The following is a 59,153-nucleotide window of genomic DNA, read 5'->3' as shown; positions in this document are numbered from 1 at the left end:
CATCTGCTTAAAGGGACAGAACTGTCTAGAACTCTGTGCCCCATCAGAGAGCTGGAATCTGATCAGATGGAGTTGCTCCCCACTACCTCCTCAGAGAGGATTTTCTGGGCAAATGTTGCTGTCAAGTTCTTGTTGGCAGGTAATAGAGGGTCATAGTAGTAGCAGCTGTCAATTATGAAGCACCTACTATGTGCCAGGCACTGAGTTTCTGTTGTTGACTAATTTCCACTTAAGCTAGGTGCCATTATTCTGATTTTACAGACAAGGCAACTAAAAGTTGGTGAAGTCAAGAAATTTGCTGAAACTCACACAGCTGTCAAGTGACCTGCCTACTTGAGGTGTAGAATGTAACCCTCCCCCCATGTCATCATTACTACAATGGAACCTACAGGTATTCATTTCCTGGGGTGCTGCGACAAATTACGATGAATGTGGTGGCTTAAAACAACAGAAATGTATTCCCTAACAGTTGTAGAGGGCAGAATCCAAAATCCAGGTGTCAGCACAACCAGACTCCCTCCAAAGGCTCCTCCCCTGCGTCTTCCAAGAGTTCCTGGGGCCCTGGGCTTGTGGCAGCATAATCCGAGTCCCCGCCTCTGCCCGCACACGGCCTTCCCCTCTGTCTGTCTGTGTCTGCTTGTCTGTCCCTTAAGGCCCATCCGGCAATCCAGGACGACCTCATCTCAAGGTCTATGTCTGAATTACATCCACAAAGACCCTCGTTTTCAAATAAGATTATATTTGAAGTTTCCAGGGGCCACTACTTGCCTCACTACACTCTACAAGGGCGAGGATTTTGTCTTTCGTTCCCTGATCTGCTCCAGGAGACTAGAACCGTGCCTGATTCACGCTAGGTGCTCCATCACCACTTCTCGGATGAACAGATGAGTATATGGACAGATAGAGTGACAAGCTGAGGATCAAAACCCGGTCTGCGGGACTCTACAACCTCTTACCTGAGGCTTCCTTGATCTCGTAAGTCATGCAACCTAGGATCACACCTGGGCTTCAACATCTCACCATTTTTCCTTTTAAAAATGACTTATTTTCTGAATCTAATCACCAGAAAACATCAGACAATTTCACAGTGGATATATCCTACAAAATAATCCATCTGGGCTCTACAAAAATGTCAAGGTCATGAGACTAGAAAAAGTTGAGGATATGCCCCAGAGGAAGGAGAATAAAGAGACATGACCAGTAAATGCAGCACGTGACCCTAGATTGGATCCTGGAGAGGAAAGAGCAGCTATAAAGGACATTATTGGGACAATGGGCCAAATTTGAATATGAAACACACAGATTAGCTAACAATGCTGTGTCGGTGTTATAGTTATGTTTCCTAATTTTAATCATTGTGCTGTGGTTATGTAAAAGAATGTTTTTGTTTTTAGGAAATGCACACTGAAGTATTTGTAGCATAATGGACATAAATATGTATGTATGTATGTATGTATGTGTGTATGTATGTGTGTAATATGTAATATACATATATATACATATAGGTGTATACACCCATATGAATGAATGAATGAATGAATGAATGAATGAATGAATGAATGAATGAATTATGATAAAATGTTAACAATTGATAAATCTGAGTAAAGCCTATCAGGGAGTTCTTTGTACTTTTCTTGCAACTCTTCCATAATTTGAAATTATTTGTTTTAAATTATATGAAATTTAAATAGGTCACATGTGAATATGTCACAAAACCCAACAGGTAGAAAGGATCCCCAGGCGCCCAAAGGCAGCCACATTTGCCAGCCCTGGGGTGTCCTTGCATTTCTCTTTGCTCCTTTGTCCCAGCTCACTCTGACACCCAGTATGAGTAGCAGTGGGTGGGGAGGGAGGAAAAGAGGGAGCAGCTGCTGAGGGGAAGAGGGAAAGGCCTCCTGCCCAGCCCTGGGGATGCTGGTAAGGCTGCTGGGAGTCAGAGGAGCACACAGGCAGCAGCCGGGACAGGGACACAACTCCTTACCTGTGCCCCAGGCCCTGTTTGGGTCCTGCCCACCCTTCCCGCCCCTGCTTCCACTGCTTCTCCATGCGTCCAGCCCCACCCAGTATGCCAGTTACATTCCCCATCAGTGGCCCCATCCAGGGGTATGTTTCATTTTCAAAATGCCCAGTGAGGGTGACTTGCATTTGTGGGCAGGGCAGGAGAGGCAGAAAGTCCTGAATGACTTGGAGAGGTTTGTTCCCATCCTCACAGCCCAGTAATTACAGTCACTCAGTAGTTACAGTCAGCCACACCAGGTCACACAACCGTGCTTTGCATGTCTTGTGCCCTCTACCCATGGGACTTCCCTCCCTGCCAGCCTGACCCGCTCACATACACACAGGAGGAGGTGGGACTTAGTCTCCTGGCAGCTCCTGGGCCTTGGTGAGGGAAGGGGAGTGCCCAGGACAATGGGCCTGGGCCTGGTAAGCAATAGGCAGACACCTGGGGCCACAGGAAGCTGAGCCCCGGGAAGACCAGCTTTCATGAAAAGCACACGGTCTCCCCAGCTTGACTTTTGCTGAGGGGCCATGGTATGGGCTCCAAGTCAAGAAACTGTACTGGGAAAGCCTTTCCAAGGAAAAGCTCCATGAATCACTGAAGACTGCCAACTGGAAAATAAGCAGAGTAACCGTTACTGAGGGCTCACTGGGTGTTCAGCCCTGTTCTGTGGACGTATCTCATTGAAGCATCACAGCACTGGGCGTAGATGTGAGTAGATACATAGGACATTCATCACATGAGGAGGGCTCCATCGTCATGACCTCATCTGAACTGAATCACCTCCCAAAGGCCCCACCTCCTAACACCATCACATTGGAGGTTAGAGCATCAACACATGAATTTCGGGGGGGAGGACACATCCAGTCTATAACAGTATGTGCAATCCTTCCTTACATTTCAGGCTGTTTCATGAGACTTCTCCAAGGAGCTGAAATGTGAGCAGGACTTTGAAGAGCAAAGCAGGGCAGGACGGTGAGCTGAGCTGTGAGGTCAGGGCGATATCTCCTCCTTTTCCACAAATCCATCATTCTGACCCCAGTAGATAGGACCCTTCCTTTGGCTAGAGCCACCCCTAGCTGCTCCTGCATCCCAGCTCTGCCCACACTGCTCTTCTCCACACTGGGCCTGGTTTCTATGGCACTGGGCTGAGTGCCTCACACAGGACTCGCACAGAGGGAAGGTGGCAGGGAACAGGCTCATGGTGCCCCGCGCAAAGGGCAGACAGTAAGCATCTTGTTGAACACAACAAAGTGCCTCCTCCACCTGGACCTCCAGAAGGATCTTGAGCTACATATGCAACTGGGGTCCTGCCCATAACCACCCTGCAGGCAGTGGAAGCACCATGGGGTCAGAACTCACCTGCCACAGATGAGTATGTCCTATACCCAGAGTAGGCTGGGCAAGTATAGAACTGAGCCCCTCTGGAGACAGGCAGAGAAACTGAGGCCCAGGGAGGTTGCAGAGTTTGTTAGGGTAAAGCTGAGTGGAATTTGAGGCTCTTCCCCAGTTCCTGTGGCCCTTCTCTACTGAAGAAGAAAATGGCAACAGGAAACAGCTGAGGACCCCAATCCAGCATGGCCTGGACACAAAGGAAACCTCAGTGAGTGCTGAATGGGTGGATGAATAGAAGTGGGTGGGAAGGAGGGAGGGATGGAGGGAAGGAAGGGGGAGAAAAGGCAAGGAAGAGTGGATGGGTGGATGGATGGATGACAGATGGATGAATGGATGCATGGATGGATGGATGGATGGATGGATGGATGGATGGATGGATGGATGTTGGGTGGATGGATGGATGATGGGTGGGTGGATGGAGGATGGATGGATGGATGGATGGATGGATGGATGGGAGGATGATTGATGGATGGATGGATGGATGGACAAACACTTATCTAAAAGATTCTGAGTAAGATGAGGGCATGCACTACATTCTCTCATCTTGGAACTGACAGAACGGCGTGAGAGTCAGGCAGGATGCCATGATTATCTGTTCATTAATTCAAGGCAGTGTAAGACGTGGTCTAGAGCATGGCCTCTGGAGTCAACCAGGATTGAAATTCCTACTCTATGATGTGTTAGCTGTGTGACCTGGGGAAAGTTACTAAACCTCCCTGAGTCTCAATTTCCTCATTCGTAAAATAGGGGTCATAAGAGCATCAATCCATGGGGTGGTTGTGAGGATTAAAGGAGATTATATGTAAAGTGCTTAACACAGTGCTTGACATATAAAAGAACTAAAAATAGTATCCCTTGTTATTATTATAAGTTATTTATGTCATGGTTACATCTGCACTTTTCTGCTCACACTGCTCTTGCCACACGGTGCCCCAGACGTGCCAGGCATGCTCCTGCCCAGGCCTTGGCACCTGCCCTGTGCCACGCACTTTCCCCAGGGAGCCTCATGCCTCCCTCCCTCACCTCCTTCATGTCTTTGCTCAAGTGTCCCCGTCTTGGAGACACCTTCCCTCACCCCTTTTAAAATTTCACCATCCTGCCCCTCCCCTGGCACTCTAATCTCCCTCCCCTGCTTTATTTCACCCTAGCACCTATCTCCATGTGCCTTGCTATGCCCTTGACGTAAACATAGTGTTTATCGCCTGCCTCCCGCAGCAGAATGTAAGATCTACGACGGCAGTGATTTTCATCCTCTGTGCCCCAGAGCTACAACGGGGCCTGACACATAGTAGGCCCTCAATAAATAGTGGTGAAATGAATAAATAATATGCTATGAGGATATGCTAGGCTTTATGCCCATGTCCAAAATCCCAGTGATCCCAGTTGAAAGGAGACAGACGTCCAGATGGAGGTAGAAACGGTTATCATGGGAACCTGCAGAAGGCATTATGGGAAAGGTGGCCTTTGCCCTAAGCGTTGGAACGCGGGGAGGATGTGCTTAGGTAGAGTGAGGAGGGGGCCATTATAGGCTGTGGGGCAACATCAGCCAAGGCCCCGCAGAGAAGAGGAAGTGGCTGGGGACCGGAAGTCCAGGGGTCCCCTAAAGCAGCCCAGCCCTGGGCAGGGCCAGGAAAGAGGTGCAGGTGCCTGTGGGGGCCACAAACCAGGTTTCTGCATAGAGTGGAGGGGACAGTGAAAGGTCGGAGGCAGCCCTGGGTGGTGGTGGGGGTTTCCCATCCCAGCCGGGCAGCCGCCCCGAGGGAGAGATAACGATCCTTCGGATCAGAGCTGCCCAGTGGAGAGGTTCCCTTTCCCAAGCAGGCTCAGACGTGAATTACCGCCTGCCTCCTTCTGCACGTCTCAGAAACTCTGGTTCTCAGCCCATGCTGGAGCTAGAGTGGGAAGGCAGAAAGCCTGCTGGGGCGATTGAAGCCTTTCACTCTAGATGAATTACACCTGGAAGTGGCCCCCCCACCCTCCCTGAGCAGTAGGACGCTGTCTTCTCCAAGCAGAGACCAGAGGAGGCCACTGATTAAGAGGAAGCCTGGTTGTCAGCTCCAGCCCAGTGAGGCCCCCACAGGGCCCAACTTGACAGGGGCTGCAGAGGGAAGGCTGGGCTCTCAGGGGCAGCCTGGTGTGAGCCTTGGCTTGGAGCTTCCAGGGCTGAGAACTTGGCTCTGCCTCTTACTGACGCTGGGTAACACCTTCAAAGTCTCTGAGCCTCATTTTCCACACTTGGGAGAAAATCAGCCCTGGCCTGGGCCAGTAGGACTCTCTGGGGTTTGGAATTGGGGTTCACGGAAACCTAGGGAAACTGAAGACTCCCTGGGGTCCCCAGGGAGGCCCACCTGAGTTACTGATGAGTTTCCCAATCCAGACCGTCCATCTGCTTCATTTCCTGGCCTGAGTTCTCTGACTCACCCCATGTCCTCTTGTTTCTCTATAAATTCTCCTCTTGTTTCTCTGTCTGTTTTGATAGGATTTCAGTTGTATAGTTAGTAGATCCTGTTTCCAGGGGCCACACAATCTCTCCCAGCCCTTGCCACTCCCCCAGCCCTTGCCACTCTCCCACCAAGAGGTGAAGTCTATTTCGCCTCCCCTGGCCCTGTGACTGGCTAAGCCAATGGAATGAAGCATCAATGACATTCAGGGGCTTCCAGGTCCAGGTATTAAGAAGACCTGGCAGCTTTCACTTTTGCATTCTGGGGAAAGCCAGCTGCCATGCGATGTAAAAAAGTCACTTCCCTGAAACCGCCATGCCTGAGGAAGCCTGAGCTAAGCCACTTAAAGGGGCCCCAGAGAGATGTCCACCGAGGCCCCAGCTGGTCCAGCCATCTCGTCCCAAGCTCCAGGTTTTCGTAAATGTTCCAGCCCCAGCAGATGGCTATGGAACTGGCCACAGCTCTCCCCAAACCACAGAAGCATGAGCAGACAAATGATTATTGTGTTAACTTACGTTTTGGACTAGTTTGCTATGCAAAAATGGATAACACAAATTGCAGCCAAAAAACTCTAGTCAAATTCCTGAGTCCAAGTAGCGATAGTTCCATCAGTAGGGGACACCCAGTTAGAGTGAGACGCCATGAACTGAGGAGGTCTAGGGTTCAGGTCCCAGCTTGTCTGTGGGTGACTGTGTGACTCTAGTGTCCTCACTGTCAGACGCCTGCCTCACCCTGCACTCCCCCCACCCCCACCCCCTGGGCCTGTGAGCGTTGTTGCTCTTGGACCAGCCCAGCGATCTGGAACCTCACGGAACAGTCTCCCCTGAGCCACACATTCCTCCTCTCCCCCCCTTCAGCTGTATCTTCAGGGAGCACCTAATCCATTCAGTGAGCATTTCCTTTACAAATGGCCAATAACCATATGGAAATGGGCTCAGCCTCCTAAGCAATAAAGGAAATGCAAATTAAAGCAAGGGCAATTCACCTTCCTATTTACCAGACTGGCCAAATGAAAACAGGCGGTCCCTGCAGCAGACAGGGGAAGGACGTTATTGGAGATCTCAGTGCAATCTGGAGGACCTGGATAGCAGCAGCTATTCAAACACCAAACGTCTGTTTTCTGCAATTCAGCCATCCTACTTCTAAGTTTCTACCCAGGGAAATACTTGCACATGTTACACAAAGAGGCTTGTACAAAACTGTACTCTGCAGTATTGTCAGCGACGGTGAAACTCTGGGAACGTACGTACCACACCTCCATTAAGAGCAGTGTGTCCTGCTCTGTACACAAGGCAGCCTTCACCATACATAGTATTATAGGCCGCATTTATGTGATAGCATAGGTGACATACATAAATAACACATAACACAACAGTATCGCAACGAAAGATCTCGAAGACATATTGTTAAGCGGAAGAGCACCTGTATAGTATCGTATTCGTGTAAACAACCTCACAAAACAGAAATATAAAAATTGGATGTAAAAGCAAAATTTAAGGTGCGGAAAGGAACGCAGGAAACTGATAAAAAAGTGTTTTCAGGGGAGACTGATAGTAATGGGAGGACCAAGGACAACGTTTGTCTCTCTTATTTTTACTTTTTAATAATGATAATGCATTTGTGTATTCCTTACGTTATTAAAAATATTTTTTAAAGAAGTCATTATGAATGCCAGTAGGCGCTGCTGAGTTGTTGGGGGCAGCCAAGAAGAGTCCCGACAGGGGAGAGTCTCAGACGCGGGGGCTGTGGGAGCAGAGGAGTGGGGAGGTCACTGGGGGCTGGAATGGTCAATGGCCGTCATGGCCCGGACAGAAATCCTGGTCACATCCTCCCGGAAAGAATCTCCCAGTTAAACTAGTCACATGGCTCAGAGGCCTGATGATTACACTGATGGCTGCTCTCCCTCCCTAGGTGCCAAACTTGCTAACTTGCATTGGGTTTGCCTTTTCCATAAGGCGATCGTTTGATTCCTTGACATTCAAACCTACGATCAGGTCACAGCCCTCGACAGAGGAACTGTAATCGAGAGAAGCAATGCAGAGTCCCGTCTAGGGGGACTTAAGACCCAGTTCTGATGGCCTCGCTCTGGGGGCCTGAGCAAACCCATCCCCTCTCGGCCTCGCTTTCCACATCAAAAAACAGGCCCATGAAACCAGATGTTCTCTAAAGGCACTTGCAAAGCTCTCTATTTTGTGTATTAAGTTGCCAGTTATTGCTTGAATTCCATCACAACGCAAACATCTGTAAAAGGTCAATGTCACTTCTGGTCCAGACCAGCAGGGGGGTGGGGTGACCCCCTCCATCCTGGCTGCATTTTCCACTCACTTTCCCATTCACAGCAGCTGAACTGTTTGAGTGTAGGATGGCACAGGCACTAACTACCCACTTTGCCTGGCCTAACCCGTGTCATCCCCAGAACAACCCAAGGAGGTAGGGACTATTACAGGTACTAATCTGAGCTCCACTCTACAAAGACAATTGTGACCCAGAGAACTGAGGTAAGTCTCCCAGGATCACGCAGCTAGAATGCAGCAGACACAAGTTTAGCAGGCAGTCTGGCGTCAATCAATTTCTACGGAGCTCCTACGATGTGCAGGTGATAGAAGACGCTACACAGAATCAATGCTTGTGGGCACCTGTGATGGTGTTTATGTTGTGTTCAAAACCCAATTTCCCCTTTTCCCAAGCAGCCAAGGGAAATAAATGCAGGACCTTTTGAATTCCCTTTGTCAATATTCTATATACCTGCCAAAGAGAGCATTAGCAGATTGTGCAAAGTGATGCATTTCTCCGCGCAAATACCTCCTATTATTGGAATCAATCGCTCCATTGCTCAGTTTGAGAGCTCTGTCTTTCCTAAGGAAAGCAAAAGCCTTTGAGTGAAATTCCACTCTCCCCTCCCAGTTACACCAGCCAGAGGGGCGGGGGGTAGAGGGTCAGGTGGGCTCTGAAATTCAGTGGGACGGCTGGGTGGGGGGAGAGCTGGTGGTCTGATTTCATAGCAAACCCTGGGAAAACAGGAAGGGTATTTCTAAGGACCTCAGACCTTAGGTGGCCCTTCCTGCAGAAAGACACCTAGCATGGTGGTTGAGAATGCGTGGGTTCAACTCCCAGGTCCACCACTTACTGGCTTTGTGACCTTCGGCCTGTAACCTAATCTCTCTGTGCTCAGTTTCTTCCTCCCTGAAACACAAACAGCAGTAAGAGTTTATGAGGACTGTATAAATCCATAAAGTCTAAGCAAAGAGATTAAACTCCTGCCTCACAGGGAACAAGGCTACATATGTATATATCAGGGGTTATGATAACCATTTCAGGTAAACTCACAAAGCCCATCTCTTGGCAATGAAGAAGTCAAGGGTTTGGTGTGGATTTCACATCCTCACTAAATATGCTTCCTTCTAAGAATAGCAGGATGGCCTTCCCTAAACACAAAGCAACACTGACTTTCATTGCCTTCTTCCCTCCACTGTCTAATTGTCTCCATCCTTGGGTTCCCATTGCTTCTCCTTCGCTGATGGTTCAGCCCCCATGGCCGCCCACCCAGCCTGGGCTGTTCCCTGACTGCAGAAGAGGCAGCCTCCCTGAGAATGCGGCCTGGAGTTTTCCTCTGCTTCCCCTCCCACCTCCTCTCACCTCGGTGGATCAGCCTGGGTCACCTCTTCCTGACCTCCCCAAGGAGAGCTGACACAGGGATGCGACCAGATCGTACTCACTGACCACAGGGAACGAGGTTGCTGAGAACACATTCTGAGGTGAAACGCCGGCCACAGAGCACAGTCTCCAGCAGCCCTTGAAGGGCTGGTCTCTGCTCTCTGACTGGCTAGGACTCTGCAGCGCCCTGACTGGGGTTTGATTTCTACACTTCATCCAGATCTGACTTGGAAGCACATCTCCCAGTAATCTCTCTCCCACCACCCTTTTGGGGGCTTGTATGTGATGGGGACCCTTGTACCCCGGGCTCCAGACCCTGAACTAACCCAGAGGCCTCACTCTCCCCACAGCTTCAGCCTCCAAGTCTCCAGCTGGAACTGGAGACCGTGAGGCTGTGCAGGGCGGTGGGGCAAGTCCCAGGCCCAGGGTCAGGGGGCCTGTGGTCTCCTCCCTGCTAACCATGCTTACACACCCAGCATGACCCACACAACCTGCGTTCCCCAGCACAAGCCAGAACCAATCTCCCCCTGCTAAAGGCCAAGTCCTATGTTTCTAAATACAATTTTTCTTACTGTGAAAAAGAAACGTATGCCCTTGTAAAATTTTGGAACATAGTGAAAAGCACAAAGGAAAATGTAAGAAATTACTGACACTCCCATAACCCAGCGTTTTCTGTGTTTAACAACATGTTCCTATCCTTTTCTATGAGACACGTGATCTTCAGCAACATCCAGTAAAGGAGTCGGGCACCCCGCTCCTGCCCCCAACTAGTAGCACTGGGTGTTTACATGGGCAAGGAGATTCCCAGCAAAGCCAAACCAAGCCCACCCACGGGGTTCAGACACACAGGCCTACAAGATACACAGGTATGGGGCCGTGTCACGGTTAATGTTATGTGTCAACTTGGCTAGGCTATGGTGCCCCGTTGTTGGGTCAAAAACTCATCAAGATGTTGCTGTGAAGATATTTTTTAGATGTGATTGACACCTAAATCAGTAGATGCTGAGTAAAGCAGATTGCCTTGTGTAGTGCAGGTGGGCCTCATCCAATCAGTTGAAGGCCTTCAGAACAAAGACTGATGTTTGTCCAAAACAGAAGGAATTGGGCCTCAGGAATGCCATGAGGAATCCCAGCCTGACTTTCCAACCTGCTGGCCTGCCCTGGAGATTAGAACTCAAGATTACAACATCAACTTTGAGTTGAATTTCCAACCTGCCAGCGTCACTGTGGATTTCAGCTTGACAGCCCCACAATTGCGTGAGCCAATTCCTGAAAATAAATCTCTCACTATATAAACATATCCCATCGGTCCTGTTTCTCTGGAGAGCCCTGACTAGCACAGGAAAGGCGACATGACAGGGCTGCTCTGAGACCCCTGGGGAAAGTCACAGCAGGCCAGAGGCCAGAGGAAAGGAGTGGCCTGCCTGTGCCACTGTGGCTATTATTTGAACTGTCTTGACTCCACCTCTTTGGTGGCCTGTGGGTAACTTGGCCATCACCAGAACTGTCCCATTAAGCAAACCCAGTGGTACCCTGCGTGGGGCCGCTCACAGAGGAAAGCCGGGAGAGAGGAGTCTGTTCCCCTACTCTATGTTCCAGCCGACTGGAGGGACTTCTGTGGCCAGCACAGCTGGCAGCATGCTGGCGTCAACACGGTGTCTGTCCCCCTGGCAAGGGCAAGCGGGCCTGGCAGAGGCGAGGTTAGATGCGGCAGACCCCGTGGCAGCCAACACCGAGCAGCAGGGACTTGGCTCAGTGAGCTGGGGGAGGGTCTGGCCACAGAGCTGCCACAGAGCAGGAGTGGCTGCACCCCCTCCATGGTGGGGGCCGAGGAATCCACGTGGGGGTCTGTGCACGCCCGAGAGAAGACACAAAATTGGGCTCAAGAGGCCAGCGGAAGCCGGGCCTCTGCCCAGAGGTGACCTGCGCTACCTAACTGCCCAGGAAGTCACTGAGCGTCCCCTGGGCTGCAGGAAAGCGTGCTTACACCACCTTGAACTAAACCTGAGGCCAGCTGTCCTCACAGGGAGACAGACGGGTGGGGAGGCCACAAGGAAAGCAGCCCTCGCAGTTGTCGGGACACAATTTCTGTCCTCTCCACAGGTCTGGGCCTGCCGGCCAGGAAGCCCCACCTCCCGCTTGAGGCCTATCTCTGAGTCTAGAAGAGGCCAAGGTCTCCTGGCCCCTAGCTTTTCTCTAGCCTGCAGCACTCTTGATGATTTTTGTATATCTTGGGAAAGTAGGAGGGGGTGAAGCAGGAGATGCTAGTGTTTAGCTCTCATAATCTCCATGTCCCCTAATTTGTACTTTCCAGGGCCTTATCTCGTTTCAGGAACAGTGGAAGCCATGGAGAAGAGGCTATATGAGTGGAAGGAAATGGATTCCTCCCCATGTCACAGACAGGCTGGCCGGGCTGAGGGAGCAAAGCAGAGCTGCCACCGACCAGTGGGCCAGAAAGATTATCAGAGTGTCTGCCTCGGAGGCCATCAGCCCTGGGCCTGGAGGCCAGACCCCTGGGACCTGAATTTCCTCAGCCTCTCTGACATCCCCAGAGTAACATACGGCAGCCCCAACATGATCCTTATCTCCACTTGATGGATATGAAGGCCCAAGAGGAGAAGCTTTTTCCTAAGGGCTGACACTGGTGAGTCATGCAGCAGGACGGGACCCCTCCATCCCAGCCTAAGCTTGGGGACAAGAGAGCAAGGCAGAGGACAAACTTTCCCGACTGCTGGCCTCTCCTCCACCCCCTGCTGCTGAAGTAGTTGTGGCATCTGACTCTGGCTTCTCCTCTGGCACTTTCCTTTGGAGAGACTCCATTAGAAATGGCCACTTCCCTGCCTTGCCAGTCTGGCACCGCTGGCCTTGGGCTTGTCCCCACATTACTCACATTCCAAGGTTCAATCAGAGGCTCCCCAAACCTCCCACCACTGTGCCTGACCTTGCCCAGCAAAGGGCTGAAAGCAGTCCCTGCCGGCCTCACAGACCACTTGCCTTTATTAACCTCCTGCCTTCTGGGAGCCCCACACATCACCCCGCAGCAGAGGCAGCCGGTCCAGATGGGGAGGATGTCCTTGGCTCATCTCACTCTGCAGGCAGAGGGGGGCAGGGAGTGGGCCGGCGAGCCCAGAGGAGAAGCCTTTGGAGGGGTGGCCCTCCTGCGTTTACACCAGGCCTCACTGGGCCTCGGTTTCTTTCCTGTAAAATGGGAATGTGAATTGAGTGACTGCCACATTCTCAAGACAGAACCCAGGCCACCACACTTCTTATTGACATAGCCTCCTGACTGGTTTCCTGCCTCTGAGTGAGTCCCAGCCAAGCCATTTTCCACCCTGCTCTTCTACAATGCCAAACTGACCGTGTCATCCCCATGACTAAATCCCTCCCATGGCCACCGTGCTAGACAGGCCCTCTGGCCGGCTCTGCCTACTGCTGGCCTCACCGAGAGCTCCCTGCCCATCCATGGTCGGCTCCACCCACACAGACGCCCTGAGCCTGTGTCGTGTGGCTCACCTCTGGGAGGCCCTCCCCTCACTCTGAGCGCCCTGCCCTCCACTGGCCTCTACACCTTCGCCTTCGCCTTCACTTAGCCCAGCTCTGCGCATCCTCCCCACCCCCGCTGCTGGGTTGCTATTGGTGACACCGTGCTCACTAGTCCCCATAGCCCTTGCCTGCTCACTCGTCTTTCTCCCCCCCACTCTGGGACAGCTGCTGTTTTCTCTCCCTGCACCCTGCACTTCATCGGCACTCAATAAATGCACGTTTAATCCATACTAAGGACTGCCTTCTCCTTGCAGCCCAGCGCTTTTGTAGGAGTTCAGGAAAGGCAGACGTGGGTGGACGCATCCAGATTCTGTCCCGTGTGCCAGGGGTTTCTCAAGGCCCTCTGCCTCTTGCCCTGAGACGCTCCTACTCATCCCCGTTCATTCATTCACTCAGCAAACACTTGCTAAGAACCTACTCTGTTCTGGGTACCATGGTCAGGCTTTGCACAGGGTCTTGCACATAGTGGGCCCTCAATGTTTGATGACTTTGAACTGGAAGAAACAAAATGACAATAATGACGTTCCTTTACGTTTCGAGGAAGTGGTTATCCCCACCTGTTTTCACTTTAGCCTCACCATGGTCCTCCATGGTAGGTGTTATTTCATTTTACAGTTAAGGGAATTGAGGGAAAGATGGAGGGAGTGGGACAGGCATCCTAGGAGCCACGGCAAATACTGCAGCAGAGGTGGAGGCCCCTAGGGCACACCTTCCCAGGGGAGGAGCAGAGGCCGGGTCTCTACCAGCCCAGCCTGTGGTGCCTGATCCTGGGAGCAGCCTGCACAGGAGGCAGGGGACAGCTGTGAAACCAGACATGACAACCAGAGTCAGGTCCCAGTGCCACTCAGCCCTTGGAGCATGAACTCCACCAGAAAATACAAGCCCTATAGCTGTTCTCTAGGTGTGAAGTTCAAGGCTCCTTCATGAGCAGGTACCAACTCTGCCAGAGCTGACTTACTCCCTATTAGTCAAACACAGTGACTTGTTTTCCTTTAGAGACGAGTGACAACAGAGCTGATCATAACTCATACTTGGAATTGGCACCCCGGAAGCAGGATTTTGGAGGCGAAAGAGTGAGAGAGAGAGAGAGCGAGAGAGAGGGAGAGAGAGAGACCAGAGTAACATCCCACCGAACCCGCAGAAAGAAATAAAAAATGAGGAAAATCAATAGCTGTTCTTGCAGCAATGCTACAAAATTGTGTTCTGAAATGGCATCGCAAAAGCACACTCTGCCATCTGAGACTAAATTGGTGTGACCACAGCTAAAATAAGGAGATAGCCTCATACATCTGGGGGACAAGATGTCACCGGGCCATAAGCTCAGGGGGGAGGGGCAGGGACCCCAGCAACCTCATCTGAACAGTCTCAGCCCCAGATGAGAGATCGGATCAGTGTGGGGGCCCTGCACGGCAGGACAGACCCCACTCTGGACTAAGATACCGTCTTCTCTCTCACCTGTGCTGCTGGACTGGCCCACGTTGCTCTCTCCTTACCCTGAACTTGTCATCTCCAACCCCAAACCGCCCTGCTGCTGGAGCAAGGCTTGCAGAATGCAGACCCAGCTGTGTCCGACACTCCCTTGCTCAGAGAGACACGCAACCCAAGTGTCCCTAAGAAACCCAGTGCTCCCAAGCAACCTACACTGACCCGACTGCCCAGCCGATTAGAGGTACAGAAAGTCTGGGCTCTCCCCAACAGTTCCGATTCCGAAACATGGGGATGGGGTATCTTCCACTTTCCTGGTTGCTTTTACTCTGAATTCTACTCCTGTGCAATTCATGATCCCTTCTAGGTTAGTCAGAATTCCTAGGGTGGTAAGCAACAGAATCACAGACTGTTTCAGGGATCAGGGAAGATTTGTTGGAGAGCTCCCTCCCTGGGTGCAGAGGCAAAGCCGGCTTCCCCAGTGCCTGGAAGGCCACCAGGACCTTCGCTCTCCCTCCCTCCCCTTCTCCCCTCTGTAGTGTGGCAGCTCATTCCCTCAGCTCAGCTTTCCGAACAGCCACGCAGCTGCTGCACATAGTATCTCTCAGTTTCTCCAAAAGGAAGGAATAGTCTCTCTCTTTGATGCAAAATTTAAAAATCCCAGGGAAGGATGCTGATCGTGTCCATTCAGATCAGCTGGCCCTTTCTGTACCGACCAACTGTGGTCAGTGGTGGGAGGCCCTCTCATTTATCCAGCCTGGCCGATTGCACTGGGCCAATCCACAGTGGCCCGCTGCCAATCAAAATCACGTTTGGAGTAAAGCATGCCCTCTCAAGGGGGCAGCAGTGCCCCCAAGGAGGCAAAAAGCAGGTCTTGGGGGGCAGAACAGTCTTGGATATTACAATGGTTTGTGGCCTCCCATAGATATGCTATATATCTGTGGTATGAAAATTTCATAAGGAGGGAGCAATTAGGAAAAGATCTAAAAAGGCTCTTTGGGGAGGGAGGAGGTGATAATGACAAAAAACAAACTAAGAAACAGTGGAGTAAAGGATGGAGCGTTTCTCAGAAGGACAGGATCATTCTGAACAAAACCAAGAAATGTCCAGCACTCCCTCCCCCCTCCTACAGCTGCCAAACCCTCTCCAACCCTTTATCCACAGGTGGCATAGCACCTCGTCCTCATTCCCGAGCAGCATGACAGCAGCTGCTGTACACAGGGGTCTAGTCTCTTGTGAAGATGGGGATAGCCAAGGTTATCACCAGCCCCTGGCAAACATTCACTGACCACTCACACCTCAGGGAAGCCCTTCCAGCCACCCCTCCTCCGACCTGGCCTGCCCTGCAGTCCTTTTCTGAGTACCAAGGACACCCTCCAGCCCAGACCCAAGCCCTCCCACCCCTTCTCCATCTTGGATGCCAAGCAAAATCTAGGCGTTTCCACCTCTTTGCAAAGCAAACCGCGCATCGCCCTTCTAAGGCCAGCTCAGGTTTATCTTTCATAATCACAATGGCTATGAAGGCGTTTTCAAAAATAAATAGGCTTAAGGCTTCTAAATAACAGTTTGTATTAGCCTGCCAGCTCACAGTTGTTGGCAGGGTTTCTTCTACCACCAGCAGCCTGTGAAAGGCAACAAAGGCTACCAGAGGATATCATGGGAGTTCAAGGGTCTTGGGTGCTTTTTATTATTGTTATTGTTTGTTTTTAACTATTACGTTTAGACGGGTCAAGTCCAGACTTCCCTGCCCTGAACCTGAGGTCAGGTTCCCCAGGAAGGAGATGAGGAGTCACCTGCTGTGACTTGTAAAGGAAGTGTTCCCAGGAGATGCTGGTGAGAGGGGGGCAAAACAAAAAGTCCCCGGCAGTGAGATGCAGGCAAAGTCCCAGCCTCCTGGACCCCCCAAGAGTGTTAATGACACTTGGAGCTCTTCCACCTCCAGTCAATGGCTAAGCATGCGGTTTGGAGCTGGGGTTGGGGTACTTGGGCACCCCCACCTCCAGGCAAATTGTGGCTCTAGCTGTCCAAGGATGGTCCTCCTAAGAGCTCCAGGCTGTGGGGGCAGCGGCGAGGGAATGAATTTGGAAGCACAAGAAGAGCCCTGCCAGGAAGGAATCAGGCCAATTGCCCATGTGCGTGCACCACAGGCCCTTTAGAGCTAGAGCAAACCAAGCTTCCTTCCAGTCTGTCCCCCACTGCCTAGCCCTACACTGGCCCCTCCCCAACCAGGCCCCCAGTCGAGCCAGCCTGCACTTGCTCTGCTTCTGCCCACCCTGACTCCTCCATCTGGAGTGAAGTTCTCCCCTTCTCCCTCTGTTTAAATCCTGCAGTAATTTCCTCCCCTCCCCAAATCCCCTGCCGCCCTGCCCTGAGCTGCCCCAGGCCTTGTACTATCTCTCACTGCCCGTTGCAGTTACTTATGCCCAGATCTCATGGGCTTCACCTCTTCTGGTGGCTTGCACAGCCTCCACAGGCTGAGGTTGACCTTGAGGTCAGAGCCTCTGCTCTCTGCTTAACGTTGAGAGGCTGGCCAGGGGGATACTCCTGGAAGACACGCTGAAGAGAACTGTGGGACCTCATACTGACTCATCAACTCTCTTTCTGAATCTACCCGCCCATCAAAGCCCTGCCAAGGGGTCATCTCCTGCCAGGAGCCCTCTCTGACCAAGACCACCTGACCAGGTCCAGTAAAGCCATATCCTGTCCCGGTTCCTGGGAAGGGGTTCCACTCTGTCACTTTCTAATGAATGGGGAGATCCAGTCAACTCTTCCACAGCTTTTCCCATAAAGATCCCACTGGGGCTAGGCTCTATGCAACAGAGTAGGGAAGGGAAAAGAAACAAAAAGAGGAGTGGGGGGAGACTGGGTTCTGCCCAAGCTGACTGGGGACCAGCCTCATCCAAGTGGCAGTTAGGGAACAGCCAGGGCCTCAGACTCAGGCCGGTGAGATTTCAGGGGAGGGTGATGTGGGAGCACTCAAGGAAGGCTGCCTGGAGGAAGGGGTGAAGGGGAGGAGAAAAGGGTCCCGGGCAGGGAGATCAGCGTGAACACAGTGTCTGAGTTTCTCGAACTCAGGCTGAGTTCTCTAGGGCCTGTGTCCACCCTGTCTGCACCCTGCAGGAAAATCACGGTGCCCCACTAATCACATTCTTCAAATGCTTTCCCCTCAGATCCTGACAACTGGAGCTGCTGCTTAAGCTCTGAAACTCCCTGCACCAGGCCCACCTGTTGGAACAGGTCTGGAGGCTGCTTCAGGGGCTCCCTGAGAGCAGGCCTCCCCTCCTGAGCCCTGACCCGGCCCCAGGCCAGACCTGTCCCCACCCGGGACCAACACTGCTCAGCCCTGCCCGACATTAGGATCCCTGGGCAACTGCCTGAAAGCCTCCAACGCCTGGGCCAGCGCCAGCCCCCATAATCAGAGTCTGCACTTGCTGAAGGTGCTGTCCTCAGTGTTTCGGCGTTTCAAACATTTTTTAGCATTTCATTTCAAATTTACAGGAAAGTTGGAAGAATGGCCCATAGTATATCCATATACCCATAAACCCGTTGCCCTCATTTACTGATTATTTACATGTTGACCCATCTGCTTTATGGTTCTCTAGATGATAGATAGATAGATAGATAGATAGATAGATAGATAGATAGACAGACAGACAGACAGCTAGAAATAGATATTTCCGTATTTCTGAACCATTTAAAACTGTTGGAAACACGGTGCCCCTGTGGTCCTAAACATAGTTCCTAAGAACAGCTCTTACCTACCCACCGTGCAAATTATCAAATCAGGAAGTTGAACACTGATACAGTAATGCTATTATTTAATCTGCATCTACATTCAACTTCCAAAGGTCCAAACAGGCATCGGAGCCTGGAAAGAGCTCCTCTGACAATTAGAAGATAGGGGCGGTTCTGGGAAGCCTGATCAGGGTGAGACCCCCCAGCCCACTGGGCACTGAGGCCACAACCTCGGCTGAGGCCCCCTCCTCCCTATCCCATTTTCTCTCCCCTCCCCCCACCGCAGGTGGCCACAGCTGAGGCTAAGGTGGTGGCAGATAAAAGGCATTAACCCCTTCTCTGCAAGCTGGAGGCAGAGTTTGGTCCCTGGCTGCCAGGGAAGAAGCGGCTGCCCAGCACCCGCTATAAATAACCGGGAGGAGGGTGGCTGTGGGGCGGTGTCACGGCAGCCCTAGGGGGTGGGGGCCAAGGGAGAATACCCCCATGCCCAGGGCCTGGCCTTGGCCTCGGTGCTGAGCCGGAGCGGGAGGGGGAGGGGGCGCTACAAGCTGTGGCCCGGGGGAGGGGCAGGCAGGGCGGGACGTCGGCGCTGAGAGGTGCACTTCTGTCCCAAGCCGCGCGGGCATGGGGGCTCCCGCTGGGGCCCCGCGCGTCCTCCGCTCTCCACACCCGCTCCTCTGTCTGCTCTGCCTCCTCCCTCCACTCCTCAGAGTAAGTGTGGGCAGTGGGGTCGGGTCTCAGAGTCCGGGCGCCAGGAGCTTGGGCTCCGCGCTGTGGTGACTGGGGGATGGGAGGGGGTCTCGGTGTTCCTTTCCTGGACCCAGTTTCACTCAGCCCTGTTATAAGTTGGGTGGGGGAAGACTCTGGGCTTTTGCTGGCCGGTTGGGGTTGGGGACCCCTGTGTGAGATCATGGGAGGGAGCTCTTCTGCCTGGATGAGGGGGCAGGTGAAGGAGAGATGAAACTCTAATAGCAGCTAGAATGGGACTGAGAGGTCCTGTGGACGATGGGGGCTTCTGGCTGAACTAGCGTCGTGACATGACCCTCCTCACTTCCAGAAATTCGTTATCCCCTGTCCATTCTGTCCCCTCCCCCATGGATCCCTTCCATCTCCCCTTGCAGGAAACTCAAATCCCTTTCTCTCCCCACCCCAGTTCTGGCCCTTCCCGTAAAAGCCCCCATCTCCTGTGGCCCTGTCCCCACCCTCCTCTTAGTGCCTGAAACCAGACAGTCCCCAGAACCAAATGAGCAATGGGACAGTGGAAGCACTGGGAGGACCAACCTCACCAAGGGTCTCTCAAAGCTGTGGGTGCCTTTTGGCCAGCGTCAAGGTCTGCAGGTGGGCCCTGGGGGTAAGAGGATGGAGAGAAACTATAAAGAAAGAGCTGAAGAAGTGGGGTAAGGCCAGGAAGGAGTGATTCCCAGAAACGATTCTCAGATGCAGGAGGAATCACCCTTTAACCCCGTCCCCATTTTTCAGATAAGGAAACTGAGGCTCAGAGAAAGCAGGCAACCTGTGTGAGGCCACACTTTTCATGAAAAGCCCTGACATTAAAAGGGTTCAGAGTGCAGAGAGGGCCTCAGAGGCCGCACACCGCGGGGGTCAGAGTCAGGCTGGAAGTCAGGAGGCCTAGTCCTGTCCAGGACTGCGCCACAGACCAGCTGCAGGGACCACTTCCCGGGCCTCAACGTCCCTATGTACAGAGGACCGTGGCGGACATTCACTCAACACTCACTCAGCAGATAAGCAGTGAGCATCCAGTGGCTGTGACAAAGTGGCTTTGCTGACAGACCTGATTCGAATCCCTGCTTTGCTGCTTCGTGTGTGACCTTGAACAGGTGACTCAAATTTTCGAGCCCCAGTTTCCTCCTGGGTAAAATGAGGATGCGATCAGTGTGGAATAGCTGAGATGATACAAGTAGAGCTCTGAGCGCCATGCCTGGCACTCAGTAATGCAGCCATGGTTTTGTGCCAGCCTCTAGAGATGGAGCATGAAGACACCAGGGGCCCTGCCCTCCCAGGGGGTCTGGTCAGGTGGAGAGGGTTGGGCACCATGCTGAGATATGCTCAGTGCCCCAATGGGCAGACAGCCTCTAGACCTGTGAGGTCCTTGAAATGACATCGCAGGCTGTATCTGGGGTGGGTGGAGGTGTGCAGTGGGTTCACTACCACCCCCACTCCCTACAACTCCGCACATCCTGGGCTTTGAGCTCTTTTTGCCCCCTCCCACTGGTTCTTGAGATAGGTGCCTTCTAAGACAGCCAGTGTTAGGGCCTCAGTTGCCTCACAGCCCGCCCCTCTGGGGGAGGGCATGATGCCAGCTGCCCAAGCTGGTTACATGGAGAGGGTTCTGGTTGCTGCTCCAGAGCCAGGCCAGGTGGAGGGATCTTTGCGAGGGTCCCCTGGATTCTGGGGGTGTCAGAACCAGAACCTCGCAGGCAACAGTCTGTGGTCCCCTTAGAGTCACCCAGGCCCTACCCCAGGTTCCCTGGAACACCTCAGCCTGATACTAGAGACTAATTACTCACCCAAAGTCACTCAGGATGTAACCAGCGAGAGGGGAACCAACCCATGGTCTCTCTGGCCCCAGAGCTCAGCTAGCTGGTCTGATTTGCAGTTTGGGAACATCCCAGCTGGTGGATGAGTGGGGAGGACAGCCTGATCCAGCCTGGAGACTGGCCTTCCAGGGCGCCCTCTGAGGCTTTTGAGAGGCAATGCTGTAATGGTGCAGCCTACCTGCTACACACACACTGTGCTCTGCGCTTTACTAAAGTACCAGGAAGGTTAGACAGTTACCTACACAGCTAGAAAAGGAGATCGGGTGAGGCTAAGGAATACGGATGCTGGATTCCAAAGCCCTGGATTCTAACCTTTTGAGCTACTTACTTCCCTCCGGCTCTGTGAAGACCCCAGGAATCTACCAGCCCATCTTGGCTGGGTACAGCCCCTCAGACCTTTGGGGAGCAAGACGCTTCCCCTCCCCAGGGTCTCAGGACAGCACTTCTGTGGCCTCTTGCCACAGGTGTCCTGATTTTTGTGGGAGCCATCTGTCCTGAGAAGTCCCCCCAGGGGCCCAGGCATCAGGAACCTGGACCCTTACTAACCTGCACAGCCCTCCCCAAGGCCAAGGCCAGGGCCCTGTACACACACTCCCAGGGTCTGCAGCGCCAGGGTAGGGGGGTGGCGGGTCTCAAGGGCCATTTGGCAGGAGCTCATTGATCTAATGACTTTCCCAAAATTCAACTACTGTCTGAGTGTTTTGTAACCTGATCAGCTAATTTTTCCTCTCTGCTTTTGCCATTTTGTTGATGTTTAAGTATTTTTTTAAAAGCAATTTGTCTGAGGGCACTGTTTACTTAATTTTATATTCCTAGTAAATCTCAAATTTGCAGCACTTTACAAATTAGGGAACTATTCTGTAGTCCTCTTAACTGTCATTTTCTACTTTATCTAATTTCCAACATTCTTAGGAATCCTCAACCAGTGTGTCTGATGTTACTTTATTCAAAATCAGAATTTTTTAAGATGTCCCTTCGAATCTACCAGGGGGAACGATCGACTATTCAATAAGCTTATTTTGTTTATTCTATTTAGCAGCTACATAGGGCTTACCATGTGCTCAGCGCTGTTCTCAGCACTGACATACATTATCTATTTTTTAAAAACTTTTATTTAAGTGTGTTTTACCAGGACCCATCAGCTCCAAGTCAAGTAGTTGTTTCATTCAATCTAGTTGTGGAGGACGCAGCTCACAGTGGCCCATGTGGGGATCGAACCGGCAACCTTGTTCTTAAGAGTACCACACTCTAACCAACTGAGCTAACCGGCCACCCCTACGTTATCTATTTTAAGCTTCATAACAACCCTCGGAGATAAAACCATCATTATCCCCATTTTACAGATGAGGAAGCTGAGGCGAGGTCATGTACCCAAGGTTAGTCGGCTGGTAAGGGGCAGGGCCAAGATCCAAACCAGGTTGCCTGACTCCAGATTCCCTTTCTTTAACAAAAATGTATTTTAATGTGATTTAATTCTAATGTCATGTTACTTTTAGGACACTCAGATGCCAAAACAACTCAGAAAAGGGTGACTTCTAGGCAAACTGCACATTAGATGAATTGTTAAAATTATTAAGGAGATAATTTAAGGCCTAACTGTCCCATTATAGGGCTTCCTGCTGGCCAGCTCCCTCTCTTTTTATTGGGCCAAAGTATTCCCTCCCTCTCTCCCCTTGCTCTCTCCTCCCCTCCCCCCTCCCTCCCTCAGACACCTGTGTGCAGGGCCCAGGGCTTGGCACAGGTAAGGGGAGAGGGACAGAGGAGAGAGAGGGAGCCACAGGATTTCAGAGATGACAGAGCACATAATGAGGTCTGGACGTTTCTCCAGGCGAGCTGGAGGCTGAATTAGGACTAGAAGGGAGAGTGAGTCATCTTAGGAAAAGGGACCCCGAGAACAGAGGCTCATGATGTATTACAGAATTGTACAACCGAAACCTATGTAACTGTACTAACACTTGTCACCCCAATAAACTTTAATAAAAAAGAGCAGAGGCTCAGGGATGGGAGAGCCTGCTAGAAGCTGCCGAGGGAACTTGGGGTCCTCGAAGTCTAGCACCTGATAAGTTACAACCGAGTAGCTAAGATTTCCCCTTCCAGGAAGCCTGCCCAGATGCTCCGGAAATATTACCTACTTCCTTCATATGAGTTTCAGTCCCTTGCCCTCTGCCGCAGGCAGCCTCAGCTTCCTGAGTACTGCCCATGGCCTCCACTTGTCTGCTCTGGGCCCCCAGACTCACTGCTCCTCCCCACCCTCCTCCCCTTCTCTCCTCCTCCTCGTCTTCCCACCCTCCCCTCACTACCCCTTTCCATGCCCCTTCTCTCCTCCCCATGTCCCTCTCTCCATCTTCCCTGCTCCTTCTCTGCCCTCCTCCTCTCACCCCATCTCCTCCACGCTCAATGAAACCACTAAAATGAAAGGAAACCTGGGGAGGAGCCCTGTCCCTCCAGAGGAGCCCTCTCTGACCTTGGACAGAGAGGGAGGAGGCAGGGAGCAGCTTACTCCATTCCCCTCTGGTTACTGGCAGCCTGGCTTCTGGACCTATGGTCCCGTAAATCTCCCAGGCTTAGACCAGGGGCTAAATTTAGATGAAGCTTTGTCACCAGGCCAGGAGGGAGCATTAGGCTGGGCCAGACCCCCTGGCTCCAGGGAGGTGGCACCTTTGGGGCCTGCCTGGTCCTTGGAGCACGGGTTCTGCCTGGACAAGACCCAAGGTGGAGGAAGAGCAGCTGGCGTCTTGGCTCTGACCTGCTGCCCTCCTCCCCCTGCCGGGGCCTCTCCCTCACCCTCGTCTAAGGTAAGGGCTTCCAGTTCCAGGCACACAGAGGCTGGAACCAGGATTAGGGCTAGCCTCGCAGTGAAAGTTCAGAGAGAAGGAAATCTGACAAGCAGGCAAAGCCCAGAACCCGAGCTCCCAGAATTGGGCGTGAGGGTGCAGCTCTACCTGGCTGAGAGAATCGTCATCTCGTCTGTCCACCCATCCAGCCAGCCAGCCAACAAACATTTACTGAGCACCTGCTTTGTGCCAGGTTCTAGACTGGGAGCTGGGGACACAGATATGAACCAGACAGATGTGGGCCCCGAGTTCTGGTAGCCTATAGTCTCATGGGGCAGGGGCGAGGGGTGGGAGCAGCTCTCTGCCCCTGGGACAGCCCAAAGTTGATCAGTACAGAAGCCCAAGCTCCCCATAATGAGGCCTGAACCCCCCATCTCTGAGCTCCCTACGTGAACCTCCTAAAGTCCTTGACAAGGGCCACCATTTCACACGTGCCTTCTACATGCCAGGCTCTTGACATACAGCAATTGAATGCACAACAAAACCCTATGGGTTTGTATTGTCCCCATTTTACAGATGAGGAGAACAAGGCTCGGAAAAGTTAAGTAACTTGGCCAAGGCCACAGAGCTAAGAAGCAGCATCCCCAGAGCTCTAAACACTGGGGTGTTTGCAGTCTTCCCGCCCTGAGAGCTCATCGCCCAGGTCTTGGGTGGAATTATCCACAACTGTGCTTCTGCTCTCCCTGTCCCCTGGGGTGGTTTCTGAGGGCAGCAGCCTCCCCTTTTCCCTCCCCCTCCTCCTTGCCCTCCCACCACCTCCAGCGACTCCACCCAAAATAGGCACCTGCAGGATATGTTGTGGATTTAAACTGAGTCAACTCCACTCAACCAGCCCCTTGAAGAGAATGAAAATCTTTGTCTGTGCCAGCTTATTGGACCAGTGGGCAAGTTACCGGAGATGGAGCCAGATCTGGGAGTTATTCCCAAACCACTTCTGATCTACTCACGTGTTTTGCCCAGGCCCTAACCACACGCATCAAAGCTGTGCACAGCAACCTGTGCCCAGTGCTTTGTCAGCAAGGAGGCCCAGCCACAGCCTCAGACCACAGCGTCTCATGCAAGGACAATCCCTTGATGCCTGAGTCCTAGGGAGGGTGCCTGACCCCACCTTGAGGGTTCAGGCCCCCCCACCACCACCACCTCCAGCCCCAAGGTTGACATGAAATACGTGAGTGACAGAACCACACTGTGGCAGTTGAAGGCTTTGAGAGGAGGAACTTGCATCTAAAACACAAAGTCTGGTTGGCCTGAGGGTCGGCCATGGACACTGCATGCCTCTGGGTTGAGCGTTGCCTCTGCTGTGACCTCAAGGGGCTGGTGCCTCACTCGGTCCCCCCAGGGGGCATTACTAGCTGCCTCTCCAACAAGGGGAAGGAGGATTGGGAAGGTGCTGATGAGTCAGGCTTGGGGCCCACACTCTCCTCAGACTCAGCTGAGGGGAGGGCCTTAGAATTCTTCTTGGAAGATTCTAGGGCCAGCCTCACCCCTGCCTGGTGGCTTGCTGAGCCAACAAAGCTTTTCTGATGCCCAAGCAGGTGCTCCCAGCAACCGCCTCCCCCCCACCCCCCCGATATGTGAATATCGTGTTTCCCCGATAATAAGACCTAACCGGAAAATAAGCTCTCGCGTGATTTTTCAGGATGATGTCCCCTGAACATAAACCCTAATGCGTCTTTTGGAGCAAACCTTAGCATAAGACCTGGTCTTACATGTGGGGAAACACGGTGGCAAGACCATGGTCCCAGTATCTATCTTGCGGGCCAAGAGGCAGGGCTCCTGGCTGATGGCTCAGGCAGCCCCTTACAGCACCCAGACTCAGACATACACAATACACAGACACTACACACAGACACATACCCACACACACTATGCACCCTACATACCATGAGTCACACACACAACCACACATTACACAGACATAATATGTAACACACACACACACACATGGCCCTGCTCCCCAGCTCCTCCCGCCGCACCCTGCATTGTGGATGAGATTCGGCAGCTCCTAACGGCAGTGAGTGCCTGTAAGTGCTGTCCATGCCACCCTAGGCTCTGGCGTGGGACAGGAGACATTGCTCTCCTGTCTGACCAGGTGGGGTCCTAATTAGGAGCTCCAGGCCCGCGTGGCAAGGCTGAGCATGTGTCCTCCAGCCCCAGTGCAGGAGATGGACTGAGCCCATTATGGGGAACGTGATGTTTGGGGGCTGTCAGGCCCTGGCCCTGGAGACATTCTGGGGCAAACATGGACCCAGCTGCCAGGGAGGGGATATTTGCCAGGAAGAGGAAAGGACAGGGCTGCTCACTGGTAAGGCAGTGGCTCTGGCATCCTAGAATCAGGAATGTCAAGGTTGGGCAGGGCACAAAAATCCCGTATACGCACGCACGCGCACACACACGTGCGCACACAATTTATGCACACACACTGGCCGCAGAGAAGGAAAATATGGTGGTCTTGGGAGGAACGTGGGCAAGGGTTAGAATTTGAGAGTGCATTGCGCTCGTTTAGTCTCACACCATACATTTCCCAGCCTCTTAGCCTTTGCACATGCTGTGCTCTACCTAGGCTGCCCTTCCTGGCACCACCTTTATCAGCTAGGCAAACTCCTACTCAGCCTTCAAAGCCCACATCAGCATGACCTCCTCCAGGACACTACCCATTCCTCCTCAGCAAATTGTACACAACTGTTAACAAGTAACCCACCCATCTTTCCCACCAGAAGATGGTCCCCTCAAGGACACAGATAACCACATCACTTTATCCCTCCACGCCCAGCACCCACTCATGATTTTCTTTAGGCCATGGGATCCTGGGTGGTTTTTACCTTTTGGACGGGGTTGCCATTGTTTCCTGGTGAGTGCTCACACGGGCTCTTCCTTTTCCCTACTCATCCATCTGGTTGTCCCCAAAGTACCACCTCTCCCTGGAAGCCTCCCTTAGTCTTCCCAAGGCCAGGTTAGGGGTCTCTCCCAAGTGTGAACCTAACGCCCTTTGTAACTGCCTGTTTACCTGTGTGACAGGACAACAGGGTGAAATCACCCGCTCTCCCTTGTTCCCTTCTGCACCTTCTAAGTCTAGGGGGTCCCTACCTGGCCTGGGACTGCCTGAGTATACCCACTGGGTTCCCCAGCCACAGTAGGCATTCTACAAATATTTATTGGGTGAAAGAACTGCTGGTGGACCCCCACCTGGCTTTGCTGATAGAAGGAAACGGGACCCACCCATCGTAGGGGTGCATCCCCTAGGGGCCGAGGGATAGATCGAGCAGAATGCTGCCTCAGGGGTCAGGCTGCACCAGGCCACTCCTGAGGCCCTCACAGGGTTCCAGGCCTGGCCAGGCTGCCATTGCGCTGCATGGCCAGGGGCATTTCCCTCCTCAGTTTCCCCCTCTGTACAATAGAGGTAAGAGAAGTAAGGGATGAGTGACAGAATAGGGCAGGGAGACAGACATGTGCTGTCAATGGGTAGCCAGGACCTGACCTCTGACCCTCGTCCCTCCTATTTCCTAGGCAGCCGAACCAAGCCAGGTGCCCAGCGACCAGCCCCCGTGGGCACGGCTGAAACAGTACTGCTATACAATCACTACCCTCGCGAACCTCTCAGGTATGCAAGCCCTCTGCCAGCCCCCTGTGGCAGAGCCCAGGAGATGAGGGTGGGCCCCCAGCCTGCGGGAGGAAGAGGTCAGCCAAGCTCGGGCGGTAGTGGCTGGTGACTGCCTTTCAGGCCTGGCTCCTGGCTTTGTCTTCAGCCAGGCCCCTTCCCCATTTGGAGCTCAGGCTCTTCCTGAGGATGATGGGTTTGACTGGGAGTTGTCCTCCAGCTCCCAGTTCCCTGTGTCTACCAAAGGAAGCTGCCTGGGTTGCATTCAGAAGCCGGAGAAGAGAACACCCCTTTGCTTTCAAACTCAGGCAAGACCAGCACAAGGTGTAAAATACATTCTCCAGTTGCCATGGCTACAAGTGTCAACTGCTAGTAAGGACCTTCGGAGCAGCAGCCAGGCCCCTGAGTTCTGACCCTTCAGGGTTTTCTGGGGGTGATTGAGAGTCAGGGTCAACCGCTGCGGAGCTCAGAACAGCCCTGGGGTCTCATGGGCTCCATAGAGCTGTCCCTAGGGCCCCACCCAGCGTCGGGGCCTTCTCAGACAGACCTGAGAAGCTGGGGTGGGGGGGCCCCCTCGGACCTGGAGCTGCCAGGGCTCAAGGAGACCAGGAGGCTAGTCGGCACTGAGACCCAGCACCAAATGCAGCCTGAGTTGGGCATTAAAAAGGAAAGCCTTGCTGCCAGCCCGCCTTACAAGGGGTCAAGAGCTCAGGTGTTGGGATCAGACAGACCCAAGCCTGGAGCCTAGCCCCTCCACCTGGCAGCTGTGTGACCCTGCACTAGTCACCTGAGCCCTCTGTGTTTGTTTGCTGGGGCTGCCCTAAAACACCACAGACGGGGTGGTTTAAACGACAGAAATGTTTACTCATGATTCTGGAGGTTCAAAGGCCGAGATCAAGGTGTCAGCAGAGCTGGTTCCTTCTGAGGCCTCCCTCCTCGGTGTATGGCCTTCACTCTGCGTCTTCACATGCCCTTCCCTCTGTGCCTGTCTGTGTCCTAATCTCCTCTTCCTGAAAGGATAGGCATCATTTTGGATTAGGGCCCAATGATGTTATTTCAACTGAATTACCTGTCTCCAAGTAAGGTCACACTCTGAGGTACTGGGGGTTAGGACCTCAACATATGTATTCTGAGAGACATGATTCAACTCATCACACCTCCTGAGCCTCAGTTTCCTCATTGTTAGAAACGAGTCTAAATCAACCTCAGAGTCTCACTGACAAGGCTGAATGAGAGACCCTGGAGACACCCAGCATGGGCCGTGTCAAGCAGCCATCAGGCAGGAAATGGAGGCCCCCCCTCCCCACACCACATCAAGAGGGCCCCAAACTTCCCCTCACGGAGCTGTCTGCTCTCCCAGGCAATGCTGGTTTATCAGCAGACTCACCACTGTCTGCCTGCCCCCCACCCCCCACTTCCCACCTATCAGTGGCACAGACCCTGCTTTCCCATGACCCCTGGAGAACAGTAACCCATCCCCCTCCTCTAAGTCTAGTGGTGGGGTGGAATCCCAGCTCTCCCAAGCACAAGGCCTGTCCTTCTCAACTTGTAATATCATACATCTGTTTACAATGGATACATTTTATATATATATATATATATATATACACACACACACACACACACACGCATACATCTTCCTGAGTCTTTGCATCTTAAAACCCAGAACCAGAGGCTCTCAGGGCTGGGAGGGACCTGAGAGAACATTTCACTGACGAGAAAGAGCCCCAGAAGAGACGGTAAGAACTGGGGTCACATGCAGGGAGAGTAGAAACAGGCAGGACCAGAACCCAGCCTGAGTTGGGGCATATGATGCCCCACGCCCTGTCTCCTGAACCCAGATGCCCCCACTCACCAGGCATGAGCAGCGGTCCAGACCCACACTGGGCCCTCAGAATGGAGCAGCTAGTCCTGACCCTGCCCGGGCAAATTCCGTATCTCACACATGTGCAGAAACCAGCTTCAGGTGGCCATGGCCAAGCCAGGAGGAAGAGAGACTTTATTCTCTCAGGAGCCCAGGCCAGTAAGACCCAGGTGTTTGAAGGCCTCCAGATAACTTAAAACAACTTCTCCCAGGGACTTCGTCACCCACCAACGCCTGTCTGCAGCACCTCCTCACTAGGCTGGCTCGCCTCCGAATCCCTTTCCCTCCCAGCCCTCCCAGCCCGCTCCAGGTCTTCACCCATCCAGGCCACTTATCTCACTAGACCTTCCCGTAGCCTCCATGTTTCCCCCGAAGCCCCTCCAATCCACGTCCTGCCCGGAGAACGCAAGGGGCTTTTCTCCAGCGCAGATCTGCACGTGGACTCTCTGCCCCCTCCCCGACCCCACCCCTGCTGCCCGCCTCCCGTGTCCTCCTCGCTCAGGTGCAAGAAACTCAGGCGATGAGCCGCCCAATTCTGGCTCCCTATTCCGGAGGTTACAGTGGATTCTTCCGGCGGGGGGGCGGCCGCGCTTTGCTGCCTCAGCGCCTGGGACCCTCGAAAGGGGCATTCCGCCATCCCAGGTCCACGCTCTCATCCCCGCCGCCTTGCTCTGGACCATCCCGGGGCCTAAGAAGGCGGCCCCGCCCCCTGACGCCGCCATTGGCCGTGACCGAGCGGGTGGGCCCGCCACTCGGTGCGCTCTGCAGGCAGCTCTTCTCAGCTAAGGTCCGGACTTGGCTGCTCCTGGCTACCAGGCGCAGCGCAGGCAGGCTGTCCGGCCGGTCGGGGCTGCGCAGGCGGGCGCCAAGACCTCTCGCTCTTTCGGCGCTCACTCTCGCACCCTGTCCCGGGTAGCCACGCCGGGCGCGCACTCACTCTCCCTGTCAGCGCGCGGCTGCGGGGCGCGATGGACGTGGCACTGCTCCACAGCCTGCTGGAAGCCAACTGCAGCCTGGCGCTGGCCGAAGAGCTGCTCTGGGACGGCTGGGCGCTACCCCTGGACCCCGAGGGTAGGCGTGGGGCGAGCGGACCCGGCCGGCGCGGGCTCCTTCCCTGGCACGCTGGGTGCGCCCAGGGCCCCGCGCTCTGAGCGCCTTGTGCCCTGCGTCCCCGGCAACCCCTCTGAGTCCCGCTCCGTTTTCTCCGGTCGCCAGGTCCCTACTCCTACTGCAACACGACCTTGGACCAGATCGGGACGTGCTGGCCCCGGAGTGCGGCCGGAGCCTTAGTGGAGAGGCCGTGCCCCGAGTACTTCAACGGCGTCAAGTACAACACCACGCGTGAGTGCCCCGGACCTCTGCGCCCGCCTCCCAGGAGGGCGGTTTAGGGAGTGGGGAGGGCTCCGGACCCCGCGTCGTAGACGTGCTGAGGGCCGTGGCACCGACAGACCGCTGGCGTTAAGGACTCCTTATAATGTTGGGGGCGCTCCCTCTGCCCCTTCCCCACTGTAGCTTCAGACCTCAGTAAGACAGTGATTTGCCCACGACTCCGGTGATTGGTGCGGTGAGAACCCAGAAACGGAAGAAGGAAATACTTCCTCCCTTTGGGGGGAAACGTCTCTTCCATATTATATACTCTGGGTGTCCGAAGTTCCCCCATTAGGGCTTCTCTTTGTTTAGCCATTGCCCCCCCCCCAGGGGGGCCCGGGACGCTTATGCTAAGTTCCCAACCCCCAGGGTGAATGCAATGATCAAACTCTTTACTACCAGAGAGAAGGAGGGCAGGAGGCAGGAAAGATGGGGTGAGAGCTTTTGCTGAAGAAGCATGCAGTGCATAGGGGGTCTGGGCCAGAGTGTGGGGTGTTTCCTCTTTCTACCCAGATGTCTCCGGACTGGCCCTCTGGGCTTACTCCAGCACCCCAGGCAATCCATGGTGTCTGAATCAGGACCACACACACACACACACACACACACACACACACCTCCCAGGGAGAATAGCCTGTGCCCTCCTTCCTCCTGGAAAACCACTGGCTAGCTTGACACTGGGGAAGATGGCAGCAGAGGGTGCAGGAGTCACCCCGCATTTAGGTAGGAATGTCTTGTGAGGCCTCAGGGCAGTAATCACGGACCCACCCTGACACGTCACCCACATCACCAGCCCCGCCCCACCAGCAGAGCCTCCTGAGAGGGAGTGGGCTATCTGAAGCCCCTCATCCTGGAAGCATCGTAGCAAACTCTCTGAATGTCTGTCTCAACACTGGTACAGCTCCCCTATGCCCTTGCTTGTATTCCTTCCTCCCTCCCCCCCACACACTCAGCTGTCCAAGCCCTCGGAACCTGAGGCCTCACCTAGAGAGATGGTAAGACAGCAGTGCCTGCATCCGATGCTGACCAGCATTCCCCTGTGCACCAGTGGAGGGCTCTGGTGGGCCCAGGGGGCAGGGGTGGTCCTAATGGGAGGTTGTGGTAGAGGTAGTGAGGCCACACAGGAAGATTTCGGCATCATCTGAGGACGTGCTTCCTGTCATGATCAAAACAGACCTCCCTGCTTGGAAGTGAGGTCCCGAGCTGGAAGGTATATGAGCGGAAGGAACAGCTTTCATGCTCCTTCCCAGTCCCGAGATTATAAAACTATTTTTAGGATCCTGTAAGCTGTATGGGGTGGGGCAGTGCAGCCCAGGGTCCCTGATTCAGACTGGGCCTAGAGACTAAGGGCTAAGTGAGGTGATGCCTGCTGACCTGAGGGAGCTCTGCCTGGCCTGTCCTCTCTTCTCCCCAACCAGCCTAAAGTTCCCTGAGGGCAGGGCCCGGGTCTCTTCTTCACGGCAGAGCTGAACACAGTATTTATTCAATGAATTTATTGAACGCCTACTAGGTGCCAGCCACTGCCTTGGCATTGAGGCCCTCGTTCACAATTGCAACACAGCAGGAATTCAGAGTGATGTGTGCCCTGACGCGGGAGCACGAGGGGGCTGTGGGAGGGGGGGAAGAGGGCGGGGAGGCGGGGAAGCCTTCCCAAGGAGGCGCCTCGCACACCAAACCATGCATCTCATCAGATGAGAAGCGGAAGGAAGGTCAGGGCACCACGGAGGCTAGCAAATGTAGTGCCAGTCAGCCCCTGGTATCTGATGAACGGTTTTCTTCATTTGGACCTAAGTGCTGCCCGTGCTATAACTGCTGGGGACCAGAAAGAGCACAGAGGACAGGGAACACTGCCATTAACCAGTGCCACCAGCTAACGGCGATGGATGCGCAGTGACTGAGTTCCCTCCTCCTCCGTCTCTGAGCTGCAGCTTCCTCTCACTACGTTTGCCTTTTCAGTGGATCCTTCCTTTGCAAAGGACACAGGCAGGAAAACAGCTCCTATGAGAACCCTGGGGGAAGAGGAAGAAGGGTCCTGCCTCCTCTTCCTGCCCAACTTTGTGAAGCTGCAGCCAAACCCCCAGAAGCCTCATCCTCTAAAGAGTGGGCACTGCCCGGGTGGGTTAGCAGCTTAGGCATTTGTCCCCGCGAACTTTGGAGTGTAGAGAATCCGCCACAAAGCGACCACGCGCAGGTCATGCTCCATGTGTCGGCTACCACTGAGAGAGCTCTGCATACATCATCCCACTCATCCCCACTTCCCGAGGACCCCTGAGAGGTACTGCTTGTATGCCCATGTTGCAGGTGAGAGAGCTGAGGCTCAGAGACATGAAGTCATTTTTTTAAGGTTGTAATCAGCTTCTGTTTACCAGTACAGGCAGGAAAATCCACAGCCCTCACTCTTTGCCGTGGGCAGTACTGCCTGCACGAGAGACAATTTGTTAGGAGAGCTGAGAGGGACAGAAAAAGACTCCTCTCTCCACCGTGGAGGGCCAGGGAGGGCTTAGATCTCTGGGCTGGACATCTGGGGACAGGTAGGAGTGCGGCAGGTGGAAGGACGAGAGGTATCGTGGAGGAGCTGGACCGTGCTTTGTGCCTCGGGACTGCTGAGTGTTGCTTGGAGCACAGTTGTGGGAGACAGCGGGGGGTGGACCTGGTCAGACGGGGAGGGCACAGCACAGGTGGGTGCGGGGAGGCAGGGAGCCTGGGGGAGCAGGTGAGCAGAGGAGCTCGGCTCTGGGCACAGTCTCTGGAGGCAGGAGGAGGGTTTAGGAGGCTACTGCAGCTGGCCCAGGTGGGGAGGAAGCTGCAGGCGCAGGGGAGGGATGGACGGGAGGCCTTGGGCATTTGTAACTGATAAGACGGGTGGGGTGGGGTGGGGATTACGCAGGACTGACACCAGCTGTACCGGAAAACACTGAGCACCGTTGGGGATGTGTTGATTCTGGGGGGCTGGGGGGACATGTGAGTGGAGGTGTGTAGAACGCAGCTGGCTGCATGGGGGAAAGCCCAGGAGAACGCCGAGGGCCGGAGACAAGGCATCCGGGAGCTCTCGAGTGCGTGGTTAGCTAACAGCTACAGGTAGCAAGTTTGGGAGGCCAGGTGAGAGCCTGGATGATTCTCAACCCAGAGACTATTTCCAAATGCAGCAATGACCAAAGGAAAGGAGGGGACTTGTCCACGTTCACATATACTAGTCTGTGGCAGAACCGAGTTAAGGTCCATGTGTCCAAGGCCCCTCCAGGGTTCTCCTTGCCACCATGCTGCCATTTCAGTGGCCCAGGCTCCAAGTGTCTATACTATTTGTTTGACCTGTGTTAACTCATTAATCCTTACACTTGCCCAATGGCAGAGACATAGTACCAGGTTGGTGCAAAAGGAATTGCGGTTTTTGCGATTAGTTTTTAAAATTTTAAACTGCTATTACTTTTGCACCGACCTAATATTATATTCCTATTATACATGCAGAAACTGAGACACAGAGAAGTTAAGTGGCTTTCCCAAAGTCACACAGCTTGTAACAGAACTAGGATTCTAACCCAGGCTCTGCTGCCTCTCAGAAAGTAACTCTGCTGGGTTAAACAAAGAAGGGATTTGTTGAAAGGACATTGGGGAACTTGTGGATTCACTGGGTAGGCTAGAGAACCAGATTTGGGGCCTCCAGCTAAGAACTCAGGGCACAGATGGCCTAGTGAGGGAACCCCCACTTTTCCAGAGTGGGCCCTGACGACGCTACCAGACCTGGCCACCAGATGGTCATAGCCCTGCTGGCTCCACTGCCCTGGATGTCTTAAGCTTCCTGCAGTGGCCCCCGGGAAGCTTTCTCCCCATCTCCATTTTGTGGGCCCCCAGCGCACTAATTCCATCAGGCAGGTACATCTAATGGGGTGAGGGGAATGTGTGTAGCTCTAGGTCACACACTCCAGCTCTGGCTACGAAGGAGCCTGGATGGTGAGGCCCTGGTATTTCAGCTTAATGGCAGATGGTGGCTTCTGCCTCCTGCATCTCCCCTCCCCCCCAGGTTTCCCAAAGCCCATATGGGAAGCAGGTACAAATCCTGGGCCACCCAGAACTATCCTAATGTCCATACACAGTCTAACCAGGACAAATCCCATCCCCTTCCTGGGCCTCAGTTTCCCGGTCTGCAGGGAGCTGGGAAATGGATGAGCCCAGCAGTGGTGTGACCAGAGGGGGGCACTATACCCCTTCCGTTTTCCTCCCACCTCCCACCCTTCTACTCCGACTCTTCTGAGCCTATCTCTGTGTGTTTGTGTCTCTGTGTGTCTCCCTGCCTCTGTCTCTGTTTCTCTCTGTGTGTGTGTGGTTCTGGCTCTGTCTCTAGGCACTTTCTCTCGGTCTTTTTGTATGTGTATGTCTTTCTCTTTTCTCTGTCTGTCTGCTCTTCCCCTCCCTGCCTCCCTCCATCTTCCCTCTCCAGCTCTCTTCCTCTCTGTCTCTCCCTCTTCCATCTGACCTACTCTGGCACCTCTTCTTTCCTGTCCCTGTGGTCCTGACAGCTGCAAAAGAAGCTGCAGCCTCCTCCTGGACCAGGTCCGTTTTCCTCCTGCAGAATCGCTAAACCCAGTCTGGCTCATCCTGGGTCTCCTTGCTCTCGGGCTCCCACCATGTCCTGTGGGGAACAGCTGGTCCCATCTGTATTGAGGCATCGTCCAGGACAGGGGAAGAAGGGACATCCTACTAACCCAACCCTGTGGAGAGGACGGGGTTCTCACTTCCCAGAACCCCATTCCAGAGATGGGTTGAGGCATGGGTGGTGTTACAATGGAAGTACATAAGCTCAGCAGAGGGGTCTTCCCACTGGGTCTGCCTCTTGTGCAAGAATATCCTCTTCAGCCCTGAGGGCACAGGGCTGACAGGAGAGGCTGAGCCCTGCTTCAGGGAGCCCTTGGCTGTTTATATTAACAGTCAGGAACTGGAAAGAGGGGCTTGGTGGGCACTGGAGCATTCCTGGAAGGCTTCCCAGAGAGGGTGGGCGTGGGCCTTGAAGCAGCGGGGACGTCACATTGGTTGAGGACAGGCCTAGTGCAGGGGTGGAGCCTCAGGGTGGGTCCCTCTGGATTGAGGAAGTAGAAGCTGTGAATCTGGAAACTCAGGTGTATGTTCTCAGTGACACCTGATCACACCCTGACCCCTGAGGCCCAAGGGCCAGAAGTTACACTGGGTGTGAGAACTGTTTCCCTGCTTGGAGAGAGGGAAAGTGGGACATGCATGGCTGTCACTGGGGCTTTGGCAAAGAGAAGGAGGAAGGGACAGAGAGCAGAAATGGATGCCCCTCTGGCCAGCCAGACACCTAGACTGTCCCAGCTGCAGGGCCTTCTGAGCTGAGTGCAGCCTTCCCCTGCTGCTTAGGGGTGGGGATACCCAGAGAGGGAAAGACACTTGTCCCGAGACAAACCCTTGCTCCCCACCCCCAGAAAGCCTCATGTCAAAGGGAGGACATAGGATTCTGCCAGCCAGAGATGTCTTTACTCCACGTTACTTCATAGAAACTACGGCTGAGAGCCAGTTCTAATTCCGGCAGGCCACTGACCGCCTGTCTCACACTTGGGCAGGTTTCTCTCCTCTTTGGGACTCAGTTTGTCTGTACGCGGTGGGGGGTGAGTTCTTGTTGCCACTGTCCCCTCACATTCCTCCACTCCACAGCAGCCTCTGCCTCAGAGGTCCCCATTAGCCTTCTCCTCCCGCCTCCCTCTGCAGGCCGGCGTCATGGCGACGAGCCCATTGAGCGTTGCTATGGATTACTGGAGGAGGCATCCCTGTGCAATTGAGGCTGGAACGGGGTAGGAACCTCCTCCCACTTATGCCTCCCTAGGGAGGGCTGTGAGCTGCATTCCAGTTACACCCCTTTCCTTTTTGTGGGCCCAGTGTGGTCGCCATTAAACTGCTCTGTGTCTCCCTGACTCAGTTTCCCCACTGTCCACTATAAATATGTCTGCCATGCCTGCTCAAAGATGGAAAGGCATCACGAGTGAAAAGTCCTTGGGAAATATGGTGCTGATGGTTTTTGGAAGTCCAGAATGGACACCCCAAGAGCAGTGTCCACACAACACCGAAGAATGGAATAGAAGTTTCCTATCCCTCATCCCAGATGTCACAAGCAGGTGGCCCTGGGGAGGCCCTTCCCAACCTGATGACCGGGTTGGTGATGACAGACTCCCAGGCTCTCGACCCAGCACCCCTTCTAGGTCAGATGGGCTCAGAGCTTGGGTGAGCATCACCAGCTGTGCTCTCCTGCACCCCCAGCAACGTGCTGTGATCAGATCAAGACAGGACATATTCAAGCTGGGCCCCAGAGCTGGCTGCCTCAGTTAGCGGCAGCAGCAGCTAAGCAACGCAGGAGGCTGGATTCAGGGAGAGACACCTTGATTGTTTGGAAGCTCAAGGGAACTATGCTATTGATGACATAACTGCCACACTTCCCCAAATGGTCTCTTCACTGGAGGCGAAACACAATTAGCTGTGCCTACAGCATCATTGCCCAGTCCAGGTCAGGGAGGCTGTTCCTACAGCAGGTAAGGATGGTGACCCAAGGTGAAGGTCAGAGAGTTCCCAGCATGGCCCCAAGCCAGACAGGAAGGAGACAGCTGGGTCTGGAACAGTCCTGCTCCAGGAAAAGGCAGAAGGGGACGAAGAGTGGAACATCTGGCCCCTCAGGCATTGTCTGGTCTGACATCCAGATACTAAGTGGCTAAGACACTGCAGAAGCAGCACCGCTGACAGCCTCTTCTGGGCACAGGGTAGCAGGGAGAGCATCTCTCAGAAAGCCTGACTCCAGGGTCTCCCGCGAGGAAATGTATCCCAGGGGAGAGATCTCGTTCTGCCCCTTCTTTGCTGGTGACCCCAGGCATGTCACTCTCCCTTGTTCAGACCAAATGAGGGCGAAGTCGCCTCCCCGTCTTAAATTTCCAAGGAGACGCCTGCTGACTCAGTTTCTAATGCACTTTTCTGGGGACAGTCGAGGCTTCCTTGCCCAGCATCTGGAGGATGCTGACCACAGGCTCACGATTTTAGACTGACACCCCTCCCCCAGGTGGAGTTGGACTTACATGTCAGCAGTTCTGGCTGGCGGTGGGGCTCAGCCTACCTGTGGCATGTGTGTGAGACCCTAGATGCCTCCTGCATGTGTGCCGTTTTGCATTTGCCATGCACCTTAGTGGAACCTGCACTTCCACTCCGAGCCTCTCATCCTCAGTCAGAGTCCCCCAGTCACCTACAACACTGCCACCCTGGTACACCCTGAGCCCCTGTGTGCTCAGCTCTGTGTAGCCCTTTAGAAAGGACCAGAGGAGAGGGCCACCTAGGCCCTGCCCCCTTAGGCTACCTGGGAAAGCATGACCCCTTTACAGGGGTCAGTGAGAGAACAATCCTGACCCTGCTTGAACTAGGAGAGGTGAGCCACTGAACCCTCAGGGGGCTGGAGCAGTCACAAAAACATCTGGAGGATGTAGGGCTGAAGCTGGCTCTGGGAAAGGGACATGATTGGTGTGACGTTCTAGGGGCTGAGTGTGGGGTGGAGAGGACGGCTGGGTCTTCGGAGCTCTCCAAGGTGGAATCACTTACGCAGATGGTGGGAGTGGTTTTGTTCTGCTATCCATGGTGCTGAAAGTGCCTCCACACTGTGACTTTGTTCCTTCAGTAAATAGGTATTTGCTTCTGGCCTTTCCCGCCTTCCTGTCAGCATCTGTCAGCAGCTTCCCACTCTCCCTTCTTGTCATTTTCTTTCTAGGTATTCAATGGCCATGCTGCTGCCCTTCCACCCATGCCCACTCACTGTCCCACTCACTACCCATGCCCAACCTGTCTCTTACACTCTGTCCCCCATAACTACCACCCACATGGTCCTTCCTGGTCCCTATCTCCTGTGGCCTATTTCCCATGCCTTGCCAGTTACAATATCAGAAGTGCCAACCTAGGGAACACTTGAAAGTGATGTTGGGATGTTTAGGGTTGTCGCAATGGTTCCAGGTTGCCACTAGCATTTAGCAGATTGAGAAGACCCACACTACAAAAACTTGACCCACCTAAGATGGCAATGCCATCAATGAGAACTTTTTCTGAGAGGTGAAACTGAGGCCACAAGGGAAGGGACTTAGCCAGCTAGAGACAAAACTATAGCTGGAATACCGGCCCCCATCCACGCTCAGCTACACTTCTGGACCACTCGGGCATGACTTCCTGAGCCAGGAACTCTCATCAAAGTATCAGCATCTGAAAGGGGAGGGTCCATTGCAATGGGGGCTTTCAACAGGCCAGGGCCACTCTAGGGGCACAGTCCTGGCACATTGCTTGGGGTGGGGTCCTGGCTCCCAGGCCAGAGAGACCTGGAAGAGAACACCCTGCCTGCATCACCCAGACCCTAATGCCCCTGGCAGGCCACACTGCACACCATCAGCATTGATCAGTAGGGGCACCTGTGTTTCTGTGTTAGCAGGCAACCACCCCACTGATCCATCCTGGGAATTCTGGCCTGGCTACCTGCCCTCATACTTTCTGTGCCCATCTTCCTGTGGTTCCTGAGGGAAACTCTTCCTGTCTTTCTCTATCCTGTTCAAGGCTGTGCCTGAGGGCTCCATGTCCTCATTAGCCAGCTGCCCTGAAGAGCTGGCACATTCGTCTTCCCGTCCCCTGGCACCCAGCCTCTGTAGCCAGAAGCTCATTCCAGGCATGGCTCGGCTCTCTGCGGGAAGCCCCCTCCCACCACTAATCCCAGACCCTGCTTTCCAAGGTTTCGGCAGATCTGAGTGAATCCTATGCAGCCCACGTGTACTGGCTGGGTCACTCCTGAGGGAGATCCAATGACTCCAGTGTGGTGTCTGCCTACGTGTGTGTCCCCAGGGAGCTCAACTTCAGTAGCCAAGGACAGGATCAAGACATGAAATCCACAGTGACTTATGGCAATTGCTTTAAAAGAGATTTCTGTTTTCCAAACTACAGACTGTAGAGCAACAGTGGATTCTGAAGTCAGTTTAGTGAGTCATGACCAGCATTTGTGTAAAACAGAAAAAGAATTCATTAGAACAGAATAGAAAGAAAATATTATAACCGTGGTCAAGATACATTTCGCTTTGTGAAACTGGATTCAGTGATGGGTATGGGTGTGTGTGTGTGTGTGTGTGTGTGTGTGTGTGTGTCCTGGATTGTGATAGAAAGGGACGTGTTGCTGAAGTTCAAGGGCACTAGAGTGTGAAGGCTTATGTTTCAAGGATGGGAAGACATAGAGGAGGCGTTTAGAAAAAAGAAGAGATTACTTAATATCTCAGGTGTTGAGGCCTCCAGGAGGAGGTGGCATTTGAGATAGGGTTGAAAAGTTCGGTAGGAGTTTGTCCATGGGCAGTGGGTGAGAGTCAGGAGGGTGTTTCAAGGGGGGTGTTCAGCAAAGAGCTGGTTATGTGCCCTGCCTGCTAGGGCCAATGTCACCTGCCATGTAGACTGGTAGAGATGGGTCTGGAAAGTTAAGCTGGTGCCTGAGTGTCCAAGGCCTTGAACATCCCACTAAGAAAGTTGGACTTTGTTCCCCAGGGCAATAAAAATCTACTGATGGCTTTGAAGCAGAAACCAGTGTGATCACCCTGACAGTCAGGGGAAAGGATAGAGTCAAGGGGGCAAGAGCAAAAGCAGGGAGGCAAGATAGGAGGCTGTTCCGCCAGTCCAAGCAAGCAGGCAGGGTGACCAGAGAGAGGGTGGAGGGATGGGCAGGAGTGGGGTGGACTCCAGGAAAAGAAAGAGGAGTCAGAATCCACAGAACTTGGTACCTGGGTACCACAGGGGCAATGACATAAGGCACCAGAAATGTCTCAGATTTGACTGTCTCTATCCTGACCCCCTCCCATCTACAAGCCTGCCCTGTGGTCAGTACCACGACAAGATATCATACTTGAGAAATGAATATTCTGAGGCTCTGTCCTCAGGGAGCCCCACACTGATCAGAAACCAGACTCCCTCACTTGAACAACTCAGGCCAGGTCATGAGCAAGGGCTGGAATTGTGGGACTCAGGCTGTCAGAACTGGGAGCGGGGAGCAGAGAGAGCGATGGAGAGATCTGTGAGATGGGAGCAATCAAGGAGGCCTTCCTGGAGGAAGGGGCTAAGCACTGAACTTCTGGAAAGCTGAATTACATCTGTGAACACATCCCCAGAAGATACATTTTTCTGCCCTTTGACCACAGCCAGGATCAGGGTCTGTCTCACCTCCCACGGGCCTGTTGAAAGGGACTGTAAACCCCCACCAGGTTGGGGATTGTTCATTTCACAAAAGTACCCACCCTCCCAAGAGACCGTTAGGCGGGTGCTTTTGGCTTCACCCCTTTAGTTCAGCAACATCACTGACCCCATGCATCACATCCTCTTAACACACAACCTTCCCACGGCGAAACAACTCTGAGGAAGGAGAAAGCCCAAGTGGGGAACTGGGGGCCCTGGGCAGGGGTGAGGAGCCCGTGTCCTCATGCTAGGGTTGCAGTTGGCATCAGACCAGCATTGGCCTTCTTGGCTCACACAGGGGCCAGGGCGGCCTCGTGCTCACAGGCCCCAGAGGCAGGGAAAGGCCAGTAACAACCCGAAATTGGAAAAATCTATGCTCTCGGAGCACCAAATTAAAAAACAATTAAGCTAATCGAATCTCCCCCATTGTTTCTGCTCTTCAGCAAGTGCTCCTTAATAATTCCATTGCTTTTAACTCACTGTCAGCTCAACGGAAGTGGTGTTTGTTTTTTTTTAAGTAACTTAATTATTTCAGAGCTCACTTTTTCGAAAAACAATCTAAGGTTCTCCCTCTAGCTCTGTGACATGGCTCTGTGCTATTTATTTGAATTAGCTTTATATTGTATATCTAACATAGACCAAAAGAAAAATCTACAAACAACTGTTCATTAGCCAAGGGCAGAACTCTGGTACAAATCACCCCCAAACAATGGATCCCTTAGCACTTATAATTGAGTCGGGGAGGTAAGATTCCTACTAATCATGCCACTCAGAGCAGAGACCGGCAAAGGGCTGTGGGAGTTCTCAGGTGGGAGGGGTTCCTCTTGGTTGGAGGTTGAGAGTGGGCTGCCTGGAGGTGGTGGTTTAGGAGCGAGACCTTGATGGCCAACCTAGGATTTACAGAAAGGTAAATAAGAGCATCCTGTGGCCTTTGCACCTTCCCCTTCAGTAAAACCTGCACTTTCGTACGTCAGACACTGCGGCTCTGAAATGTCTCTTTACACATCACATTCCAATGTTAGTTCAGAGGCCAGATCTCAAACATTTAGAGACATCACATGGTGGTTGTCCAGGCAGCTGCAGCTCAAGGTCGGCAGTATAGGCCTGTTTCCCCAAAGGGCTCTCGTTCCTATGTGCTCAGTAGCCTAAGGGTTAAGAAGACAACACCTGAAGCCAGACCTTCTGGGTGTGAATCCTCTTCTCATCCGTGTATCCTTGGCAAGCAGTCTAATCTCTTGGTGCCTCAGTTTCCTCTCTGTAAAATGGGTTAATATTAGTTCCTATTTCGTAGGGTTGCTATGAGGATTGGTACGTGGTAAACACCTGGTATGTCCGTGGTAGCTATTATTAAAACGAAAGTGCTGATACTGGTAGGAAAAGTATGGATCTCATAAGCATACAATGATTGAGATAAGGAAGGAAATTGTTTGGCATGCTGAAAGTAGTGAACTTTAACCCACAACCCAGGGCTTACACTTGGGTTCCATTTCAAACAAAATTTAAGTGTACGAACACCTAGTCAAAAATTATATCGAAAATGGGCTTTATCTTGCCTTTCAGCTACCCTTTGTGGTCTTTTGTGCAGTTGTCACACACATGACTTTCAGTGAGCTTTCAGATACATGTTGTGTTTCCTGGCCTAGGGAAGCTGGGAAGTAGGAGCCTTATCCTGGGGCAACCCGGGAGCCGCAGAGTGTTCTTGAGGAGGGGAGTGACCTGCCTTTCGGTGACTGGCGTCTCTTGTAGGGAATGCCTACCGAGAGTGCTTGGACAATGGCACGTGGGCCTCCAGGATCAACTACTCACAGTGCGTGCCCATTTTGGATGACAAGGTGAGCGGCCCTCCCCTGTGCTGACCCCGGTCCTCATAGAGGTATTAGGACTCAGGCTGAGCACAGAGGAGCCCAGGGTGGCAGAACCAGGCCTGTGTCTCCCAGTCACTCCATTTTGCGCCTCTTGCCCCTGCCCCATGTCCTGCCTGGCGCTGAAGGACACTGTAGTGGAGTAGAGAAGGGGGACATGGAAGCCCCCCTTCGGGAGACCTCGGGCTGGTGGAAGACAACCAAGGTGGACGTGACACAAGAAGGGCATGACTGTATAATCAGTGTCCCAATCAGGCTGTGTGACTTCCTTCCTCCTCTGGCCTCAGTTTCCCCATGTGGCATTCCAATTCTATGACTCCACGTGGAAATAAATGCAGCCCCCAGAAGGCCAGTCCCCACAGGAAGCTGGGTCCCGCTCAGACCTCACCAGCCCCACTTGCTCTGGAACTGGATTCCATGCCGCCTGCGTGCTGGCCGCCACCCCTTTAAAGCTACGCTACATTGCTGACCCAAAATGACACGTCCCGCCTGCGTCCCCCTCCTCATTCACCCAACATAGTTCTCTGTGGGGCTGGAAATTCTCCAAACACAGAGCCTTCCATAGGGGCCAGGTGTGCTGACGACCCCTGGAGCCACCTCGGCCCCCAAGGTCAGGACACACAGGGGGGCCACTGCTAGCGCGCCAGCCCCGCCCTGCCTGTGCCCCATGCCGCCGTCTGCCCATGTGTCTGTCTGTCTGTCCAGCAGCAGAAGTATGACCTGCACTACCACGTCGCCCTTGTGGTCAACTACGTGGGCCACTGTGTGTCGGTGGCAGCCCTTGTGGCCGCCTTCCTGCTCTTCCTGGCCCTGCGGTGAGTCCTCCCTCCTCACCCCTCCCTTAGCCCAGACGTGCTCAGCTCCACTGCTCGGGCCTTGGAGCCAGTGGACAGAAGGGGTTTGGGGGAGGCGCCGGGGCCCTGACCGCTGGCAGGCGTGCGGGAGGCACCAGAGGTGCCGGCTCTGAGAGGCCTGAGCGTAGCCGCAAGCGTGGGCGGTAGGCACTTGGGGCAGCCCTGCCTCACCCCAGGCTCAGTCTCTACCTGGCCTCAGAAAGGCTCCGTCCTAGCTGACCCCTGACCCCAGCTGACCCCTGACCTGGGCCTCCCACAGGAGCATTCGCTGTCTGCGGAATGTGATTCACTGGAACCTCATCACCACCTTTATCCTGAGAAACGTCACATGGTTCCTGCTGCAGCTCGTCGATCACAAAGCACATGAAAACAACGAGGTCGCTGGGCAGAGGCTGGGGGCTGGGCCTGGGGGGCTCGAGGCTCTGGGGGCACCACCTCTCTTGCCCAATCCTCAGACCTGAGCTCACCACCACTCCAATTATTGTCCCTCCAGAGCTGCGGGGAGGAAGGGAGCACAGACCCGACACCAGGCTGATTTATCTGGTCCCACTCACCATCCGTGATGTCGGGACCTTCCAAAGGCCCCGTAGAGCAAAGGAGGCTGCACTTAACCTGTGTTGAGCTTTATCTCACTAAATCCCAATGAGAGACCTATAGGGATTATTTGCCCATTATACAGACATGGAAACTGAGGCTCAGAGAGGTTAGGTGATACTGCAATGCTGCCTCTACATCTGAGCCAGCAGGATCTTGAGCAGGCCACACCGTGTCTTAGCTGCCCACCCTGGGTTTGTGTCAACTGCCACTATACTGTGTCCAAGTCACTGAAAAACCAGAAACTAGAGTGGGGCCAAGCAGAGTTCATTGGCATACCATTAGAGACTTCTCAATACCTATCATTTACATGGCTGGCCGTGAGCAGACACCCAGACTGGTTTGACCCTTAACTTGGTCCCACATTGAGCTCTGCCTCAGCACCAACCAAGTTCAATCCAATTTAGGGTACCCTGCAGCCCTGTATTGGCTGATAAGATGTCACTTGGAGAAAAAGCAGGGTTCAGAGGAGGGGCTCTTTAGCTTCCCACTTGAGCAAGACTTTCTCAGAACAGGAGACATACAGCCATGGGGCGGGGGGTGAAGGTCAGGGCTGGGGCCATGTGGGAAAGCTGTGGAGGCAGCGACCAGCTCAGCACAGGAGGCTTATCTGATAGCCGGGACTGTCAGACCCAGATGTAGAGGGGTCAGGCTGTACACGGGGGCAGAGAGCCCCCCCTCCAGACTGCTCCGGCCACCATTCCCCATGGCTCTACCTCAGCTCTGAGGGTGCCCTGCCGATGAACGCATGGGAAAGAAGGCCAGGTAGGGTCTGCTGAGAGGAGCTCAGGACGGGGCTGTGGCTCCCTGTGGCTCCTCTGCCCACACCCACATCACCTCTCTGCGAGGTGCTTGGTGGGGGGTGGCCCTACTCAGAGGGACAGGGACAAATTCCCCTCTGCTGGGAGGCATATCACAGCAACATCCATTGTCCCAAACCCAGAGACTGGAGACTCACCTCCATGGCTGCAGCCCAGCTTCACAAAGTCTACACTGTTATTTAGGTAACGATTTTCTTTCAATTGAATTACTTTTTTCCTACGTGAAATTTCATGTCCCATCTCTAGATGGAAACCAGTCTAAGTGTTATGGATTAAAGGTGACCCTCAAAAACATATGACCATAAAAACACACCAATGGTATCCATTCTAGCCTCTGCCTGCAGAAAGCTTGGAGCCAGACTCCTTCTTTCTTGATTAAAAAGGGAAATTAGAAAGCGTCAGGGAGAAGGCACAGACACACCGGAACCAGTGGAGACTGGCGTCTTAACTCCGTCCAAAACAGGGAGACAGAAATGACAAAGGGCGAACCTCCCCAGGATGAGATGTGAGGGTATTTAACACCATGTCCGTGAGCCCCTCCCATGGCTGCCCTCCCTCATGCCCAGGCGGCACCGGAGGCCCCAGCCCCTGACCCTGCCCGCTGCCCGCATCATGCAGGTCTGGTGCCGCTGCGTCACCACCGTCTTCAACTACTTCGTGGTGACTAACTTCTTCTGGATGTTCGTAGAGGGCTGCTACCTGCACACAGCCATCGTCATGACCTACTCCACCGAGCGCCTGCGCAAGTGGCTCTTCCTCTTCATCGGATGGTGTGAGCATCCCGGGGGCCGTCAGAGCCAAACAGGGCGGGGGGGTCCTGCTGACCAGGTCACCTCCCTCCATCCTGGGTGCAAGGACGGGACCACAGCCCTGCCCACCTTCCCCAGAACAGTCCAAAGATGCAGCCACTCCCCTCCATGCTGGCGAGGAAGCAGCAAATAGTGCCTTCAGAAGAACCTTCCACAAATAGCCTTCCTGTCCTTGCCTGGAATGGCACATCCAAAGACCTTTGTCTCTGGCTCTGAAAGAAAAGCTGGCCACTTCTCTATCAGGAAAATCACACCATCCTCATTGCTCGGACCTGCTTGGAGGGGACAGCTGAGAGTGGGGGGAGGGCAGGGGTCTAGGGACAGGGCCCCTGAGGACATGGATGGTCTGTAGCTGGATGATTGCAAACATGATCCAGGCCCCTCATGGCCCCCCACCCCCACCCTGTGTTCTACAAGAGGGACCCTTGTCCATTGGTCTGTCCACTGCAGCCCATGTCTGTCCTTTTTCAGGCATCCCCTGCCCGATCACCGTCGCCTGGGCCATTGGCAAACTCTACTATGAGAACGAACAGTAAGTGGGACAGGCCAGCCACACGGGGCAGGGCTGTTAAGGCAGGGCAGCCATGGTTCCGGCCAAGCGCCGGGCAGGAATGGCAGCCGAGCCAGGACAGAGTCGCTTTGTGTTGTCCTTAAAAGGAAACCTATGTCACCAGCATGCAGAGGTACCCAGGTGGTAGGTGTGAAGTCAGCTTTCTTTGCTTTCAGGCCAGGGCACCTCCAAGGCTGTGTCAGTGAGCCTTTCACAGACCCACAGGCCAGGGCCATGGGTGAGGCTGGACACAGCAGATGGGATCTGGGGGAGAGGGGATGAACGGGGTGCAATCCAGGAGCTCAACATGCGGAAGCACTCATAACGATAAAAGCTGCCCAAGAATAAGGGGGGCAGCTTTTCTCATCATGCAGCTGCCTGTCAAAGGGGGCGTTCAAGCAGAAACCAGAAACCCTGGTGCTGGGAGGCAGCAGGGGAGCGTCCTGAGGCCGTGTGTACTGGCTGACCTCTGTGTTGTGGACATAGTCAGTTCCCCGAAGCCCATGAAGCCCTTCCTGAGGTCCAGTCGGAGTTGCTGGCAGAGCCAGACTGGCCCGACCCTGAAGCTTTTCCACCCACCGTTCTCCCTGTAGAATAACCAAGTCTCCGTGGGCTCCCTCCCTGAGTGAATGAGGCTCAGGACGGAGCAGGTTCCTACCTCTCTATCTCCTGTTTGTATGGCTGAGTGCTGGCGCATGGAGCAGCCAGTCCCAAGCTATGCAGGAACAGGTAGCACGGGGCTGGACCAGGGCCAGTGAGGCGGGAGCCTGGCTCTCCCTTCATTCATGAGCCTCCTGCACGCCCAGCCCTGGGCCCCCCAGTCAGGAATGGGCGGGGGTGTAAAGAGGAGGAAGAGGAGCCCCAGGCTGCCCTCACACTGGCTGGGGACACCAGACCCTCCATGCAGGGTGAAAGGCAGCCCAGGGGTGGTCAGGGGGGCTATGACTGTCCACCCAGGCTTCTGGGGAAGGTGCGGCCCTAGAGCTTGGGTCTCAAGCAGGGTGAAGCTGCAGGACCCGGGCCCACGTCTGCAGCAGTCCCCAGCTCTGGCTCAGCAGGCCACTTACAGACACCCCTCTTTGCAGGTGCTGGTTTGGGAAGGAACCTGGTGACCTTGTAGACTACATCTACCAGGGCCCCATCATCCTCGTGCTTCTGGTAGGTGGGATGGGCTGGGCTGGGCACCAGGGAACAGCTGAGCACCACCCAGCAGAGACACTGGGGAAGGAAGTGGCCTGGACAGGCCCCCGCATGCTCTGTACACGCCACCCTGCTTCTGGGCACCTCCCTTCCCGGGTCTCTCATGCTTTCCTGATTTCTAGTGCCTTCCCATGTAAGATGTCCCCTTGCCAGGTACAGTGCTAAGAGAGCCAGGCGAGAGGGCAGCCGGTGGCAAGAGAAGGGTGTGCTGGCTTCGGAGCAGCACAGACCTACATTCTCTTCCCTCCCCAGCGACCCACGAGGGGCCCAGCCCACCTCCCCCAGCCTGGAGCAGTGGTACCAGAGTGAAGCTAATGAGCGATTGTTCCTAGTCCAGCTCCCCGCCCTTGGCCAAATGTATTTGTATCTGAGGTATAATTGCCGCCCATCTTTAATCCACGGTGAATTTTAATTAAGGTAGAGTTTACGTAGAGGCTGCATTCTGCAAAAATGAACCCATTATATATCGTACTTAAAAAAAAAAAAAAAGAAGGAGAGCCGTAAAAAAAAAACCCCGTAAGAAATTGGCGTTTACGTAAGACTTATTTCGGGCTCGGTAATTTCAGGTTCCTCTCTGCACCGGCTTCCTTAAAGGGCCACCTGCTCCCGTGGGAACCGAAACAGAGCCATCCCCTTGCACACAGCAGGTGCCTAATGGAGGTCTCCTCGGTCTACCTTGCAGACAATTACTGCTGATTTCTTTTACTTCCTTGTTCTCCTTTCTGTGACTTTTTCTGGGGTTCGTTTGACCCCCATCTTTGGAGTGTCTTTGGCGTATGTGAACCGGAGATGACTAAGAAGCTTTTTACCCATGGCCTGAAATTCCGCCATCAGGGCTCTCGGTTTATTTCCGAGGCAGAAGTCAGTCCCTGGCAGCAGGCAGTGGGTGGAAGGGGTGCCCTTGGAGTCCCAGCTGCAATGAATCACTCACCCCCCCCCCATGTGAATGGCAACACCATGAGACCCATCCCCTCCCGGCCAGCTGATGAGAACCCATCCAGAGCCAAGGAAGGCTGGTCTGGATGGGGAACCCACAATAGTGGGGAGCAAGCCCCCATTGCAAGGATATGGGACAGTGGTGAGGAAATGAATGGAGAAGGGGAGACAGACAGGTGTGCAGGGCTCTGTGTCAAGACCCAACTCCCAGTCTCCTTTCCATGCCTCCTGCCCAGTTCCAACCTCACCTCAAGGGCATTTTGCTTGTCTTTCCCTTGGGGTCCAGCCCACACCCAGCTATTTGCACTGACAGGGCTTCCAGGTTCCAAGCTGAACCTTTCTAGAAACTCTCTTCGTTACTTCCAATCCTCACATTCGCCGATACCTGGAAGAAGTAGGGAGTATGCTTCCCATTTCACAAATGAAGAAACTGAGAGGTGACACAGCTTGCCCAAGGTCACCACCAATAAATACCTAGCTGAGCTGAGACTCGGGGGCAGGTCACCCACCTCTCATCCTCTCCTCTCGCTTGGTGCCCCTGCCCCCACCTTTCCCTTCCCCGGAGGTTCACAGCTGCATTTCTGTTGCTGAGACACGTGCTTATTTCTGGGTTCTGGGAAATGAGCCGGCTGGTTGAATTGGCACAAGGCTGTTGTCACTGTTATTGTCATGGGAAAGGCATGTGGCATTTATTGGGCCCCTCTCTGGGCCAGGCCCGGGGCTCAGTGCTCTCCACGAGGGTTTCAGCCTAGCTGACCTTCCCAGGCAGGCTCAGTGGTTCCCCTGGCTGCACATGTGAGGAAGTGGAAGTTAGAGACTAACGAAGCCACTTGCCCAAGGCCACACAGATGTGAGTGGGAACAACCGGAATTTGGGCCATGCTGCGAGAACGTGGTGCGTTCATTTGGGAGGTGGTCCCGGGAAGCAGAGTGAGGGCTGGGAGCAGAAGACAAGGAAAGGAGGAAACCAACAAAGGGCGAGGGCAGGAGCAGGCCGCGTGGGGACCAGCAAGTCCAAGGGGCTCAGAACCCCACCCCTCACCCACCAGGGTTGGGGAACTGGGTTCCTTACCCATATACTCCGTGCCTTGTCAGTGGAGGTTGCCCCGGGGACATTAAATCCCCACATTTCCAGGCACCCCTGTTTTTTGAAGGAAGGAAGAAGAAGAAAGGGAGGGAGGGAGGGAGGGAGGGAGGGAGGGAGGGAGGGAGGGAGGGAGGGAGGGAAGGAAGGAAGGAAGGAAGGAAGGAAGGAAGGAAGGAAGGAAGGAAGGAAGGAAGGAAGGAAGGAAAAGAAAAATGACAGGAAACTAGGCTGGACAAGATTAGGGTGCAGCAGCCCATGCTCCCTGTAGAGCTGGGATTTGGCAGGGGGCAGAGTGGGGTCCAAGAAAGGAGAGCTCCATGTGGGCTGGGGCGGTCAGAGGCTCCTTGGAGGAGGGAGGAAGGTGCCTGTGGTGGGCGAGGTGGTGCAAATATGGCAAAGGGGGAGGCTGGGAACGAAGCTCATAGGAAGAGCGTGACTTTCGGCTGCACAGACCCAGGCTGAGGCGAGGCGGGCAGCATCACTCACTGCCTGCCTCGTGCAAGAAGAGGGGAGAGGCCTTGTCTTCCGGACCCTCCACACTAGACCCTGTCTTTGCTCTTGCCTTAGTCTGTGGAACTGGGCTCTGCAGGCAGGAGGTGCTCACAGCTGCGTATTGACTGGATGAATGCGTGGGTGGTCATACCTGTGTCACCCATTAAATAAATGGGTCAGTGGATGGATGGGTGGGTGGGTGGGTGGATGGGTGGGTGGGTAAGCGGATGAATAAGAGTGGGTGGATAACTGAGTGACTTGGCTAGTGGGTTGATGGCTGATGGGTAAATAAGATTGAGTGCAGGGAAATGTGGAAGAAATGAGAATATATCTTGATTCTCTACGCTCACAGAAGTCAGAAAGAATCAGAAGAGGTCAAATATTTTCTCACTTGTATGAGAAAATCAGGACTGACCTATGCATTACGGTGACCTCATGATCAAAGAGAATGTACCCGAAACCCAGGAGCTAGAAATTAGATGAGACTTAGGAGGGAGCAGCTCTGGCTGAAGGCTCCCCCGCCCTCCCGACCCTGGGTTCAGGGGGCCGTGTCACTGCAGGTGTGAGAGCAGAGGCTGTGGCCGGGGAGTCTGAGTTCTGCCGGCCCCCAGCGATCCGCAAGCTTAGGGCCACAGGGCTACCTGTCCCATGATATCTGCCTGTGTCCCCCACTCCCAGCCTGAGATCCGGAACGTAGGAGAGTTTAAGGAGTGAGGAATTCTCAGGAGGGGTGTGTGTGTGTGCACATGTACTCACAACTTGTGCTCACACACGAGCCAGTAGACACCTCTGACTAATACGTAAGTCCCTCTGACCCATGGGCACTTTCTAGGAAGGGATTCCCAGCGTGCCAGGCCTACATCCCCTCACCTCCCTGTCTGCTCACACTTGGAGACAAATGCAGAGAAACACAGGCACACCCATGTCCCCAGATACACACGCACACATGACCACACTCTGAGGCAAACACACGGCCACCAGCACAGAGAATAGACCCGCAGACTCAGCAGGAGCATTGGGACAGCAGCGCGGCCACAGACAAGCCGACACGGATTAGCAGGACACCTGCCACCCACAGACCCCACGGCACGCAGGTCCCAGGGAGAGGCTGGGTGTGCGGGCTGGGACGCTGAGAGGCTCGGAATGAAGATAAATGCGGCCCTTCCAGGAGCCTGGGAGCAACCCAGCGGCCCATTCATCTTCATTGCCTCAGGGGTGCCTGCGAAGGTTCTGGAGTTTTCCTGGCACAGGGCATGGATGGTGAGAGACTAATCACTCCTTCAGCAACCAGGTTATTAATCACTCCATCAGGCCGGTCCGCTCTGCCAGGGCAGAGCTTTCCTCAGTCAGAAGGGCTTCGGCGAGACCCTCGATGGAGAAGCGGGGACCCTGCAGCAGAGAGGGGAAGGAGCTCGGGCAGAGCCCTGGGCCCAGCTCCTGCCAGGCCCCGAGCAGAGTGGGGGCTGGGGCCCTCCTGAGGAGCCCTGCCTCAGAAGCAGTGGCCCCCGTGCTATTACCCTCCTTCGGGTCTGGGAGTAGAGAAGCAGGCTCTGGAGCCCTCCGGTGACAGGGAGCTGAGCCAATGGGGGTGCCTGCCTGTCCCAGTGAGAACGGAGCAGCCGCCTTGGGACCCCAGGCAGGTGCTGTGGCGACTGGGACAGGTATGTGCTGGGCTCTGGCTGCCTCTCAGCTCCTCCCACCTCATGGCCCTTCCTTTTCCCTTCTCTGCCTCCCTCTCTCCAGATCAATTTTGTATTTCTGTTCAACATCGTCAGGATCCTAATGACAAAATTACGAGCATCAACCACATCCGAGACGATCCAGTACAGGTAAGTGACGGGTGCCTTGACCCCCCGACAGGGAGAAGGGAGGAGGCCACGGTGGCCATGACCCTGCCCTGGACGTCCTCGCCCCGGGAGCTTGCTTGGGCTCCTGGAAGAAACAGCTCCTGAGGGAGGCCCCTCCTGCAGCGCCCCCCTCTCACCCCCCAGGAAGGCGGTGAAGGCCACGCTGGTTCTCCTGCCCCTTCTGGGCATCACCTACATGCTCTTCTTCGTCAATCCTGGGGAGGACGACCTGTCACAGATCGTGTTCATCTACTTCAACTCCTTCCTGCAGTCATTCCAGGTGGGGCGCGTGACCAGGTGGGACGCGCAGGTGCCCCTCCCTCACACAGGACTGGCGCACACGTGGCTCACTTGTGTACACACTCACATAGAAGTGCACATACACGGCCTGTCACCCCCACCCAAGCCCAGGGGCCCCACCCCCGCTGGGTCTGCGTCACCCTAGCTGGCACCTACTGCTGGCCCAGCAGCTGTTCTGAGGACACATGGTGCCTGTCACCACAGTGGACCCCAGTAAACCTGCACAGTGGGGGTGGGGCCTCCCCAGCTCTGAGTCTCTGGGGTCCCATTTGGAGCATTTATTCTGTTCAGCCATCCCGTCCCTATGTCACCCCTCCAGGCAAAGCGCCTCCCCACTCAGACCACTGACAGGTCCTTCCTTCCTTTCTAGGGTTTCTTTGTGTCTGTCTTCTACTGCTTCTTAAATGGAGAGGTATGAGACCGGGCCCCGGGGAGGCCTGGGCTCTGAGGTGCTCACACCCCACTCCGGGGCAGTTCCGGTGGGGCCACCCAGCCTTTCGGGAGTGCCCGGGGGTCCCTGGCTCAGCTCAGCTCCACCCTGGAGAATGGAAGGTCAGGAAACCACCCAGCCTTGGGGGGCAGGAACCCTGCCTGAGGAACTCCACCCAGTGTATGCAGGCCAGGGACAATGGGCCAGCACCCCACCAATACACCGGGAAAGCCGGGGGTGCAGGGAGCCCAGGTTGCAGGGTCTCACAGAAGACAGGAGCCAGGATAGAGATGGCAACAGGAGAAAGCTTCCTGGAGCGTGTCAGGTGTGAGCCTTGCATCCAGGCCTCTGTGGACCTAGGGAACAGAAAAGCCCCCAGCACGCTCCCTGCGCTGCAGGGAAGACCACACACCTCCGGGCGGGCTCCAGGGAGCCAGGCACTGGCTGAAGCCAGGTTAGCTCACGCGGCCCAGGACCCTAACGGCTGAGTCGAGAGAGATGTTCAGTCAGGCCTGAAGGGGCTTCTGGGGCAAACAGCAGACACAACGCCCAGGGCTGAGAGCCTCCAAACTCTCAAGAAGAATGCCAGTGTGGCCCTGAGGTCACTTCCCCTGCCTATGTACAAGGTGATGGTGGGGGGCTCTGCAGCCCTGGGGCCTGTCACTCAAAGCAGCAGTTCCCAGGTGGGAAAGTCCAACAGTGGAGACTGCAACCGCAGGCCAGAGGGCAGGGAGAGAAAGAGCCACTAAAGCAAACAAACGAGGAATGCTCCTGGAGCATTTATTCTGTTCAGCCATATGCTAGGCTAGCATGCAGGGGACACGGCCCATTCTGCAGGAAAGCTCTTCAGTTGCAACACAAATGAGAATAAAATGGCACCAGTGACGGTCAGGCTCTGACATGAATAGAAGTGTTAGCTTTCTATCTGGGCGGCATGTGCTAGGGGGCGTGAGGGCAGCCTGTCAGGAGGTGGCACGGAAGGCGTTTCAGGAGGGAGGAGGACCACTTACACGCGTGGTCTGAGTGAAGCACGCACTGCAGCAGGGACGCGGGGGAGCGGGAGGTGTGAATCCTCAGCGCAGGATCGTGGGGTCTCACCGCAGACGTCAGGGGGCAGAGCGGGTCAGGAGGGGAAGGCAGCGCCTCTAAAGGAAGGCTGCAGTGTTTTCCCCAGGACAGGGCTGGGGAATGAGGGCCCCAGACACGCTGCGAGGGGAGCCGTGAGCTCCAAGGGCCAACGGCGGCAGGGGAAGGACCCCACTTTTGGAAGCCGCCAGTCCCTGATGAAGGTGGCAGTCAGGAGGGCCACCCCAGCCACCCTTATGGCCCTGCAAGGGCAGGGAGCAGGGCAGAGGAATGTCTCGGACCCCGGGATTGGCCCCTGAGGGCTCAGCTGAGTCTCGACCTCCCCCCTCCCCAGGTGCGCTCGGCCATGAGGAAGAGGTGGCACCGCTGGCAAGACCATCACTCCCTCCGTGTCCCCGTGGCCCGGGCCATGTCCATCCCCACGTCGCCCACACGGATCAGCTTCCACAGCATCAAGCAGACAGCCGCTGTATGACCCGTCAGTCGCCCTGCCTCACCTGTCACTCTGTCGGGACAGCTTCCCCATCCTCCCCCACTGCCCACTCTGGGCTCTCCTTTATGCAGACTCTGGTGGGGACAGAAAAGAGGACAGCCTGGCAGGAGACAGGCTGTGCAGTAGCACAAGTGCCCAAGGAACCAAGGCCAGCTGGGCCTAAGTCTCAGTACGAGAGGGAGCAGAGCCGAGCGGAGAGGTCACAGGAACCCCGCCCCCTCCAGGAAGAGTGGGGCACATGTCTTCAGGCATTTGTCCACACCAGCTTCTCGCACCAGATCCTCACTGTAGCCCCATTCACAGATGGGAAAACTGAGGCCCAGGGCCAGGAAGGGCCTGCGCAAGTCCCACAACTAGTTGGTGGCAGACCCGGGGCTCCCCTGCCCACTCATGGTGCAGGCCTTCCCGCCAGCAGCAGGGTGACGGTCAGCCCTGCGCCCTGCCTGCGGCCTTCGTACTCGGTGGCGCCCTCTGCAGTTGAGGGGAGGCACAGCAGCTGGAGTAAAGGATTAATTCAGAGGGCTTCATCCCACTGCCTCTCTCCTAGAGAAGACGCCTCATCTACACCCCAGCCCTGACCCAGCCATCCTCCTGCTCCTGGGGCCCCGTGAAGGATGCTGACTCCTTTCTGGGAGACCTGCTCCTGGGGCCCCGTGAAGGATGCTGACTCCTTTCTGGGAGACCTGTTCTCAGCCTAGTCCATAGAGTTAGGGGCTTGGGGAAGGGCCACGGCCAGGGCGCCATACACTCTTAGGACAACTAGATACATAGTGTAGGACGAAACAGGGAGAAGCAGCAGAGGGGATGAGCTGGGAGGAGTGATAGAAATAGCAGAAACCAAAGTATGTCTTTAGTGATTGGAGCTAATCCCCCAACCCACACCTGAGACTGGACTTCAGCCTCCCGTTCAGAAACGACATCTCTGCTCTCTGAAATAAACCATGCCTCTGTGCAAACAGCCTCCCCACAGGTCCACCAGGCATCCAAAGGGGTGCCCTGGGCCAAGGATAGTGGGCTGGGTGCACCCTCGTATGCAGACTCTGGCCCTTGCCTGGGGCCGGTTCTTCCTCTCTGACCTGTATACATGCAGGCCTATCTCTTATCATTCCCCCAGGACAATAGCTGCCCCTTCTCCCCAACCAAGGGCAGTTGAATTCAGCACGGAGGAGACGTACACTCACCTAGCATGCCACGGCCCGTCCCAGAGGCCCAGGTTGTACAATCTGGGGTGAAGACAGACAAAGCCCACAGCCTCCATGAGCACCAACCACAGGGCCGTTTCCGCCTTGGCTTGTAGGAGAGGCTGGGATTCCAGGGACAGAAGGAGCCATCAGGCCAGGGTTTGAGAGAGCTTTGCTCTAGGTACATCCCCCCAACACACACACACACACACACACACATTTTTTTTAACTATCCCATCTTGCATACATTAAGTTGCCATATAATGTTTTTTATATAAGTTTTAAAACTAGCGAGAGATGTGATTTCTGACATTTGGTAAATATTTACGTTTTAAAATAAAGCTGCCACAACACTTTAAGAAACATCACACAGACTCCAAACACAGCAGTGACTTAATGCCTACTCTCATCTATTAAAAAAAATACAACCACTCTTGTTTAACAGTTGAAAATTTTACATTGTTCCTTTTTCTCCATTCCATTTCGCCTAGAGAATTTTATACCAATGCGGTATTTTTTATGGTATTGCTCACCTTATTGTACTTCTCTGATACAAAATCTATTTAGAAATTGAAATATTTAACTTCCTGTGACCAAAAGTTCTAAGGGTTCTTTTCGGATGGAGTTATTACAACTATTTTTTGATATAAAATACAGTATGTGATTGATTAAAACCACAGAGATAGTAAAGGTTTTTATAAGTAATTGTTAAACCTAAAAAGGAAAATTTATTGAAAACACACTTCATGAAATGGATAGGAACTTAATTGTTCATGAGTCTGTGAATGAATATTGATTGCTACAATGAATCACCTCAGCATCATTTTCCTTTTCTCATTTTTTATAACTTTACATGCTGAGAAGCCTTTTCACATCAGTAAGTGGATGTCACTCGATTCTCTGAACGCCTGAGAAGTGTGCTGAAAATTGCATAGCTCTCTAGCATCACCAATGATATGTCTGCTGGCCTCCTAGAGAAGTCCCCTTTAGATCTGGCTAAAAACATGAATCGAGAATTATCAGACTTGCCAAGGGCTTTGCAGCCCCGGCATGTGCTCGTTCAGTTTGTCACCGTGGGCACCTGGGTGCCAGCCGGCGCTTGGTCTGGGCAGGAGAGGGGTTCAACGCTGGGCAGGGCCCAGGGTGGTGCTGGGCCGCCTGTGTGCCCTCCCGAGGGAGGGCCGTGGTGCACATAGAGGTGGCCTGAGGGCCCCTTCCATTAGTCTCCCAGCGGCTCGGACAACAGGAGCTGCAAGTGGCCCTGCCCCCAGAGGCCACCTGAGAGCTCTCTGGCAGGAAGAGACTGCTCATCAGAGAAGCCACATCCCAGCCAGTCATCACCGCTCACGCCTCAGATTGTGCCCAGCTCACTTGTTCCCCGCGGCCCGCTCCCCTGCCCTGCTCCTTCTCCAGTTTGGAGGAGGCCCCTCCTTGGTTCCATGCTGACCCTGCATCTCAGAGGGGTCATGGCCCCCTCTGAGCTCCGGCCTTCAGGGGCCACAGGCCATTCGGCCCTCTCTCTGGGTACCCGTGTGAGCCTCATTAGGCACCTGCTCCTTGCAGCCCAGCCAGTCCTCAGTGGGGGCAGCCCCTCGCTGAGCTGGCCTTCCTGGAAAGCAGCCTTGTTAACAGACTCTCCTCTTTAGCAGGCACGTTCTAGCACCCAGATCATTGGGGCCCTTAGGCTCTCCCGTTTACCCCTTCACCCCCATCCCTGCAATTTATAAAGCTGGGGGAGATTCGTGCTCACGAGGGTATGCCTCACACCAGCTGCTGGCCCCTCCCACGGAGAGACCGCAGCACCCTCCCCCAGCACAGATCCAGGCCCCAGGGGCCATCATCAAAGTGGGGCCATACAGTGCCTGACGAGGTGATGGGGCATCTGTGGGCTGGGAGGTGCTACCCAGGCTAACGCTTCAAGCCCCCAAGTCTCCCGTGGAGGAGGCGAACCGGCGGCAGAACAGAAATGGATTTACGGTGGGATTCAGACCCTCACAGAAACTCACCTCCAACCTGCAGACTTGTGCAGAGATGGAGACACACACAGGCTCACAGACATGGAGGCAGACACTCGGGACCACAGAGGCCTCAGCACGTGTTCCCCCCACTTACCCAGCACCACTGTTCGCCACGTATGGAAATAACACTACGAAGTAAACAAGGTTCAAGAAACTCAAAATCTAGTTGAGAATAAACAGCTCCCAAACCAGCACAAGGTGAAAGCAGGAAAAAGGACTTGTGCTCTGGGGCTACCTGGGTGGATCTCTCAGCATCCATGTCTGACTGTCCTGGCGGGAAGAAGGGGGTGAGGCTTGAGGACTGAAAAGCACGTCAGCGTCTGCCACCTGCACCTGCTTTGTCCACATGTCAGCCCACGCCCAGGGCAGCCCCAAGCTAGATGAGGTTTCTGGGACAGGGAGCCAGAGAATGTCCTGAGAACACACCTGGGGCTCTCATCAGCACCAAGCAGGTTGCACGTGGAGAGCAGACTTTGGGGACCTTTGTTTCCAGACTGGGTGGGAATCGAGGAGTCTACACTTTTAACAAGCCCTCCAGGTGATTCTGTTGCTGTCTGGTGTGGGAGCCACAGAACAAGAAAACACCTCTCTTCACACACGTACTGTAGAAAGTGAAAGGGAGAGAGTGACCTGCCTTTCTGGAAACCTCCAGGGGAAGGCAACTATAGTAGGAGGGAAAGAGGCAGTTTTAAAACATGCAAATTTATTCATCAAGGTGCTCAGTATGGTTTCCCACCAGGCTCTGCCCTCAGGTGCCACTGAGTCTCCAGGTGGGGCTGCCCCACTTGGAGACATTTATCAGCAGGAGGAAAGCGCAGGGGGTGGGCTGAGATCACTGCCCTGTGTTGACTGGTTCCCGCAGGTTTTCTTGTTAGGGATTTCTTTTGCTTAGAGCTTAGGGCCCTCCCACAGAGCTGCAGCATGCCACCCCTCACCCCCTGCCCCATACACCCTTAGAACCTTCACAGTGGCCTCCCTTGGGCAAATCCTGTCTGTCCTACAGGCGGGAGATCAAAGGGCGTCTCTTGCAGGAAGCCTCCATGGGGGCATGTCCCTGCTGGGAGCACTGAGGCACGTGCTGGACGTGCTGGACGCATGGGCTGCTACCTTAGCAAGAGCTCTGCACCCAGAGCTCTATTAAGTCACTGAATAAACTGACTTTCCTATTCATTTCACCCAGAGCTGGTTAACTCTCAGGCTCGAGTCCAGTGCTGCTAGCAAGACAGACCAAAGGCACACAGAATCCCAGAGGTCTATTAGCTTTGCACAGAGGAAATATTCTCGGCTCAATCCCCCACCACCACCAGCACCCGGAGGCCAGGCCCACACCGAGGGCCTCCCCTCTTCACCTCACGTGTGGACGGAAAATTGGAGGAGAGCCTCCTCATTTTCCCAAGATGCCACTGCCGGCGTCCAGAGATTCATCTCACCCCCAGGGGCTGCGCGCCTCGATGGAGGCTGACTTCCTACTGGACAGAGGATGAGCCTGTCCTCCACCAGGTCCTCAGGTGGGGTGACCAGCCCTGGCCTGCCCCAGCTCGGCCAGACTTGGGCCTGTCATCCTGGTGTGATTCCAATCCCCCCTCTTACTCTCAAGCGTCCTGGTTTGAACAATCAACTATGTGATCACTCTACTTAAACCCCACACTTGTCTGAGGACACAGTAAGGGCTACCAATGCTGCTTGAATGCATGAATGATGAAAGCTGGATCTGCAGAAACTTCCAAATGTTAGCTAGCCTGTTGAACAGAGAACCTCACGAGAAAGGCCCTTGTTAGGTAAGTCCAGCCTTGGTAACTGCTTGTTGGCCAAATGAGTGAGCAGGGACTGGGAAGGAGGAGCCGATTCCAGCTGAGGAAGCAAACTGTCCCTCAGTCACTGCTGTGAATACAACCAAGTAATTAATTATGATTCTTCATTAGCTCTGCAGGACGCAGAGAAGGCCCCTGCTGGCTCCCGGAGGCG

At 54.3% G+C, this 59,153-nt stretch overlaps 1 protein-coding gene across 5 annotated transcripts; it reads left to right on the top strand.

Moving 5' to 3' along the window:
• The first annotated feature begins 18,687 nt into the window (after positions 1 to 18,687).
• Positions 18,688 to 55,983, top strand: CRHR2 (corticotropin releasing hormone receptor 2). Of its 5 annotated transcripts, none has more exons than XM_019726196.2 (13): positions 18,688 to 18,903; positions 27,092 to 27,185; positions 30,262 to 30,387; positions 42,376 to 42,461; positions 43,200 to 43,306; positions 43,605 to 43,722; positions 45,379 to 45,532; positions 46,041 to 46,101; positions 47,205 to 47,277; positions 51,577 to 51,662; positions 51,825 to 51,960; positions 52,351 to 52,392; positions 53,831 to 55,982. In XM_019726196.2, the coding sequence occupies exons 1-13, from the start codon at positions 18,817 to 18,819 to the stop codon at positions 53,969 to 53,971; spliced, it is 1,311 nt and encodes a 436-aa protein (XP_019581755.2). In that variant the 5' UTR covers positions 18,688 to 18,816; the 3' UTR covers positions 53,972 to 55,982. The 5 variants fall into 5 exon arrangements, 4 of the variants coding, with proteins under 4 accessions (XP_019581755.2, XP_019581753.2, XP_019581757.1 ...); XR_012498926.1 differs by having other exon boundaries at positions 18,689 to 18,903; positions 43,197 to 43,306; positions 52,351 to 52,532; positions 53,831 to 53,967; XM_019726194.2 differs by having other exon boundaries at positions 18,689 to 18,903; positions 43,197 to 43,306.
• The last annotated feature ends 3,170 nt before the right edge of the window (positions 55,984 to 59,153 follow it).

Source organism: Rhinolophus sinicus, linkage group LG09, assembly GCF_036562045.2.
Source record: "Rhinolophus sinicus isolate RSC01 linkage group LG09, ASM3656204v1, whole genome shotgun sequence".
NCBI classification, from domain to species: domain Eukaryota; kingdom Metazoa; phylum Chordata; class Mammalia; order Chiroptera; family Rhinolophidae; genus Rhinolophus; species Rhinolophus sinicus.
This window is presented reverse-complemented; position numbering and strand designations above follow the sequence as displayed.

What these genes read in the sequence shown, in the direction of transcription:
- CRHR2 (XM_019726194.2), top strand. Translation starts at nt 18,817, where the DNA reads ATGGGGGCTCCCGCTGGGGCCCCGCGCGTCCTCCGCTCTCCACACCCG. An exon ending in TACCCTCGCGAACCTCTCAG is followed by an intron (nt 27,186 to 30,261) that starts GTATGCAAGCCC and finishes TCCGGTCGCCAG; the next exon opens with GTCCCTACTCCTACTGCAAC. An exon ending in CCATCATCCTCGTGCTTCTG is followed by an intron (nt 47,278 to 51,576) that starts GTAGGTGGGATG and finishes CCCTCTCTCCAG; the next exon opens with ATCAATTTTGTATTTCTGTT.